Source organism: Amblyomma maculatum, chromosome 2, assembly GCF_055883805.1.
Source record: "Amblyomma maculatum isolate TAMU_Amacu chromosome 2, ASM5588380v1, whole genome shotgun sequence".
NCBI lineage: Eukaryota > Metazoa > Arthropoda > Arachnida > Ixodida > Ixodidae > Amblyomma > Amblyomma maculatum.
Genome location: NC_139345.1, coordinates 30,696,849 through 30,768,937, shown reverse-complemented (window position 1 = coordinate 30,768,937; position 72,089 = coordinate 30,696,849). Strand labels below are relative to the sequence as shown.

Genomic DNA, 72,089 nt, shown 5'->3' with positions numbered 1-72,089 from the left:
CAATATAGTTACTCTGTAGGCATATTTCTCTTTTCACGCAAGCTTTTCTCGCCGAGAGGTCAGTCTGTGTTTTCGTGCTTTTCGCGCCACGACTCTGGATAAACAGCAGCCCTTTCCGGCCCCCTGGGCTCTGGCGAAATGAAGCGGCTATGATAGCTGTCCGCCTGCGACTGGGCTCACTGTCCCCTGCACCAATGTCTTAGGCAGCAGCAGTGACATCAGCCTTCCGTGGTCACCGGCTTGCGTCAGTCGCTTCAGTGACGCCCGTCAAGAGCAGAAGGTTTCTCGGTGCAGCTTTCCTCCATGACGTGCGGATAAGCGCTTCGGGAAATTGTAATTGAGTCCGTGGAGTACGGCGTTTTCTGAAGCAAGGAACGACTTCAACTCGTATGTATTTCTTTATTTATTGTTCCTCAAAAGTCCACGAGGGACATTACATAAGCGATGGACTTACAAAGTAATATCAATTCTGATCAGATAATCTTCGATGAGAGATTCGAAGTGAAGCGGATTGATGATTGTTGCCACTTCGGATGGCAGATCATTCCAGTCGTTTACTGTTCTGATGAAAATGGGCTCTCGAAAGGTTTAGTGCGATATTGCTCAGGGTAGACTGCACTAGGGTGAGAGTGGCGGGATATTTGGTGAGCGCGTTTAATGAGGGGAATATTTTGGTTTAAGGTGTGATGATATCTATGATACAGAGAAAGACGGGCGGTTTTGCGACGACAGCTAGTATGGGAAGATGGAGCTGAAGTTTTAGTGCAAGAACGCTAGTGTGGTAAACGTATAGCAGAACAAATTATTCTTTCAGCAAGGTTCTGGACAGATTCGAGCATGGTGATAAGGTTATCATATATATAAGGGATCATACGCAGCACGTGTAAACTTAAGTTTTGGGAAAATAAGAATAAAATAAGCAAAAAATTTTATGCAACAGGAGGCTGATGAAGATTACGCCTTAAATACTCTAGAGATTGAATTGCTGAATTAGTAACATGATGTATGTGATGGGGCTATATTAAATATTCACTTAAGTGGATACCAAGAGATTTGTAGGTGTCAATTGACATAATAGGATTGACATATTGAACTGCACAGTAGTCGGCGTATAAACTGTCGGCGTAATCGCGGACATCTGCATTCATGGCAGGCTGTAGCATATCGAAGCGCCGCCTGCCATTTTCCACGTCTTGCAGATGACACAGGAGACAGATAGAAATTCTCTCCTCACAATTAGTGCACTGGGAAGAGGAAGTGGCGACAGCGAAGGAATCTGGGACCGGAGGTCACTGCTACGCGAAACCCGGAGACTCGCTCTACCATGGAAAGATAAGAAGAGAGCCAATAGCCAGCGACACAAAAGAAAGCGTAGGAGTATTTTTAAAGCGATAGTTCTGCTCAACCCAAAAGCCGAGTTATATTCCGTTCCTGGCGTTTGAATTTCAATCAACCTCAAGGTCAAACCTTGAAAGTCAAAAAACAATAACATAAGTGTTGATTCTTGACCTTTGACATTTGGTGCCGGCGTCGCCTGCCAAGAGGCAATGGAGAGATGACATGGCTGAGCACTGAGGAGACGGCGGGTAGTGTGACTTAACACGTCTAGTACTGTCACAAATATGGGAGGACCTGTAAACTCAGGTTGCTCATTTGAAGCGGGAAGGTGGGATAGGATCAAAATTCTAAGGGCCGCGGATGCCGAGTAAGATATGCTATCTTACGTCATCCCGACACGTTCGTACGGCTTGGTTAAAGCGGGGCATTGATCTGTGTCGGGTGTTCACTTGCGACCTGTAGCTGGAAATATATGTCGGTGAGGACTGCACAGCCTCGCCAATATTGCACGGATCTGGAGCCCAGTACGTCAGATCGTGAAGCCTGCGATGCTGCTGAACCTCATGCGTCTCGAACTGATGGCGAAATAAAATCACCCAGCGGATATACTTCGTCGTGAAGATCAATTGGCGAGGCAGCGACAAAGAAAACGAACCAATTGAGAGAGGGAAACTCTAGAACAACGAAATAAACGAGTCGCAGCTAACTGGAACGGGCGTGTGAACGAAGGCGGTCTTAGTTCGCGTCAGAAGCCTTCGCTCAAGCCAGTCTCCCCCGCATCTGATGTTGGCAAGGAACGAGAAAGTACAAAGAACTATCGCTCGACCTCCTTTTTAACCGTGTTTAACAAGTGCTAATTTTTGTTCGTGTTGATCAATGAGAAGTAATTATGGGAACGTGCAGAGGTACGTAGTAGAAAGCATAACGAGAGCTTCGAATCTGGCGGCAAAACGTCACAGGTTGGGTAGGGGAGTATTGCATACCTGCTCCTTTCCAATACAACACATTCTCAGTGACACTAGCGGTACCCCAGGAAGTTCAATGCTCACTGCTATGGAGGAGGGTGGCACTAGAGAACACTCTCAAGGATCATTTGCGCACAACGAAGTGGAAGAATGCACAGCTGTCGCTGTCGCTCAGTCTGTGGAGCATTGGATGCGAAATTCGGAGATCGTGATTTAACCTAACCTGCTTGCGGTTATTATTTTCTCTATTTTATAATCAACTATCTCCACGAATACATTTTTCCTTCAAATTGATCAACACCAAAAAATGCCCCTAATGGGTTTCCTTTGTATCAGTGGCTTTTGTCTTCTATCTAATGCATTTAACAGCAAAGCCACTCGGTAAGGAAAATATTAAAATGGGGGGGTGAAGGATGCGCAACCTTTGGGTGTTGCTAAGAGAAGTTAAAGGTTAACATATTGAAGGCAACAAACTATAGGGGGTATTCCCTCCCGCAGCGCCCGTCTCGGCTGCGGGAGGTGGTCAGTTCGAAACCCACCGCCGGACACCCACCGGTAAAAATGGGTACAAGCGTCCCCCGGCCTGGTGCTCGGCTTTTACAGGGGTGTGCGTTTGGGAGAAGCTCCGTAAACCCCGCTGCGCGCCCCTCCTCCGCAGTGGGCCCAAACCCAGTTTCGAACCTCGCAGCCTGCAAAGGTGGTTCTGTTTGTCTTGCAAAGGTACTTCCTTTGACCCTCACCTGAAGTGCTCCCTTAGAGCCTCAGCTGCAGCAGTCCTAAAAAAAACAAAACGAAAAAAAAAAAAAGGGCCACATAATGGGCTGTTGCCGCGCAAGGCGGACTTATTGTTGTCCGATGGCGGAACGAATCACTGCCACATCGGCGCAACTATTTGGGCCGTGACCCCTTTTCCCAAGCATTTCACCCCAGAAGAGCCGAGCACCAGGCCGGGGGAAAACTTGTACCCATTTAAAAACCGGTGGGTAACCGGCGGCACCAGGGATCGAACCCGGTACTTCCCGAATGCGAGGCGGATGCTCTACCACAAGGCCACCGCTTCGGTATTCACTCATTCAGGGGGTAACTGAGGCGCAGTCGGCCATTTTTGTGTCCACGGAATGAACAGGGCGAACTTACGTATCAAGAGCTGTCGTGCGGTTCTACAAGCAGTGGCATCCGCATTGAGCTATCGTAGACTGTATAGACGCGTGCAGAGCGTAAACAACGGAAGCTGAAGAGCTGCGCGAACGACCTCGGCATTTTTAGGTTCCGGAAGTACACACGAATAACTCCACTCGAACGAGACACCTCACCGAGATGCGACGTCACGTATCGCTGGCACGGCTCAACCGCTCAAGTATCATGGAATATGAGAAATGTATTTCAAAATGGGCTGGACTGGAATCTTCCAGATGTGCCCTAGCAGCAAGCTCTTGTCACTATCCGGGTACGACTGTTCTTCACGCACTCGGAAGACACATTCCCGGTAAAAGAGCAGCGCGGCAATGTATCGCTTCTAGTCAGGCGCATGCATGCAGCGCGCCGCCAACACCTCTTCGTCGTGTTTTGTTGCAATAATAGCCTTCAATGAGGGCTCGCTAAACTTTGTGTTTGCCGTACTTACCTCATTCCATCAGAAGAAGTCGGATGTTCGCATCGTCTGTTTCGGCTGCTAATCAAAGCAGACCGCATGCAGATTCAGAGAAGGAACGTAGGCGGGCAGAGTTGTTTTGCAGAAGGTTTGAAGAACTTTATAAACTTATTTATCTCTAATAACAAATCAAGTTTAGCTTGGCCAAAGCTGCTCTGTATTTCCAGAGTTTTGTTGCAAAAAGTTATTTCGAGCTCGCAAGGCAACGAGGTGGCGCCACCGGTGTCATCTCTGTGGCCTGTGGCAGCGGTTTCTTTTGCTTCCTTACCGCGACAGACGATGCAAACATCCGACTTCTGCTGACCGATTAAGGCAAGTGCATCAAACAAGTTTTGTATAAAAGATCCTGACTGCCAAACGCTATTTATATGCAGAATATCAGCTACAAAAAAATCAGCGGTTTAGTTGGTATAAACGTTGGACGGCACGCACGTAATTGCACAAAGAGCGAGTTCGTCTGCTTCAACCGCGGCTCTTAACCCAGCAGCTTGTAACGTAGTTACGTACTTCGAGTGGTCAGTAGGCTTCGATTGGTTTCTTGTGATGAAGCTCGTCCGTAGGACAAGTAATTCATGAATGTCGCACATATTTATGCGTGGGCACAGGCTGACGCTTACCGTGCAGTGGCGCATATCGGCTGCACACGGGTTGATACCAAAGTTTTGTTTCGTACAGGTCTCTGTCCGCATCGCGCACACTTTGCCGATAAATCGAACTGTCACTCATGATACTGATTGAGTTTTCATAACAGCGGTGCTGGCATGAGGCAGAGTGACAGCGCAAACGGACACGCACGAACAGCTAAGCTAACCGCCGCCCCGTAATAGTACAAGTCAGAACAGGACGAAAAAATGACGTCGGCTGTATACTGACGTCAGCTGTGACGTCACGTGAATACCCCCTATAGTTGCAACAGAGTATAGTGCACAAAAGAAGGGCCGGAATTAAAGTAGGGGGAGAAAAACGCGACTGAACAATGAGGTGGGCAACGGCGGAATCGTAAGGTGGAGGAGGATACAGAGGAGAGTAGGCGAGTGAGTTCACGCTCTGTTTTTGCCGGCTCTTGCGTGCTATACCGTGGGGAAATATGACTTCGCAGAAAACAAGCGGGCCTACGTCGTTCGCGCTCTGCTCAAGACAAGGTCAACGATACATGGAGGCGGCGCCAGCCAGCCTCATTCCGCCTCCACCTTTATAACAATCGAGAAAGTTGGGTTATGAGTTCGAAGAGACAGAACAGGCTCTAAACACGCACGCACGCACTCACGCACGTACACACACACACACACACACACACACACACACACACACACACACACACACACACACACACACACACACACACACACACACACACACACACACACACACACACACACACACACACACACACACACACACACACACACACACACACACACACACACACACACACACACACACACACACACACACACGCGCGCGCGCGCGCGCGCACAGCTCGGAGCATGTCCCGAACTCATAACCCATATCTCTAATGATTTGCCTTGGGTATATCCTTCAAGCAAAATATCTGACGATCAACGCTGAAATTATAGTTATTTTCCGCCACTTCTCCATCAAGCGCAGACAGCGAGCGTTGTCGGTAAACATCATCATGATCGTGTGGTTTCAGGTTAAAAAAAACGGCTTTAAAAGTGAAGGAAGAACTTTGCCAGTGACTGCATGCGCCATAGCTGTCGGAGGCACCTGAGCTGCTGTGGCGGAAACAGACACAGTGAGTAGAGAGCAAGAAAAACCTCTGGAGACACTTAGGCACAGCCCCAAAGTTTACGCGGTTGCGTGGGTTTCGCACATGTTTGGCGACTGTTGGTGCGAAGAATGTTAACGGTTTCATTTCGGCGGATGGAGCTGTATACACTATTGCCTAAAATGAGCTTGGGTTTAACTCCGCGTAAAGCAATCAAGACGGGCTCCATCGCAGTGGCTCAGCGGTTACGGCACTCGACTGCTGCCCAAGGGCGCGGGATCAATCTCTGCCACGGAGGCCGCTTTTCGACGGAGGGGAAAAGCAAGGCGACCATGTATTGTGCGATATCAGAGCCCGTTATTTAACTCTAGTTGGTCAAAATTTGGGAGCCCTCAACATGGCGGCCCTCACAGCCTTATTTATTTCAAACGTTGATCCTCTAACAAAATCAAATCGCAAATCAATGAAGACGTGCGGAAGCGTTGTTTACCTTGTTTGGGAGTGATTTGCTCAGCGGCTTGGCATTGAGGGACTGGCGTAGACCTTGACAGATTGGTAAACGTCTTTTATAATAATAATAATAATAATAATAATAATAATAATAATAATAATAATAATAATAATAATAATAATAATAATAATAATAATAATAATAATAATAATAATAATAATAATAATAATAATAATAATAATAATAATAATAATAATAATAAAAATAATAATAATAACAATAATAATAATAATAATAATAATAATAATAATTTATTTAAAGGAAAGGCTCAGTATCTGGCACACTTCTCGGTAACCCGCGCCATAAGGGAAAGTAGGAAGGTGGGAGTGAAAGCGGAAAAAGAAAGACGTGCCGTTTGCAAAGCAATCTCGACCACCTGGGATTCTTTAAAATGCACTGACGTATACACAGCACATGAATGACCACATAATTTGGGAGTGCCCACAATCTCCAGGGATAGGAGAAATTAGGACAAGTAGAGTAGCCTGGGATACCCTGCTGCGAAGCGCGGACCCTGCAATCCAGCACCGCACCGTCCATCTGGCGGAAGAGGCCGCAACAAGCCAAGGGCTACCTGCCAGCCTCTAATCCGGGGCGCACGACTCTCCACCGCGTGCCGGGAGCAGGGAAGAGGATGCCCATTTCCGATGGAAATAAAAGTTGTGCCACCAACAATGCCTCTTCATGTGAAAAAACTCCAGATGGTCGAAATTTCCGCAGACCTCCACTACGGAATCACTAACCACCAACATGACTTGCAGATGGAATTAAACGGGAAATGAAATAGTATGTCACCACCCTCAACGCAAAGACGTCTGTGTGGTATGCGGTCCTTCTAATTATTCCTTTACTGTAATCTATTTGCATTGACAATTTTTATATGAAATCAGGCGGGTATTTTTTTGCGACACGTTTGTCCGAGTCCGATGTCATTACACGCCTTTTCGGTGGAACTAGCTGTGCACGTTATAGCGTAGTACATGACACTTTTTGTGCCTATCTGTGAAAACACAGCAATAAATCAGCCAACAGTATGCAGCCGCTTTCAGCTACAGGGCTAATCAAGCAGCAAATATATTTTAGTGAGAAAATTGGCCCGTTCTGAGTGCTCCGTGCTGGCTACGCGTGAGTGCAACAACGTGCGTGTCCACTAAAAAAAGCCTTTATCTCTCTCTGTCGGGATCGAGGCACGGAGACCTGCACAGTTGTCGGCTTAACTTCCTACTAAAACTCAATAAAGGAATGCGCAATTCTACGAAAAGACAACTAATTGCGTAGTTCTACGAAAAGTTGGGGCACTCCTGCCTTACTTATCGATGACTTTAATGAGGCAACGCAGAACAATGCGGAGAGAATTTCGCCCAGGAAGGACGCTGATCATACCTGGCAGCAAAGGAAAGCTGCATGTACAATTTGGCCTTTTTTTTCTCTCTGTGCGCGCGGTCTAGAATTATTCTGTAGATCTGCAGATAAATTAGACAGGCAAGCCACATTGTACAGGCTGTGGCAGGCACTTTGTGCACCCTTAATGTGTCTGGGGAAATCTTGTACAATGGTTTGGACACGCAGAGAACAAAGGCACGACCTGACCAGGTCTATTAGGAGCTGAACAAAGAGGCCCAATACTGCAGCAGGAGAGTTCCTGCATGTCTAATCACCTCCTGCCTTCGGGTGTGCCTTAAATTACTCTGCTCTTCCTGGCTAAATAGATTTACATTATTGTTTCTAACAAGACACATTAGCTATAGTTTTGCTTCAAGAGAATGTCAATTGTTTTCGCGTCCAAATTGCTAACCAGGCCCTTAGAAAGGACAAAGCTTGAAGAAGAGTCAGCAATACTTTCAAAATGTAACTTGAAACAAAGTCAGGGCTTCCCGGTAGAGCGGTGGGGCAAATAACTCTATCTAGTCTGAGAAGAAAAGAAGTTCTGGAAAGAACTTAGGCAGATTCCCGGCGAGGTATGCCGGATCGGGATTATTTTAAAGCACACGTGCGGAAGTACAACGCGTGCTTAATAACTGCACAATCATGCGTAACTCGCAATTACAATGAACAATTATACTATTTGAAGCAAGTCTTGCCTATCAAAACAAGAATTATGAGCTAAAATGTGCTCCTGCCATGTGCTGAATTAGCAAAACGCTATTGCCATGAGCACGATATCAGAAGGGAAACATTAATATCGCATACATTTTCAGCGCGGCCGGTGAGTATACGCGCTTCTTGTTCCCGGTGCGCCATGCCCTTGTGCCGACTTCCAATATGTGGCGTCGTCTTGCGCCATCAAGGCAATCTGGCATGCGCAGTGGAACGCGCAGCAGCGGGTCGCGGTAGCGGATCGCCAATTGCTCTGCGCTAAAAATCTCCAATAAACTCTACCGCATCATAGTCTTAATGGCAAAACTTGACCTTTCCCCAGATTTTTAAAAGCTTCACTACGCCTCCTCGGATCAGGGTTAGCGTGGGCTGCCATTTGACCTTCATTTCACCTTCAAGGAGCAGGGAGGACAAACTTGTTATACGAAATAGCTTCCTCCTGGCGGTGGTCCAACGAACGGCATTTCGAGCAGCTCCAGTCTCTTGCGCCGTGGCGTGCTTTCTGTGACTTCCCCATTCGTGACCAGGGCCTGGCTCATCGTTATCCATAGCGATCTGGAAGGAAGTTCTGAGCCCCCACGGCAACGTATACAAGTACCTCATTTCATTTCATGGTGAGCGCGCATATTTGCAACCGATACTTAGTATGGGTACCAGGTTACCACGGCATCCCAGGGAACGAGAGCGCACATGCCTCTGCCCGAGCATTTCTCCCCCGGGAACCCAATATGGGTCTCGTGGAACCTCCTACCCTACTGCTAACTTAAACTGAAATGCTTCAGCACTTAAGATTATCTCGCCGAGTCTACCCTCCAGCGGCAAAGACACTTGACAAAGGGGAGGAGGTGCACCTCCGCAAGCTACAGACAAACACTTTTAACAACCCACGATGACTACACGCAATAGATCCAGAGACATTTGACTCGCGATGCAAATTCTGCGGGGAGAAGGCGGACCTGTACCATATATGGTGTGGGCATTCCAACGAAATTAGATTGCCGCTATTAATAATCAGCCAACGCAGGAGGGGTGAGAGGCAGCTCTGACCAGCTCGGACGCAAGAGGTCAAAAAGAACTCGTCGAAAGAGCGCGGACAGCAGCCTACGCCAATGGGGTTCCGGACTGAGGACTAACCGCCGCTACAACCTCCTAAACATTTTTATTAAAATATTTTTACCACCATCAGGCGAACCTAAAGAAAGTTTTCGTAAACTGAAAGGCGTAAAACTACCATGATTACAGGTGAAGAACTCCTCACGTTTCGTTATTTGTGACTCATGACGCAGCTTTAAAACATAGATATAACGCTCTAGATTTAAGTGAAGCCTTTATCAGCACCTGCAAAACTGTTTTATTATGGCAATAGCAGAGAGAGAGAGAAAGACCCTTAATGAAAAACAATTTAGCCGGCGATGAGATTTCGCTGGCATGCTACTTTGCGTGTCGCCTGAACCTACCCATAACGCTGATGCGGATGTAAAGGCATTTCGCCATATACCGCACCCATGTCCTGACTATAAAACACTCCCTCCGATATCAGAATGTAGAACCACAGCTGCGGCCACTGAAATTATCTTCGCCTAAAGAATGCCTCTTTAGGCATTGCAGCTATTTCCGTTCTGACTTAACGCCCCGCCTAAGGCATTCGTATCAGTTACCGCGAATATTTCCAGGTGCAAGTGCTCTCTCCTATGGGCGGAAAGGCGATATCCAGCCAGTCAATCGTTTAATCACCAACGTAGGCGGCTCCCTACCCGTGGGGCGTAAGGAGAAAGAGGTGAATCTAACTCCTCTATGAGGCTGGCCTGCCATCGTTGCTGGGCACTTTGAATTTTGTTCACCACTAAATGTGGCCTCACTACTGTTGAGAAGGGGAGAGGCAACACTGCACAAATCAATAGCATTATGCTGCTGGCGGCTAGCACTTTGCGGATGGTGTTACCATATGCGAAAGTTAACGCTCGCGGACTTTGCGTCTGGTGGCGGGCTTTGCCTACTGCCGTGTTGGTAATCCTCATTTATTATTGACCAGTGCATGTCAGCCTTCGGCGGGAGCCTCATCGCGAAAAGTGTCAACACATTTTCGCTCGTTGAGGCGAAAGCCTAAGCGACATCAATGAGCCATTAACGAGTGCGCGCGGGGAAAGTCCACTTTTTGATCCTTCTGCCTACTACCTACTGCAGAAGCGCTGAAAAGAGGATGCTCGCGGGCAGAAGCATCACATGCATCGATATTCGCTTCGCTCCTTGCCACTCCACCCTTTCCTGACGATGAGCTCGGCTGTCGCGAGTGGAGAAACAAAGCTGCGCAACGCAGTGTGAGAAGGAAGGCTACCGAAGCCAGTGTGGCTCTCGCGGGGAGAAGAGCTCTGAAGTTAGCAAAAGTATTTTTACGCGTCTTGCATGGGCGCGTGCAAGGACGTCCGATGTCTTTCGGCACACTTTTGCGATAGAAGGGAAGCATCAGCCAAATTCAAGGCAATTGCGCAAAAAATAGTAGCAAACGTAATTTGAGTTAGTTGGTTTGTTGAGTTTAACGTCCCTAAGCGACTGAGGCTATGAGAGATGCCGTATTGGAGGACTCCGGAAATTTAGACCACCTGGGGTTCTTTAACGTGCACTGACATACTCAAATTACTGTACGATGTCAGTAATTTGAGTTTGTAGGAAAAAATAATACATATATCCGAAGTGAAAAAGCGTTGGATCTAGGGTAAGCAAATAAAGAAGATGGTCACGGCGAAAAACACTTTAATACTGACGTTTCGGCCGGGGTCCGACCTTCGTCGGAGTGAACAAATTTGAAGTTAAAAAGGCTTTTAAGCCAACATCTATTAAGAAAAATGACTATTAACACAGCTCAGAACACACTTGGCTTTTTTTATACAGTCAGAAATGATGATGAAAGCCAGAATTCCTCAATAAATATGATTCGTAACAGAGCACAAAACACACTTGGCTATTTATATACAATCAGTAACGATAATGAAAGGTACAAAAGAAAAACTCGAAAGATGACAAAAGCGAACACACATGTCAAAAGCCAATTAGTCAGCGCAGCAAAAAAGGACAGCGCACCCGGGCTTTCGTTTAAACCTGCGGAGAAAGTACCGAATTTATATATTAGATATGACTCACGGGTTTCTCATTCATGATGCGTCCTAAAACCTGACTGCAAAATGGTTACTCTTATTTTGTCGAAAGAGTGTTCGGGAATGCTGATAAAGCGGAAGGTTGGGGAGAGATGTGCAATGAGCCTTCATATCTAATATATGAATGGCGATGCCATGGTTTCAACGGAGAATTAGTTTTATCTTTTATGTGTATAAGCACGCGTTTGAAAACGTCGTTGTAGTCCTCTATCCAGCGCTCTTCCTTTTACGAACAAGCATGACTGAAATATATTTTTAGTGCTAATAATGCGGCCAATACAGTTCAGCAAAAATCCCGGAAACTGTTCTATTTTCTTAACAAACCCGTGATTGAAGCTCCCCACAGCAGTTAAAGCCACTACTGGAATGACTTCTAGGGAGAAAACTGATACCACGCAAACATCTTTTATGGTGACAAAAAGCCAAACTGTTCAGTCACAAGAGCCTCGGGTGGTTCACGCGTAGCACGTAGCCGAGAGGCAGCATTTTTCATCCGGCCATGGTTCGATCCCAGCTCGTAGTTACACTATGGTAAATAGTTTCGTTTCCACTAGACACCAGCCGGAGGAGAAATTTCGCATTCTTTCAGCGCCCAGCTCCATATTTACCCTCATCAACAGAGTCTTCAGAAGTGGTGAAACTCCCTGAGTGCATTGGGTAAATAAGCAATCGCCGTGTATCAATAGTGCATGCAAGCTCCAAAGAGGCCACTTTTAGAGCGTCAGAATTGTACACATTTTCGGATAAAGAAGAAAGGACGTGCGGCTTATGAAGGAATATTAATGGTTACATGGCCTTAAAATTAAAGTAGGAAACATGGCAGAAAGAACAAAAGCATAAAGGAAACAAAATATTTACAAATACATTCACTGTCCTTCCTTTTGTTTTTCAAGTTTTATATCGTTCAATTTATTGGGAATGTTAGGGCTAGCTGTTCCCTAGAAACTGCTTAGCGGTTTGAAAAGTTTTCCTGCATTTGATTCACTGTAACTATTGATGAATTCCAATCGCAGAGTTCGAGCACTTCCAGAGAAATGTTTTCTGCTCTCTTCAGAGCATCTAGTTTTCAAACGCAGGTCCGCAACACGGCTTGCGCCCTCCAAACTCAGATGGCAAGCAATCGCCGTGCGAATCACTCCATGGAGCAGACAGGACTGCTTCGCTGAAATCAGCGGAGCCGACCGGAAGTTTGCATAACGTGTTTCTGCCACGGTTCTCTCCATGTACGGGCAGCTTGCAATGATTTCTTTTTGTTGTATTATTGAAATGCAATCGGTTTCCGAAGTTTTATAGCTTGGCATAGAAAGCGTACACTCTAATTGCGCTGTTTTATCTGCATGACGCCTTGGAAATAGTGTTATAAGGAGCCAGCTTTGAATTAAAACAAGTGAGCGCATTGCTTCGTTTTGTTTTGTTGCCTTAAATAGCCGTTTCTCGGTATTACATAATAGTCCGGGGCCGCTAATTCGGGGCCGCTAAATACTGCCTTCAAATCGAAGCCTGTATCAGGATGTATTTGCGCTACAATTGCCACCACAGAAAATGACACCACACTTTCATGGTGTCGCGTGGGAGCCGCACTGCACAGATCAATGTCACACAACGCATACTGCATGGAGACTTGGGGTTCACATATCGCACATCTACCTTGAGCTTCTCGTAATATTACAGAAAAACGCTTGGCGATTTATTGACTAAGTAACAGCACCTGGAACACGGTCACGACCCCTGTTCCCAGAATCGAAATTAATGCGTTTTTTTTTAATTTGAATGATTACCGTTCTATATTACTTATTACAAAACAATACATAATCAAAAACCTTTTTCTTCAACTATGCTCATTCCTCACCGTAGTAAATCACACGCATTCTAGGCACTATACCACACGCTGCTTCCGAACGTAAATTTCTACACCACTTTTTCAAAACGACAATGGCGAGCGGCGCCCAAGATACACAGATATTAAAGCATATGGAACGATCTTCCGCCAGGCGTTAACGCGATAGCGTTAAAAAACCCCGTTTAACATAAAATCCGGCATGACGTTGTCGGCGTCGTTTGTTACGTCGGCGCTGTTAGCGAAAAATGACCAGCATTGCGCTGAAAAATAATAGCTGGCAGCTGACATGGCCGCAAACTAATTGGCCGTTGGGTTGGCATGAAATTGAGCCCCATCAAGTAGTAGCCTACGCGATAGCGTAGGATCCCCTAATTAACAAAACATTGCCCTGTCAGCATCATTTTTCTTACGTTACTGCTTCAGTAACCACTTAAACCCACGAATTCTGCACATTCTAGTGGTAACGAAGACAATACTGTCCTTTTGCTTCGAGGAAAAAATATTAGCTCACATATGCCATATGTCGTCTTGCTTCACTGGCCGGATTACTTTCTATCACCAAAGCCTGTCAGTCAGCTTCTTGGCACTCTGCTTCTTTTTTTTTTCCCTTTCCCTGCCTAGCGGGGCTTATTTGTTGACCGTCCCAACCGATATGAATGTGGCAGGACATAATTAGAAAAAAGGAAATAGCTAGTCGCACTCAATACTACAGCTTGTGCTCTGAGACAACAAGCAAAACAGCGACACGAGGTTCTAGCACCGAGCAAGGAGTTGCTCGGGCACGAAGACTGCTGTCGAGCCTCGAACATAAATCGTCGCGAATGGAAAGTTGCGAGCCTGGTCCATCTGTCTTCCGCGGTGAGCTTCGCGAGAGGAAAACCTGTCACGCCGACTTGGGGCTTCTGTTGACGCCTCTCGGAAACTGCGTGGCCGTCGGGCAAAGATAACAGCAACGACTGTGGAGTTGCCACCGCGCTTTACGCTCTTTGCGATCTCGAGCTGAATGCAGAGCAAGCGGGAAGAGTGAAGACATTTACGCTTCCGCTTACATAATCGCTAAATTCTGTGAAAAATTGCGTAAATGTCGCTCGTTTTTTATTTTTATTTCCGCCCTTCTGTAGCTTTCTAAATACCTACCTTCACGGTCTAGTCTGTTTTGGTTTATGGAGTCTAACGTCCTAAAGCGACTCAGACTGTGAGAGACGCCATAGTGGACAGCTCCGAAAATTTCGACCACCTGGGGTTCTTTAACATGCACTAATATCGCAAGGGTAGATGGAGAATACCTCAGTAATCTGCGATTTGCTGATGACATTGCCTTGCTAAGTAACTCAGGGGATGAACTGCAAATAATGATTGATGACCTAGACAGGAAAAGTAGAAAGGTAGGCTTGAAAATCAATATGCAGAAGACTAAGGTAATGTTCAACAGCCTCGGGAAGGAACAGCAGTTTACATTGGGTAGCGAAATATTGGAAGTAGTAGGCGAATATGTCTACTTAGGACAGGTAGTAACCGCAGATCCGGACCACGAAAAGGAAATAACAAGAAGAATACGATTGGGATGGAGCGCATTTGGCAAGCACTCGCAGATTATGACTAGCAGCTTACCGGTATCGCTCAAGAGGAAAGTATACAACAGTTGCATCCTGCCTCTACTCACCTATGGGGCTGAAACGTGGAGGCTAACCAAGAGAGTTCTACTTAAGTTGAGGACAACCCAGAGGTCTATGGAACGAAAAATGGTAGGGGTAACATTAAGAGATAGAAAGCGTGCAGTGTGGGTCAGAGAAATAACTCAAGTTACCGACATTCTAGTAGAAATTAAGAAGAAGAAATGGACATGGGTAGGACATGTAGTGCGAAGAGAGGATAACCGATGGTCGCTGAGGGTAACAAACTGGATTCCAAGGTTAGGAAAGCGTAGCAGGGGGCGGCAGAAAGTTAGGTGGGCGGATGAGGTTAAGAAGTTCGCAGGGGTCAAGTGGATGCAGCTAGCACAGAACCGGGTTAAGTGGAGAAATATGGGAGAGGCCTTCGCCCTGCAGTGGGTATAATCAGGCTGATGATGATGATGATGAATATCGCACAGCGCACGGGCGCCTTGTATTTCGCCTTCATCAAAAATCGACTGCTGCGGCTAGTATTCGATCCAGCACCCTTGGTTACAGCAGTCGTGCGCCCTAACCATTGTGCCATCACAAAGGTGCCCTTCAATGCATCGCCTTTATGTATTTGTACAACAGCTACAGCACCGGACCTTGCATTGTTGATGACATCAAGTAGACTCGCTCTCTTCGGCTTCTGAAGAGCGAAGGCGCTTTTGCTTTGAGCCATATTGTGGACCAGATGTGACACCGTATAAACACGACGTAGTACGGTCAGCTGTCACTGTAAAATACGTTTTGGGTTGAGATCGTAGAACAGCTATGACTTATCGCTGCTGTTTGGTTCGTTATTCAGTTAACTGAAGCTACAGCGGGAACAGGAGGCACAGGCGCCTAAAGAAATAAATCAAGCCGACCATGCCTGTCTGATCAAATGGTTTACTTCCATCCAAAAAAAAAAAAGGACACATATGCAGCATAGTGCAGCAGACTAGCAGCAACATCTACGTCTACAAATGCCGCATAAGACAAAACTGAGAGACGCTGCCTGGTGTAATTCTTGTTCGCGGCCGAAGCGTATTGCCTTCAGTGCAGCCAGCGCCTCTGGCACTGGCTGAACGAGTCAGTGATTTGGCTATGCGAGTCCGTACACTCTCTCCTGACAGCGTCGCAGTCATTCCCTGCCTATATTCACCTCGCATTTTTTTAAGCACTATATTTTCGTATTATACATCAATCATTGACTTGTGTTTAACGCGTAAACGAAAGCGTCTGCACAAGAATTGCGAAGGACTAGTGCAGGAGAAGAAATTAATTTTATTTGAAAGCAGAGCACTTGTATTAGCCACTCATACTCCCAGCCAGAACATGGATTTTGCGCACAATAATACTACAAGTCATTTCCTTTAAGGCAAACGCATTACATGAACTTGCACGAGAATCAGCTTGTTTCACTTTGTTGAAGCCTTTAAAGATAACTTGTCCTTTACAGCTCCTCCGGTGGAGCAGAGTCGAAAAAGCTTTGAAACGTGCAATAGACCTCAGGTACATTCGCCAATGTGTAAAGCAAGATACTATCTTCTCCGGCACCAATTTTCTTTCTGCGCTTTCACATCCTTTCTCTTAGAGACCCTCTTTGACATGTGCGAAATTTCCGCCGAGCCAGTTCTCTAATTCTTATAGATGACTTCCATTTCTCATTTCACGTACTGTCGACGTCGATTTGAAGAGGATCACTTTAGGACAAACATGCATAGAAACTACGGAAGAAAAAGTTATATTTTGCGAGAGTAGTTGCGACATTTGTCCTAAACGTCCATCACATTTGTGAGAAGTAGGAGTGGTCTTATAGGCGAAAAAATATTTATTTTCGTTGCGAACTATGACTACCATCACCTTGGAATCGACTGCGATTATTTGTGTTTTGTACGGTTTTTATTACAGCGTTTTTATTTTATTTTATTTATTTTTTTAGCCCAGCGCAGTCTCTGTGCAAAGAAGTGACAACTTTGCTGGAATTGGAAACACTGTATTCACGCCTTACCGCCAGGAGGCTTTTCGTGCCTTGCGCACCATTTCGAGCTAATAAGGCACAAATTGCAATTTTCTTTCTGTTAACTATGACGGCTTTTCGCTTTCTTTTTTTTTGGAAAGCATCATTAATCTCCTCTAGCAAAGATACATTATAGTCCAAAGTTTCAGAAGAGTCTGCCATGGTGGAGTAGATTTGTAACAAGGGATAATTACTCATTACCATCTGCGCAAGTGCAGCTACAAAGGAAAATTTCACCGTAAGCACAGAAACTGCGTAGGCGAAGAAAAAGTCCTCTAAGTTCCAGTCATTTTTATGTTTCCAAAGCATTCCTTAGTAGCCGTAAGGCTACACTTGAGCTGATGCTAATTAGAAATTGTTTGCTCATTACAAATCTACTCAGTATGACGGGATTGTACTAAAACACGGCGCAACACCATTCCCACTACGAATTGTCGATCAATCTGTAGCGCTACCCTCTGATACGGCCTGCTAGCCATCCTGCCTAGCTCAGGTGGTAGAGACACTGCCCTGAAAAAACGTTGGTGTCATGTTCGAATCCTGCACAAGCAAGATTTTGTCTTCAGCTACCAAATTTCTGCGAAAGCTCTGTAGGTTTTCTCTGTTGCCGTATTGCTGCAATTTGTCACCATGTTTAACGTGATGATAAATTGATATGCCTGCTGAAGGACAACGACATATCCTATACTTCTCCAATTTACCCGCTTCTGTGCTAACTACGACCACCGCTAATTTAACAGTTTCAGCCGTCACCTAACTTTCTGCCGCTCTCTGCTATGCTTTCTTTCTCTGGCGAATCCCGTCCGCTACCCTTGACGATAATCGATTCTCATTCCTTCGCATTACACATCCTCGTGTTTGTCAGTTGCTTTGGTGGCGCATTGGACCGGAGGCTGGGGGCTAAATTGTGTGTTCTTGTAGAGTCTTGTCGTCGTGAAGTAGGCCAGTATAGCGAGATCCATCCTCCACTCGGCACGCGTTCTATCTTTTAACGTTACACCTGCCATTTATAGCTATATGGCTCTTGGAATTGCCCTCAATTCAAATTCAACCCTTTTCGTTAGGCTCTACGTTTCTGGCCTATTAGTGTGTAGCAGTAGAATACAGCTGTCACATACTTTTAATTGAGGCATAATGGTAAGCTGCCGTTCATAATATGATATAGTTCCTGAAATATGCGTTCTACTCCATTCTCATTGTTCTTGTTCTAGTTAATTCATTGGTCCTCCATGCCCTTAACGCAGGCCTGCCCTAAGTAGATGCATCCCTTTACCACTGCCCACTCCTCCGCTTCTATTGTGCTTGTAATTTACTGTTCCCTTCCGTGGTTACTGAACATTAATTTAGTCGTCTATGTAATAATTTTCAGAAGCACCGTTCTGATTTTCCTTTCTAGGTCCCTTATCGTGCATCTGATTTTGTCCCCTGAGTTGCTCAGCAAGGCTATGCATTAGCTAATCGCCGCCTCCATGAATAAGAAGTTGGCGGTCTGCGACCATTGTGTTATGTTCGTTCCTTTCCTTTCGTTCTGGTCATTACGCGGAGTTTTTAGGTATTACCCAATTGATATTGCCCGCTGTTCCCAGTGCAAATCCCTCAATACATCCTTTAAAGAAACGGTGAATAGCAGGGCAAAGATCATGTCTATATGCTATAACACCCTACCTCATTAGGATCATATTACTTTCTCTATGGAGGACCATAGTGGCTGCGCAGCCGCTATAGATATCGTTCTTACTTGTTATACTGATCTTCCATACCCTGGTTCCGCGATGCCTCCCACGACTGCAAAGGTTTGAGTAAATGTATTCTCATAACCTATGAAGACAATACACAAGGGTTGGTTATATTCTGAAGATTTCTCTACCATCTCATTGGTAGAGTGAATAAGAGCTGCTGCAGAGCAACCTTTATTATTTTGTCATATTCCACGACTGATTATCTTAGTGAACTCCTTGTAGGCGCCGAATAGTAAGATATAATAATAATGACGAAAATTGGTTCACAGGAAAGGAAAGGCGCAGTATCTGTCACACTTGTGTCTGTGGACACCTGAACTGCGCCGTAAGGGAAGGGAAGAAGGAGGGAGTTAAAGTGGAAAGAGAGAAAGAGGAGCCGTAGTGGAGGACTACGGAGTAATTTCGACCACCTGGGGATCTTTAGCGTGCGCTGACATCGCACAGCACACGGACGCCTCTTCGTTTCGCCTCCATCGAAACGCAGCCGCCGAGGTCGGGATCGAACCCGGGTACTCCGGCACAGTAGTAGGGCGTCTTACCACTGCACCACCGCGGCGGGGCAATAGTAAGATATCAATTTCTGAAAAAATAGTAAAATTTTAGTTGCTTTTTTTTGTGTGTGTAGCTCTGCACGATCACTGTCTTACGAGAAAAATAATGTTAGCGTTCTTACAAGAGTCTGGTAGGCTCAAGTTGATCAAGCACTGTGCAAACATGATGGCGACGTTTCTAGGAAAATGTCTACGGCATTACTAAACAGATCAGAAGTAACCTTATTCTACCAACTGATTTCCTCTTTGCATTTTTTCTGCGTCCTTTTTCAGTACCTCCTTCGTTACCAATCGATGTCTACTTTACCTGCGGCACTGCCTTTATCATTATCATTATTACTTAGGCTACTATACCGGCGTATCTGCAGAGCTGCTCGGCTACTTTAGCTAGCTAATCTACATTAGTAATCACATTGCCCTCCTGGTCTCTTAGAGCCTACATTTGATCAATGCCTATAGCTTCATTTTCCTCACTTTGGAGCTTGCTGGATTGCATCCCTATTTTGTTACTCCATAACAAATACCTTGCACTGATTGCTTATCTTTGCCTGCTTTGCTATTTTTATTCTGTCTGTGGGAATGGAGGCTTTAATTCTTTCGCGTTTCTTAATCAAATAGTTGGTCTCCTCAGAGACCTCATCTGTATCTTGTCAAGCTGTCGTATTGCCTACTTCTACTTTGCACTCCGCAATAATAGCCATGAGGTTATCGTTCAATCCTTCAACGCTGTATATAAAGTTGTCATTTTCGGTTAAAGCCGAGTATCTGGTCTGTGGCCAAATCCTAAATGCCTCATCTTGCCTTATACATTCAATGAAGAAGTCTGCGCGGCAATTGAGATGAGAAACGAAGAAAGGAAACTGACTGATGATGATTGGCAAGTTTCTTTGTCATCTATGTGTTCACTTTCTTAGTCCTTCGTCTCATTTTTCGCGTAGACTTCGTAACAAGCAACATCATGCAGCTAGCTCGCAAGCACGCACGCTCTTCCCTCTTACCGCTAACCTGTTGATGGTATTCTTCCTTACTAATGTAATTCATTCGTTCTTAAAGTTTGGGTTAATTTGAGGCCTTACCATCCAATGGTTGCTACTTCGCACTGTTCCGAGTACCTCCGAACCCTACACCGATGCCGCGGTGTGAAAAAGGTATGAAGACCATTTTATTTTAGTCTAGCCAATGGGATCCTTCCACGTTCACGTCCGTTCTGCCGCTTGCGAGACGTCCTTGAAATACTGCTCTTCGTGAACTCCACAAGTAGCAAGATCTCCCCTGCTGTTTCTGGAGTCCAACACCGCCGGGTCTACAGGCTGCTTCTTGTCAACCTGGCACTGATGTCGCCCATTACAACAGTGTATTTCGTTTTTACTTTACATGTTCACTATTCTACAGTGCAGTTTACTCGTTACGTTTTAAGCTCAGAAAGAATAATTACAATACACAAACAAAACTCTTCAAACATAATGCGTTTGTGGCCTAAGTCTTGATGAATATTGCTGATTAAAATAGCTTTTAAATCTTTTCAAACCTTCCGCAAAATAACTCTACCTCTATGCCATTCTTTGCAGAATCTCTGCAGCAGTGTTGGTATAAACAAAATGCGATGGCACCGCCAGCGTTTTCGCGATACAGCGGCTTGTTCTGCTTCGCCGTTGCCGTAGACGATGCAAATATTCGACTTCTGATGGAATCAGGCAAGTTCCATAAACAAATTCAGTATAATAAATACTGCTGACCAAATGGCATTCCTGTGCAAAATTTTTAACGCTAATGATTGAATAGTTTAGAATGAAGAAACCTCCTACGAACTGCATATAAGAGAGCAACGTGCTGTTTGTGGACAGCACGTTGTGGACAATAAATAAATACACATACGTCACCGTGAACGCGCATTGCGCGTGCGGCTTCATCGTTTCAGACATGATGCGGACTATGCAATTCAACACGTCATCACTGTTTATTCTATCAATGCAGCATCTCAACTTACGCTTTAATTTTTAGGTGCTGACCGGAAGCCTCGTCGTTTTCGAAAGAGTTAAGAGCGTGCCTCCCTTGCGTGTGTTATCTTTTCACCCACAGTCGAAGGCGAATATAGTGCATACGTGATGTATTTTGGTGCAAAGCCTTTCTCTTCGTTTAAACTACGCTAAACGATAACTTATTGTAATGAGCATATTGTCTAGGTTTCTTTATTCTTGGAATGCAATGAGGTTTTGATTAGGAGCAAGCGAGGAATAAAGACAAAGTAAAACATTCAACATTCTCTGCCCGAATGATTGTCAAATTTACCCAACACATGAGCACTCTTTCACTGAGCTGGCGCCATTGTGCCACGATTCCGTTTGACTTTCTACGTAGGTCGACATGAGCTTGTTCCTGTAACGTTCGAATAGGCCGCCCTACTAGAAGGGCGCGCACGTCAGTCATATTGCGCTCTCGAGCATCAAAATTATCAGCGAAAGTCCAGTCTTGCATTAAAAAGCCCATGGAAATCTATATACTATTGAAAGGGAGCACGAGTAATGTTTCCCGTCAATCCTCTTCGCAAAACAAAATACCTTAAGCTAGCTTCATTAGCACCAAACATATGGGCCATATAAAATGATGCTCCTACTCGACCCCCCCCCCCCTCCCCCTCCCTCAGCTCAGCCCACGCCGGCACGCAAGATAAAAAGTTACGACGGCGCTTCACCACTACCCGTCTGCGTAACTTGGGAGCGGAGCGGGCGCACTTAGCAGCCGCACTAATGACAGTGCAGAGGTTTAGCGCGTAGGGATGTCGTCCAGATCGATTTTGAGTGGTCGCGAGGATCAGTTTTTAAATATTATTTGTAAATTATCAGTTCCACGCAATTTTTTTCAAATTTGACTCGAATACTCACAAATACCAACTCTATAGATTCCTTCATTAAAAATTTGCCACAAATACTATTTCAGAGGCTCTTTAAGGAGTCATGCTTAGGAGAGAGGTTAGATCGATGCAGGGTCAATTCGCTCATTAGATCCGTAGCGCCAAGGCTGCCACTCTACCAAGGAGCCGTTGCCGCTTTGTTTAAGCGCTTCCTCTAACCTTGAAAGAAATAAAATAAATCAACTGGCCGCGACTGCCCGGGCTTCACTCCCGCGGCTGCGCGAACAGATCAGTTTCTTTGGCCACTGCTCCCATTCGCTCAAAATGGACCATCGACCACTTTCCGCACTTTAGCGACAGCAGTTCAGGCACGTGGCATCTCGCTCAACGAGCATTCAGGAAACACGGCGCCAGTCTTCAAACTATATTTCTGTACGTGTTTTTGTTTTCACACACTGCATTTAGTGTCGAGCGCGCGGCGCTTGACTATAGCACTAGGCACGAAAGCGGCCGCAGAGTGCACGTTCTGAAACGCGGCCTCGTAAAGCAATTCGACGCGCCCGGCGGGGCGACCGTGACAGCCAGATTGGTGGAACGCAGAGGGAGCCGAAGCAACAGCGCTACAACGAAATAACATGCAAATTCGAGCTGGGAGTGCTGCATGGAGGGGGCAATGAAAGAAAGGCGGCGACTTCTCTTTCTCGTGGTTCGCATTTTGGCGCACACGCTTTGTTTCAACGTCGGTCCACTCGTAGAAACAAGTAATCCATCTGAACAAGTTCAAGACGAGATAGATAAATAGAACAAACTTTATTTCAGTCTTTCAAAGAAAATTCCCCTTTGTGCAAGTAGGCCCTTGCCGCTGGGCGGCCTTGGTCGCTCAATTGGATCCCGGCGACTTGTTTAGCTCTGAGAGAAACTTTCTTTGCAACAGGTGCGAACACAGGGCCGAAAAAGGTGGACAAGAGACGTATATGCATGGCATATCTGTACACCTCAGTGTACAGACACAACGCTGGACTCGTACACATCAACCTATAGTTGTGATGAATACGCAGTCCAATATCGTCCATGTATGCAGGTGGTTTTGGGCGCCAAACATTAGACGTCAATATATTATGTTATGCACTTGAGTGTCGTCTAAGTATGCCGGTCCCGTTGACAAAAATATGAGATCATTACCACAGTCCGCAAGTTGCTGCCTATCACCGTCGTACTGTACCTACTGGCATTTTCTTAGACTTGCGCTGCTGCAGTTTACGTCGTGGAGAAAAACCCAAGCATGTGTGCTTTTTCAATATTTTAACGCGACAGCGTCCCTGCCAGGTCGGCGAGCTGTGTGTTGCCACGATCACACGACACGACACGAGGTGACCAACATGACACGACCAACGAGACGACGACACGATCAAGTTATCAGCAGCTAGAAAATCGAGTGTCTACTGTGAGATGCCAGAGTGACATGGGAATAGAATTTGCCACTTTGAGGATTCCGGATAAAACACCTTAACCCTAGACCACCCAGGAACGTCCGTAGGTCTTTGTTAAAGCGTGGCTTTCCTTGTAACCTGTATTTTAGTATTTCGCCTATTGCGGTAGCTAATGACAGCATAGTAATGAGTACGTGTGAGATAATACAGATACAAATTAAATGATTACTGAATAAATTAATATCAAATTGCATGTACGAAATCGAAGATCTCAGCGAGGAGTCGCGGATTGGTGCCATTAACGCTGCTGTGATATCCAGGTTTGGAGCACAGTTTAAGTGTACCCCAAACTTTTCACGCCTCCATGGCTATAAGTGTACTCGTAAGGGCTCGAGACGTATTTTGTCTCATAATAATCATTGTTGTGCACTACAATTTTGTCCAGTCGAAAAAAACTACAGAACTGTGTCAAAAATACGACAAAATGTCCTGTAGTTCTGTCGTAACCATCAGAATTTCCTGTAGTTCTGCAGTTTCTCTGTAGTATATTTCCGTTGTCTGTAGTTCTGTCGCACTTTTCTGTTGTAACTACATAAAGTTCTGATGTTACTACAGAATGTTCTGTTGTCACAACAGGTTTCCCGTCAAAAACCGCACAGATATTCTGTCGTAACATCAGAAAATTTTCTGTAGTTTTTTCCGACTGGGTATTTATTGCCAACGTAAGCAAGGTAGCACGGAAGCAAACGTATGGCGGCATTGTTTACATAACATCGCCCATGCAGAGCATATCTGATTAAAAAGTATCTATTATACCTAAGTTCTACCGCACTTGCAACTGTTCTACTCTACAGGTCAAAATAGGCACGAAGGGTCTTCAAGTGAGCTCAGTGGCCGACGTTCACTACGGGAAGGTTCTGTTCCAGGCGTCAGCCTCAATCCCACCTCACTCGGTTGTGGAGGCGCCGATGAGTTTCTTAATACTACTAAAGGAAAAGCTAGCGCCGTCGTTTATGTGAGTTGCTAATAGAGCACTTCATGCACCTTCAGTATGTCGGAAATGTGAGGTTTCTTACTTATCTTAGCTCTCATTGGGTTGAAAAGGTGAATTCTACGTTGGAATCAGAAATTCTCAGCCGGAACACTACAAACAACTTTTTGTTGTCACGGCAGAATTTTTGTGTGACGTTTCACAGTTAACCTGCTGTGACAACGTTGACACCGTTTCGTAGTTTTTCTCGACTGGGCTGCTCTGCACTTCACTCCTCTGTGCTCCTGCATTAAGACATTTTTATTAGTGCGAATAATGAGTTTTTTTATGGTTTCAAAAAATATAGCGCCAGTCTTAGGCTTGTTTGGAAACTTTCACAGCAGTTCTTCGAGGTTCGCCTTAACATGAATCGCACTGTTGCTCTAGAGTCCAAGTTTCGTATCCAACGACAGGTAAGCTACACACGCACCTATTTTTTTCTCGCCATACCTGCGCCACCGGCTTCCCACCCTGCCCTGCAAAGAGCTTTTTCCGCTGCCAACCTCGAGCAGTAAATGAGAACTTCGAGTTAAATTGTCATAGCTTGGGCATTATTTTAATCGCTTAAGCTATTTTCTGGCAGTATTATGTCAGTTGGTCACTGCTTTTAAGATTGGGGAAACTATCAATCTATCCTTTCTCAGTCTTCGTCTTACACCGTACTCGTAGTTACTATGAAATGAGATAACCAAGTGACCGAGCTTTCAGCTCGTGGAATATTTACATTTTAAGGAACCCTCCAATTACACTCTTCCAATATATTTTTGTGGTAGAAATAGCAATATTTTGCGCATATATACAATACACCGTGTGCCCATGAATGCAAGATATCAAGGCTATATGCACGTTTATCTGAAACCAGGGCTGCAAGCCTTTTTAAATAGCAGCAACATGTAATACGTCCGTGCGCGCGAACCCCTTTTTGCCAAAATAAACAACACCGATCACCAATCAAACACGACAAAACACGAAAGACGAAGCACAGATGAGTAACACGGGCGCTTGCGCTTTATGGCTGTTTCTGTGTGATTCATCTTCCTCTGTGTTACAGTTTTTTCGTCAGTCATGCACTAGCAACTCACGCTGCTTAAATTGCATTCTTTTCAGGTGCAGTTTCCAAACTAAGACCTTTGGTGGCTTCCTGCAGCGCATGTATATGCATATTTCATTGCACAAGCTCACGAAAAGCTCGTTCTTGGTCACCTTATCTGGAGCCAGACGCACTTGACAATTAGCGAAGTCATACGTATAATGCGTTTAATTAAATCGCTTATTTGCTCAGACGATGGAAAATGTTGAGCCGGCGTACAAACAAAATGCCTGGACTGCCAGGGTGAATAAACAAATATCAAGAGTTTTCCTCAAAAGTTAAACATCAGACGCACTGGCAGCACCACAGAGCATAATGTGTTGTTTAAGTATCTGTAAATTTAGCTTTAATCCTTTTAAAAGGTGTCCCCACAAAGAAAAATGAGCTGAAGCTTTTAAGCTACAATTTAACGCTTGACATAGCGTGGGTAAGGACAGAAGGAACCAAAATATGACTTCCTGTTTTCTGATTTGTTTTTTCTATATATGCTTGTGAATGAATGGCTTTTCCCCCCTCCGTAACACGGCCGAATTACACTTCCTTGCTTTAATAAGAACATCTTAAGAATACAAATACCCCTGCTACGACGACCGTCTTTTCTCCTTACAGCTGTACGGCCAGATAAGAAACTCTGCGCGAAAGCGCGAATACTTTGAGTCGCGTGCAACTTGCTTCGGCTTCGACGCATTCTGAGGTGTCAGTTAATTTCGGGAACAACAATATGTGAGACATATTCACATTTTTTTTCCTGTAAAGGTACTTGAGCGCTGTCTACCTATTTTTAAGCGAGACCTTTTATATGCGCTTCTGGGAAGTCCGTGCCGCACGAGACGGCTCTCTGCACGTATCCATTGTAGAAAAACTAGCATGCCGGTATTTAGACTGGAGCTTTCTGATAATCTTAGTCAGGCGCTTGCGCCGCAAACCCAGGCACACTCCGCCTTCCTGCGTCGTCATTATTATGTACGCCATAGGCTTCGTGATGATAGAAACCAATGGCGCATCGTGATTGACGATCTGCAGCACACCTTCTTGCACCGCCAAGCGAAAAGTCTCCCTATGTGGGTAGTTTAGATTGAAATCATGAGTTTGTGCTGATAGAATTTTTCTGTTCATTTGCGTATTCAGGGATCAACAACGAATCTTGTAATGTAATAACACCAATTGGAATCTCATTAGCGCTCGTTAGGGGGGGTGACACACCACAATAAGGTCATAGCTAAGGGCTTACTCTGCTTAAATGCCTAGGTGAAAACTAAGAAATAACCGACAATAGTACTGCTCTGAGTTCAGTTTTCTTCATTCCGTTTAAAAAAGGTGCTTTTTACGTGCACGCGACGGCTAGTTTACTCTTGAGTAGGAGTTGCACTTAGTGAAAGAAAAGAATTTGCTAGGGTTTAGCTTTAGTAAACCCGGTAGGTTTCGTAAGCGAAGCCGACGTAGCTTCTTCTTCTTCTTCTTCTTCTTCTTCTTCTTCTTCTTCTTCTTCTTCTTCTTCTTCTTCTTCTTCTTCTTCTTCTTCTTCTTCTTCTTCTTCTTCTTCTTCTTCTTCTTCTTCTCCTTCTTCTTCTTCTTCTTCTTCTTCTTCTTCTTCTTCTTCTTCTTCTTCTTCTTCTTCTTCTTCTTCTTCTTCTTCTGTGGCGCGGCGGGGCTACCGACCGGGTTTACCTGACGGCTTGAAGAGGGCCCTCATCTGCGGTTGCTCTAAAGGTCAAACGTGGCTACCGGCCGGGTTTACGCGACGGTCTGAAACGTTACATAGTATTGCTTACGCAATAAAAAAAAAGCCAAGTGCGGACGTCAAAGGTGCACTGAGGAGGTATTTATCGCCTTTGGTTAAGCACCGTTGTGCACTTTGGGGTCCTGTTTAGCCACCGCACACCTCCCAACATACCGGCAGGCTGCAAGTTCACACCTTCAGCTAGGTAAGCACTGTTCCCTGTTATCACGCGCTTTAGACATTTCCTGGTAAAGCAATTGTTGCAGTAAGGACACTCACCTGAAACCACATACAAGCCTCAAGAAAAGGTCACAAGTTCTGTCTGCTACGACAGTTCAGCCGGAGCTCCGTTGCTGCGATCAGCAAGCACTATGGCATTGGAAAAAGCCCACCAAATTTTCAAAACATAAAGTTCGGAAACTCCAGTGCTTACTCGCTCGAAACACGAACGTTTCCGCTCTCCTGAATTCACCGAGACTGCAGGTTTGTGTGGCCTTATAAGTTATTATAAAGAAAGGAGTGGTATGGGCCTTACAGATGGCGGACAACTGCACCATACAGTGCATTTATTAAGCAAAACGTGAAAGAAGCTGACGTATTAAAAATTATATTTAGACCCGCAAAATTTCACTATTTTCTGCTGTAAGCGTCAATGTATTAACTTTTTTTTTTTTACCGCCAGAGATCCATATGTTTTACTTCGACGGGGCTTCTGAAGTCGGCGAGAGCTAGCGAGAGTTAGCATGACGCCATCAGGCAGAAGCGCACATGACGTCACGGACCATCACGGGTAGAAAGCAGCAATTAACATATGCGGAGCGCTGTACAACCGCTGCTGACATGACGCCACTGCGAGAAGTGGAGGTTAACTATCGCCGCTCCGCGCGCTTTGCGTGACGTCATGCTGACTGTAAGACATCAAGGCAGCGTCGGCTTCCGCGAGCACGCCGCAGCGCACTGCTGTAAGCCTCCACTCCCAACAGTGTCGGCGAGGCGGTGAGATGGTTTATTTATGGGGTTTGACGTCCCAAAGCGGTTCAGGCTCTGGAAGACGCCGTAGCGTGAGGTTCCGAATAATGTAAGCCACCACCTGGGCTTTTTTTACCTTCACTGACATCGCACAGCACACGGGCGCGTTGCGTCCCGCGTCTGCCGAAAAGCAGTCCTGGAGTTTGGGATCGAAACCAGGTCGCCCTTCCCAGCAGTCGAGTGCACCGGGTGTGTGATGTGGCGACCTTACGCTTACTCTAGTGGACCAGCGAATACGCTATGCAGCAAGGCTTTACAAATTTAGCTATGGAAAGCGGTAGTTATAGATGAACTGAATCGTAACCAGAGCTCAATCTAACCTATCGTTTTTGCTTTCTTTTACTCCGACAGCAGTGCTGCTGTACCCTTCTTGAGTATCTGATGTCCGTTGAAGTAAGCTTCAGAAGCGAGTAGCCTCAACCCTCCAGAAGCATCATAACCAACCAACCATCTCCTCAATCTACCACAACAACCCCAAGATGTTGTCCCAGCCACCTTCCATCCACCTCCCACTCCGCCACCATACTCATTAGCTCTCCAAAAGCGCCATCGATTACTCACCCGCACAATTCTGCCCACTAGAAGAGTCATCCAACTCTATCCGCCGTACCGGCACATGGGCCTCTGCCCATCAGACCTCTACGAAAAAGGAATGACGAATCGCATTCAAATACGAAGTGGGAAAGCCAGCTACCCTCCAGGAGCCCTACCCCAAAACCATTCCTCCTGCACAATGCTCCCCGACCCCTATCTCGGACGCTGACCAACGGTGCACCAGCACTCTTAGCCCACCTCCGGTGACCTCTAGCCAAAATTGTGTGGTTCCTGTGAGACGTATAGCAAGGACGTTCATGTAAAAATATTGAAACCAGAGTAAATCCGACTGCCTTCGTGGATTCTCGCCTCAAATATGTTTTAACGTCCTGTAACTTTTTCTAAGCCAGATTATCATTTAATTATTATCAGTATGGTTATCTTTAGTTTTGTCATACAAACGCGCAAGCAGCTCTGTTTAACACGACGAAGCGAGCCGTCATGTTGCTTTTAACCGTGTTGTTATTTCTTCTAATTCGTATTTAGTTAGTTATATATCACTCGTATAATGACTAGAGTAATACTTCATGTCCGCACCAAAATTTAAAATACAAATACGCTCCCAATGCTTTCTTTGGCCACGCTGCCTGCTGGCTTTGTTCAGTTTTATATGTACCTATATCACGCACACACAACAACAATTTGCCATAGAAAATATTTGCCGAAGATATCAGCCCTCTACATGAACAGTACCTAAGCTTGTAATCTTCAAACTACATGAATAATTTTCTGGAATCTGATGGGTATGTACCGGTGCGGGCAAATGTAAATGAAGCATATTCCATTTTGCCGTAAAAGCAATTACGCCGCCCCTATCCCAAATGAGCAAATATTGTTCTTTTCCATAAGAAAGCGTACAGCACCCACAAGCCTTCTCCACTGCACCCAATAGCATTACTCTATTCAATTTTGGCCTCAAATCTAGCGTGTTTTTTTCTTGTATGGCCTGTTGGTATTCATATTTTATGCTAATACTGGTTCAATAAAATTTCTACATGAAATTTATATCAAGTGAGAAATAGAGCAATAATGACGCTGTTTCGTCTTTATTAAAAAATTTGGCACAGCAAAAGATTGCACTCAAGTTCTGCATGCAGCACGTTTTAGGTTTTTGGATGTTCACACAAGAAGACCATAACATGCGCCGTTCATGCGTGAGATGCATGAGTATATTACGTGACACACCTGGAAAAATACACACACATGAATACGGAGAGCGAAATACGACGAGGATACAATAGCTTCGCTCTCTCTGAGTAGACCACCTTTCAACACCGAGTACACAAGCACGGATGGCTGACGCGCTTCACGTTCATAGCTGCAGCGGAACATTTTAGGCGAAACCCACAAAATGTGCAAAATACTGTACATACGAATGCTTGAAAAAGTTGTAAACGTGGTGATAGCGTATTCTTTTTTTTTTTTTTTTTTTTAGTCTCTTGGCCAGGAGTACTTTACAAACGCACATGCGACTCAGAGCGAAACTACCCGCCAAACGAAATGCGTCGCAGTTGGTAACTGTATGCGTGCCCTATGGAGTATGCTGTCTGGAATGTATTGATATGTGGTACATTCACTAACAGCTTCCACCGAGGGCAGAAGCTGAAAATAAAGCCGGGCTTGGAGGTGATGATAATAGGCGACTATATAGCACAAAGCATGTGGTACAGAAGAACCCATTGAAAAACAAGATGGGAAAGTGTACAGCTATTTGAACACAATATTCACACGCGAATTTATCGCCACATAGATTGCGTGGTGGAGGCAATGGAAGGAAATGTTTCATATTAAACTATTTTCATCTCGAAAGGGCATTTACAGTGCCTGCACCAAACGTCGCCCTTGTGTATCATGGCTTCCTTTTCTGCGATGTGTGAAAGTTCTGGCCATGCGTGGCAGAACCACATGCAGTTTGATCCTCTTGTGCGAAAGAGATAGCTTTGAGATGCTCTGAGGAAAAAGAGACCTAATCCAAAGAGTCTCGGTCGCATCCCCTGCAGAGCGCTGGCGAAATTTCCAGGTGAGATGAAGAAGGCTGCCTTGCACTGCCGCCAGTTTTGAGCTGTCGCGAGTTACCGGAGGCTCTTGAGGTCCTCGTTGACGCGTAACGCCACAAGTTACGTTATCTGGTGCAAAGCTGGAGAGAAAGAAGAGAGAGAGAAAGAGGACATGTTGTTTATAGTTTTAAAGCAGCTAAGTGGCAAGTACACGGCATATGAATACACCAGCTAAATATACCAAGTCAATCCAGAAAACAGCGCAAGGCATGATACACAAGAGAATCTTCCTACAGGTCTTAATTTTATGTCTCGTCTTTCGCACTGCTTTTTTAAAATTTATATTGTGCAACACCTTCTAGTCCAATTACAAGCTTGACATAGAGGCTTAAGTGTACTTTGATCAAGCATAATAAACGCCTCAGTTGAGAGGCAGATTTCATATGTAATAGCGAACATAGAAAACTTGTTCATGTAGCGACGTTTCAGAGCGTAACACAAGAAAAAGAACAAATCTGGAGTAGTTCAGCAAACAATGGTAGGAAAATCAGAACCTCTTTATGAGATATAAATGTTGCTTGAGTGCTAAAATTGTTCCGGGAGCACTTCTTCGTCAAAGATAATGACTGGAGGTGACGTAAAAAGGTCTAGTTTTCGTTGCTTCATTTTCACTTTTGCCTGTTTCTATGTACAACCTAGAATTAGTATTTTGTTATGTTTAACAATAGTGTGAGGAGTGCCTTTTCATTCAAATGTCTGTTAACAGGGTCCAAACTATGTTTTTTTCTACAGAGTGCGTATTTTTATTTTTGTCGTTGTTTTGTCACGTGGTTTCGTGCTCTTAAAACATGCATTTTAATTTATGACCAATGCCGTTTATTTAGTGTAGGAGCCGCCAATGGAGTAAAGAAACCCCTGTTTTTTTATATGAGAACAGTAGCTCAGTATCAAAGGAAACAAATAATCACATCAACCACGCAGGCAACTTTAGACGGATAGGAGCCGACGCAAAAGTTTCATTCAAAATTAAACAAGCCAACTTGGGAAGAAATGGCTCAGCAAGCCACACGCCCGTCCATCTGCTTTAGGGAAAATGAACACAATACGCCGAACGCAGGGTTTAGAACGTCACGAATTTGCTTATACAGAGTACACAACATTTAGATATGCCTGCCTTGCAAAGGCAGCTGGCAAATATGCGGGTCTGAACAAACCAGAGGTAGTGTCGATGAGCCCTGTCATTGCTGTTCATTTTACTGTGATATAGCAGTGCAGCAGGAAGATTTTTCAGAATCTGAACATTGTTTCTTGTACTGCCGGGAGCCAGGCTTGCATCCCAAACTGGCAAAATGCAGCACGCTTACTTTCACCAGGAGTATTCACTCCTTACCCGATTTTTCACTTTCCAGTTGTGTATGGCCCCCCTTTTCTCTCCTTCAGTGCAAGGCAAACAACAACAGTTTGATGGCAGACTTTCTCACTTCCTCTTTCCCTCTCTTTTAGCTGCTAAACCGAATTCGAAAGGCCGCGCAATTCCATACAGCAGACCTATCGAAATATGCTACCTTTTTTTTCCTGCCCAATAGAAAATAGAAGGTCGAGTGAGTCGGTGCACATAAGCGCTCATGGTTGACCTCATCTAACCAGGCGGTCGCATCCATCGGTATGACTCACTTTTTTCCAGTCAATTGTCAGTCATGAGCAGAAAAAGTGTCTTCTGTATAATTTCAGGTAATTACGGAACAGAAAGTGTGTTTTCACTGATCTCAGTAGCATGTTTATTATTTGCCTTCATTTCTTTGCCAATATGTCGCGGGTTACAGCAAGGCTAATTTCCTTCGCCCAATTGAACCCATTTTTCAACGGATGTTCTTTTACTTGAACTTTTTCCAGAAACATTGTCCTTGCCAGTTAGAACCGGGACATGAACTACTGAAACTCGTTATGAGAGTGCTGGCATTTCATAACCATACGTTTTTGTGGTGTCGGCAACATCAAAGTAATGGAGATCTGGTTCCAAAAACCCTTATAGGTAAGCGCTTCTGAAAACTGCAGTTAACAATGAAGCCATTCAAGCTATCGAGCTGTCAGCGAATATTCTGCATAGCGCTGTTTCCAGCGTTACAGTAAATCTACCTTTACTTCAGCGCCGCAAGAGAAATCTTCAGGCTGCAGCACTGTTCAAATGAGTTATTATTTGCTGTCGAATAATGAGTGCATCCGTATGGCTTGAAAATAATTGTCTTGCACTTCCTCATGCCTGTGCATCAGAGACGAGCTCCTTTGGTTAGACTACCGGAGCCGGTGACAATATTAAAACCAAACATTCACTATATCAGTTCAGATGGCACTACAGAACATGAATTATGCCTACTATCTGCATGGACATGGGCTACAGCACACTTAGCATAGTGTGCACTGTGTTGCCGTTACCATTGACAGAATACCGGGAGCACGCATGCTGCCAATGCACCGGCGCTGTTCGGTCCAGTGCGCCAGGCATGCGCACCGCTGCCGGCACCAGGCGCTACCTGGTGCCCTCAAGGTGGCCTGCGCATGCGCGTTGACGGCGGAGGGCCTTGCTGCTCCCGGTGCTCTGGGAATGGTAGCATTTCTTGTAATGCCGCTCGGCAGACATTTAGTAAGAACACCAAAGAGATACTAAAGTTAGCCTGCGTTGATATGTTAGCCCGTTCTAATTACAAACACACTAATTGAAAATGAAGATGCTAGCTAAAAATGGTCAAGAAATGCAGCGATCGGCATCACTAGTCGTTTTAGTAGCAAACTACGGTGACGGCAAAGTAGAATCTTTGTCACCGATATCTGAGGCTGGAATACACCCCCGTTCGCTTACCAGTCGTTATCGCCGAATCCTTTTTGGAAGAGATATTTATGATTCGGAGTTCAAATTTTAACACCCGTTTCTCTCGAACCAAATGCGTTTTATGCTCGCAGACAATCATACTCTCAAGCAAACATGTATAGCCACAAAAAGCCACGCCATTGGAGGGCTCTTTAATTTGAATCACCACCGAATTTGAGCTATAAAAAGAGCCATTAGGTTCTTCGCGTGCAGTGGCAGCGAGCACGCTGGCACTGACCGACGTCGAAGTCCTGCTTCGGGTGGGATGGCCTCTCGTCAACGCGCGTCATGAGGGTAATAGAGCGGGCCAGCAACGACAGGCGTCCACGGGGCGCTCGGCTTTCTGCGGCCCCCCGCAGCTGCTCAAGGGGCCGAACCTCCTGACGCCGGCAGCAGATCCGAGGGCAGCAGCGGCCACCGCTGTTGGCGGCCGCCCCACGACCCCGACGAGGAAGAGCAGTAGACCACTCCCGGCGCCCATTGCCGTCGGAGCCTTCTTCGCGAAGGCATGGGAATAGGCCTCGAAACATGGCTACGATGGCGCGTGCTTCCACGCCCACCTGCGCGAAGCGACCTTTCAGAATCCGGCACATTGGTACCTCTGGCTTTCGCGGGTAACGTTGACGTCATTCGAGGATCGCATTTCCCCCTCTGGTGACACGCTGACTCCAAACCGCGTCTTAAAACGGTCCGTCCAAACTTCGTTCAACGGCCCTGTCGTTTTATACAATTTTAAATCATGAAATAACTTTAGCTTATACTCCTCGAAAATTACGGCTAACGTCATCCACGAGTTACAGCAAATCAGCAGCCAAACATGAAAGTGACACTTAATCATGAACTAAAGGCGAACTTATCCAAATTGTTCTGGAACATTCCATTCGACACAGCAGCTACAAATATTAGGCTTCGGGGAGGACTTGAAGCAGTGCTCCGCAAACAGAACAGCTTTGTTTTCAGATGCCCGCACGACAATCATGCAAGGCACATAAAACGCAGCAATATAAAAGCTGCTGGAAAGATGAGACAGAGAAGAAACGTGGGACGAGCGCTGTTTTGCATGTGATATATTGCACCAATATGCCTGCCCTTGTCTTTAAGAGTGCAATGTAGCCTCTGCGGGTCATCGTTGAACGCGCTACACCTTTCGCGCAATGCATCTTACGTCTACGTTTACTCTCGATGCCGCCAAACCTGCTGATCATTTGAACGAAGGTAGCATCACCAGAAGGCGTGACAATAAGAAAATGCTACTCACCTCAGCATTTAGAAAGCAGTAAAGCGTCGCCACAAGGAACCCCTGAAAAACAAGTCATTTTTATACTTATTTACGTGTTTTGTAAGAGAACAATTTCTGGCGGTTTAGAACTCTTATTGGCACGCCAGTAGAACTGCTACAAGCAGGCAGCCCGCGATATGGAGCGCAACATATGGAGCATGCGCGCAGTGGAGAATCGAATTAAACCTCAGCCAATCACTTCTCATTTTACAATATTTATTCCTCACCAAGTGGGAAGTCTTTAACGATCATCTCTGTCTCCTGAGGTTGCAGACCAGAAAGCTAAGACAGGGAGGAGGAAAGTGTACAGAGAACGTTTCCGGAATCTGGGAATTTACTGCTGGAATTATACAAACTTAACAATCGCACGTAGGAATTTACATATCCACAACTATTTGACAGGCGTAATAAACAATTGCTGCGCGAAAGTATCGAACCTAAAGAAAGAGATAAGCTACGTGCAAAACTATTCCTCTATAGCACTTACACACTGCAGCGCGTAAGCGCTATATAAAGTCGAGTACAACTGAGTACAACGAAGCGGTATAAGTACCCTCTCAGCAACAGGGAAATTTACAGATTTAGACAGGCTGCAGAATAATCATCATTAACGAGATAGCGCTAAAAGCCCCCTGCCACACAAAATACGGCGACAAGTTAAACGTTCTCGGCGCTGTCAGAAAGAAATCAGGGGCATGTCTATACGGCAGGTCGTAGTTAACAGTTGACATAGCCGAGAACTGACTGATCGGAGAGCTTCGTGACGTCACGAGGATGTGTACATGATATGACACAGTTGGGGCGAGCTGCTAAATTGAGTAGCTCACTTGAGGTAGAAAGGTGGGATGGGATTAATTCCTCAGGGATGGATTCAAAGACGGGCACACTACTCCTACGGCATGCAAACACGTTCCTACAGCTTGGTTAAAGCGGAACTTTATATCTATGTCGGGTGGTCTTTCACCTAATGCGGTAAGTACTAGTGGACGCTGATTACTCATCATCGCAATCAGCCTGGCTACACCTACTGCATGGCAAAGGCATTTCTCGTATGCCTCCAATTAACGCGCTCTTGTGCCAATTGCATTACCTTGATTGATCCGCGTGAGCTCCGCAACATCGTTCGGCCACATAACTTTCCGCCGCCTTCTGCTACGCTTGCCTTGTCTTGGAATGCGATTTGTTACCCTTAGCGGCCATAGGTTATCCTGTTTTCGCAATATATGGGCCAGTCCATGCCCATTTCTCCTTAATTTTGACTAGAATGTCATTACGTCGCATTTGCTCTCTTACTCACTCTGCGCGCTTCCTGTTTCTTAACGTTGCACCTACCATTTTTCGTATATATATATATATATATATATATATATATATATATATATATATATATATATATATATATATATATATATATATATATATATGTGTGTGAAGGAAAGAAGCCAACAGTCGGCGATGCCAAGGAAAGCATTGGGGATTGTATTTTATCTTTTTTTTTATTTTATTTATTTTACTTCGGTAATTACATAAATTAGTAAAGTAATCTGTTTAGGGGAGAGATAAACACAAAGTATAAGAAAAAACAACGTGCCGATGGTGGGAACCGAACCCACTACCTCCGAATATCGCGTCCAGTGCACTTCCAACTGAGCTACATCAGCCGCTGTCCCCCCTGCTACTTTCTTGGGTATTAATGTTGTTTGTATAGGAAACTTGAGAGTGTATATATATATATATATATATATATATATATATATATATATATATATATATATATATATATATAGGTACGGTAGGCCAGGGAAACCAGTTGCATACAACTGCCACCTGCTTGCCACCACAGGCAAATAATTTTCCTAATTTACTGAATAATGACTTTAGACCAGAAATGTGAATTGGACAGTTGAAGAGCACCTTCAGAAACCCCCATTCCATTAATTGCGATTAAGAAATCGTAACGTGTATATTTTTTTGTTTGGGCTAAAAAGAAAGCCCGCGAATTACGAATAAAATTACTAGACTAGCGCATTCGCACGCAGCGATTGTGTTGTTCTCAGTCGTGGTTTGAGTGAACGAAATCGGCTGCGGCCGTGTCTCTTCGGCCCTGCTGCAGCGGCAGGCCGATATGCTCGCTCCGACCATCGCCAACAGGTCCGCCTGCCGCTGCAACGGGACCAGTCACGGCCGCAACTGATTTCGTTCGCTCAAACTACGACTGGGAGCAACACAATCGTGGCGTACAAATTCGCTAGTCACGTGATGTTATTTGTATTTCGCGGGCTCCCTTTCGAGCCCAGTAAAAAAGGTACACGTGAGACTTTCTTTATTGCAATTAATGAAATAGGGGTTTCTGAAGGCGCTATCCAACTTTCCAATTCACATTTATGATCTGAAATCAATATTTAAAAATGAGAAAAATTAACATAATTAGCTAATTAAAGCAATTGCAAAACAAAAAAATGCTTCTGGTCCGCAAGACCTGGCAGCTGTACGCAACTGGTTTCGATAGCCTACCTCTAATATTTAATTTTTTAACCCTTGGTTCAAGTTAGCTGGAACAACCGGTATATGCCCGACTTAGGTCCCTCAAGCTCGGCGCTTTGAGACCGGAATGCGAGCGAAATGATTGCGCGCATTAGGTACTGACGCGACGGTTATCAGCGAGGCCACGGTCGAACTGCTGCGTGCCCCTCTAGCTCTCAGGTGATGACAGCAGAGTGAAAAATCAGTAGGTGGAGCAATCACTTCACAAAAGCGGGCAAGCGTTCTTTTGCGCTGTAGAACTGCTTATCAGGGTGAAATGTGTGGGCCTTGTAAAGCCCACTACAATTTCTTTCCATGAATAATTTTAGGTCGTGTAATTTGGAAGGCCGGATGCAGTTCTGCCAATAGAACGTACCCCAGAAAATAAAAATTAAAATCTTGAGTAACGCATTTAGCTAATGCGCGAGCTAACTTGAGCATTCTGCATCTTATCTGCTGTCCGCCATAGCCCCAATAGGCTAAATAAAAACTAAGGCAAGTTACACTTATTTAAAATTTTGGACCTACCAAAAAAGCACCCGGTATAATATTAAATTCAGCGTGTCAAGCCCCTGTGCGGCATCTGCTGTACACAAAGTACGACTCCTGCAACTATGCATCCTCCAATGTATTGCCATTCTTGCATGTGATGCATGCCTGAGCAATATTTTTGCTCAGCAATATTTGAGCAATATTTTGAGTTGATTTTTTTAGGTTTAAGGGGGCTTTCCTGGGGAAACCAGTGAGGCCTGCAGATTATCTTGTGGTCGTTATCTTATCGTTATTAGCGTTATTATGTGGTCTGTGCTAGCGCGAAGTTGTAATTCATGTGAAGGATGAAAGATCGCGTGCCGTCGAATTCCTGGTATCAACATCTGAGACACTGAAGCCATTCTGCCATCGTCAAAGTGTGACGTCACGCACCGTGTCATGGGCGCATAATAAATAAAGATTAAAAAAAGCTCATATGGACGCTAGCATGATTCAAACCCACGGCGAAGCGCGCAGGTCAATTCCCCTGGTCCCTACTATTGGCCGCACTATCTACTAGGAAAACTGCCCCCCACCCACCCTAAAGAAAATAAAAACCCCGTAGATAGATAGATGTATTTATTGAAAGGAAAAGTCAGAGAGGTTGGCCGGAATAATTTAAATCTGGCCTGCTACTCTGCACTGGGGAAAGGGAAGGAGAGAAGAAAGAAGGTCGTGATGGGTGACGATGTGGGAGAAGGCATATGAAATACATATACAGACACAGTAGCTTGTTTTACAAGCGCGAATCAAGTCCGCTGGCGCACAAAAAACGGCAAAGAGCACGCACTGCCTGGACACCCTTCCCCTTGTCCTGCCAAGCGCCCAGCAGCAGTTCCCCCGACAGAGGCCTCTTGTCTAAACGCTTCAAGGAAGCCGCTAGCACACTTCTTTCTCGCGCATACGCTGGGCACACCAATAATACATGGTCCACAGTGTCTGGGATGCCACAAGTTGAACATTCCGGCGAGTCCACCTGTCCAATTAAATGTAAGTACTTGTGCGTGAAAGCCACGTTTAAACGAAGTCTATGTAGTAAGCATGCCTGATGACGCGGAATATCACGCGGAACATAAAATTTTAATGTTTGATCGAGCCTACTTAGACGAATGTGTCGGGCGTCTGGCTGAGCCCAGTAAGCTGCTGTAGCATTATTCATACAACTCGTAAGAAGGCACGTCGTGTCACCTCTTGAAAAAGGCACAGCTGTTTGGAGGCCATTGATGAGTGCGCTTCAAATTACAGGACTAGATAATTCAATCTTACGATACTCAAGCAATATTATCAATCATCACACAGCTGAAAGCTCTGGTAGACACACACAAGCATCAAGATACGGAGCCAAAGAGGTGGCACTTCCAGGGCAGCATGCATACGCTCCGCGCAACAAAGCGCCATGCTCTCGGAACACAGGCCACAGCAACTTTCTCGAGCCGCGTAACGCAGTTTTCATGAACTTCCATTCATGCGCAGGTCACTTACAAAGGAAGGCCACACAGGCACTTGAAAATACAAACCGAAATTTGAACGCATTGCCGTTTAACAAAAAGTTCTTAATCCTTGTTGTCATATGTTCTAGGGGAATCCACCAATGTAGAAGTGGTTTGTTGTAATGATGTAATTACTCATCACCATCCACCCTATGACAGCTATCAGGCTGCAAGGGAAGATATGCGGCTTTTTGAACTAATAAGCTTCTGATGAAACTGCATAGCTTTCCTTTGTAACCGTGTGGCTTTGCTCTGGTGGATGCCTATGAGTAAATTGTAACTTTTCTGACAGCTCCAAGTCATTGCTGCGGGAAATAGCATGGGTAGTGAGCAAAGCCTGCCCCCTGCATGCACAGCCTGGATGTGCAGCTTCCTCCACACACTTATTCCATTCATTTCATCTGTAAATGCCACCATCTCGCGCTGATTGAAGCGCTAAGCTTATTTCTAGCAACTCTGTTTGTCTTCTTTTTGCCTGCTTGAGCGTGGTGCACCAAGCACAAGCAGTCATGTACCGACAGGATTCACACAGCAGGTGGAGGTCTGTCGGTTGCCAGATCTTTCAGAGATATGTATTTATTTACTCATTCGTGATATGTCTACAAAGGACATTACATACCTGCATAAGGTATTCGCAGATATTTTGCATTCACACCTTCCTATTACCGGCTAAAAACCATTCAAAAAGATTATACATTGTAAACAATCATGTTTTGTTTAGTAGATATATATTGCACTGGGCTATATTTGCAAAATTTTCATCTGATTCTTCGGGTATGACACAAGATTGAGAAAACGCGCAAGTAGAGCCTGCCTAGGGAATTAATTTCCGGAAATAGAACACTACAAACTTCAGCCTTGTGAAACCAAAGCAGAATTTACAGAGCCATATTAAAAGTATCTCGGAGGAATTGACAAGGGCTTTTATGTATTCCTTTAAACTATAAAGTAAAGAAACTGGTGTCAATCTTTCGTAATTTTTGTATAGCGTTGTGCACCTCAATGTTGCGGCAACGTTCTGAAGCGGCAGTTATATCCTTCACAAACAGCCTCAACCAGCAGCGCCCTTTAACCTTCTTTCCGTTCATTGAATAAGAAATAGATTGGCACAAAATTGCGTGCGCACTCATCCAAGTCCAGAAGCTCGAGTATTCCTTCGAGATAGCGCGGTCCTTCGTGCGATCCTACTGACTCTCGCGACGGTGAGTGCCGCATGAAGGACGATCACATCCGATTTAAAGTCAATCAATGAGTCAAATTCTCAAGACTCATCGGTGACCGAAAAGCTGATTCTTGCTTTTTTTTTTTTTCAGATATATTGACAAAGGCACTAGATGTACAAGGAAAGCGGGACTCGGTTGTCGACGTTGTCGGCGCTCTGAGGGGAAACTTCCGTGCATGGCAAATTTGACAGGTGACATGGCCGACCACGATTAGTCAATTAGTTGAGCAAGTTGTAGCGATATCACAAGCTCTCACAAAGTCGGGAGGAGCTGCCAACTCCAATTGCTCATTTGAGGTGAAAGGAAGTGGCAGTAATCAACCTCCGAAGGCTCTTGTATGCCGAGTCTGGCACGCTACTCCTGTAGGGGCACGTCCATACTGTTGGGATACTTATGTCGTGTGGTAGCTTACGACTGCTAGACGGATAACATGGTAGGGTAGCTTATGAATGTTTGCTAAGAAGAATGTGGGAGATATTAGCGGCGCATTGTAGTTAGGTGGATGGTAATTAAGCGAGCAGAAACAACATGTTCGCAAACACTGCTATACTATACTATTAAATGCAGAGCCTAATTGTCCCCTAGAGTTTTTATTGGTCTTTTGAATAACTAGTATATTACATATTGCAGTAAGCTCTGAGAAATGCAAAAGAGCTATGGACTCTAAACGGTAGAAAAACGTAGGAATTGCGCTATAACACTGCCGCATACTACTCTCGAAGTTCCTAGATTACAGACGCTATCGGTTACATTGTTTTTGTAAGTCTTGGAATCTGCTCATACAGAATTATGAGAAACACCACTTTTGGAAATAACCGCCGCGTTGGCGTTCACCCGTGCTCAAACTCGAGCGCGCACTGCTCCGGCTCCGCAGGAAGGGGAGGACACCTTTATGCTAAGAGAAGAAACCGGCGCTAACCTCGTGAAGCAGCCTCCAGCTCCTGTACATTCCCGACAACCGTATGTGTCTTTTTTATAAACACCGAAAAACCATGCGAATTGGTTGGGTTCTTTCTGTACTTGTCTTAGCTTAATGCGCCGTATACACCTCAGTTATAGCACCAATAAGCCAAAGTTGAGTTCTGGAAAACGTAAACCTCATTCGACAAGCGTTTTTGTACTGTGCCCATCTAAAGATCTGATGGCCATGGTAAGATATAATTACGGGCGAGGTAGAAGTGGGCAATGGCGTGGGTAGGGGCGTGTGCAGGCGCGCTCGCGCTAGGTCAGCCATCTTTCATTAACGTCGTCTACCATCGCCATCGGTCATGTTCTGTCATCTGTCTTCATCGGCTTGCCGCATCGTAACAATATTAAACATGCGACTCCGTGCTCTCCTCGCGTACCTGAAAAGAGGAGAACAGCTGATCGATGTAGAGCCACACGAGTTCGAGCATGTCGCCGGCGGCGGCCAGCGACATGCCCAGCAGGAAGGCGTAGTGGGCGCCGAACAGGGGGACCAGCACCAGCGTAGACTTGAACCACTTCCTGCCGATGCAGCGAGGAAAGGAAGGGTTGCGGGACGGCAACGGTTACAACAGCAGCGCTTGTCTGTCCTACTCTCAATTGATTCCACATATTACAGGGACCAGCATCAGTGCGGCAGAATATTCTACCGTGTGAATACACCTTCCACCTTCTCGATCGTGTGCCCTCTCTATATGACTGAGAAGCACTCACGCTTTAGCGTTTCGATTTCATTGAGCAAGAAGGCATTCATGAAAGAATATATCTGAACAGGCTTTACACGAATACCAGGACACCAAGGATGCTTATTTTTCACCCTCCTTTTTGCACCAACTTACGTTTTTGTTCGCGCAATTTCGCACAAATCCAGTTCGCACAAGACCATATGTCCATATGTAAAGAACTTTTGAAGCTTTGCTCCCGACCACACCGGCAGCATTCTTAATGTGCAACTGTTTTGCGGCGAAAACACTGCCTTTGTACATGCCATAAAAATGTGATGCCTGTTAAGTCAAACCTCAGGCCCGAGCGAGTTGTCTCTACTCTTCCGTCTTCAGAAGCACCACGCATAAGGCACGTGGCACCCCACCGCTTAGATGGGAACCTGGTCACGCACCCACTGCCAGCGACTAGCAACCGCCACCATATGCTCTCACTGCTTCGTGACGCTCTTATCACGAACACCACCCGAGATGGCAGTTCAAGGTCCATGTGGCAAAGAAACTGTGGTAGTGTGTGCGCGTGTTGATTTTGGTTGTGACCTAAGCGGCTAAACTGGTATAGTTAGTAAAAGTGGGTGGATGGTGGTACTTCTGTGGAACGACGGTGGGTAGTTGAGCAGCACATGAAGCGCCTTTAGCGAATGGCAACGTACCGTAGCTAAATGCCTGTCCGCAAGCTTACCAAGTTACGCCGACCACGGTTACGCAAAGCGTAAGGGAAGGCTTCATATAGCGGATATAACGGCGGTCGTAGTATAAACGACAGCAATATCGAATTCAATTAAACCGAGTTGGAATGGTGACTACCCTCGGCAATCACCGCCATCCAGAAACCTCATCATCAGCCTCTAGCTTGTGGTCTACATACTCACCACCGCCATCCTCCTGGGAAATTCTGACGTGTGTGGAAAGCCTCGGCTTACAGTAAACGAAATGATTACAATAAAATCATCTATATAATTACTGAATGGTTTTCAACTGCTTTCACACAAATGTTTCGATCAGATGTCTGATCGTCTTATAATATTTTTTTCGTGCGATTTTATGCGGATATTGGCTGTATTAAAAGCAAATGAGTTAAAACTTTTTCTACGATTCATCCCATCTCATCCATGCAGACACTGAATAAATTAGACAGCTTTTTCAAAGCCATTGAAATTGAAGAGTAATTCCTCTGTGTTGCACTTCCTAATAAAGTTGTCAGGACGGTTAGAATAATAGCTAGACTGAAGAGATAGCCTATTCGAAGAGGCCTCGGTGCCATCTGTATGTCACTTCGGGTAGGTGACTTGGTTCCACGTTATGTCTGAACTCGCAATGTTTTCAATGTTGGATTACAGCACCAGGGTCAGTTTTTCTTCAACTCTGAAAATTCTAGAAAAACGGCGTGACTTTCCTGTACAACCGTATGCAATCGGGTTGATGCTTATAAGCAGTTAATCTCATGTGAAATCACATCTGAAATATTATGAACCATTGTTCGTTTGCCCACTTACCTGTAACGGTATTTACGTGCTTGTTGGGTCTGCGTAGTGAAAAGCTTCACGAAAAGAACTCGCGTAATGTTCACGAAGAGAATAAAGCTGACCTGAAAACACATGAAAAAAAAAAAAAAGAAAAGTCAAGCTCTAGAAATTCATCGCGTACACACCGAAAATTCCCATGTGGAAGATTTCACTTACAACGATTGAGACGGTGATTGGTCCTCGAATTATCCAAAAATACGACTTCGTGTCATTAGTTGTCCAGCATCTAAACAAGAAGCAGTCTAAATATTAGCAAGTTCAAAGAAATACTAAATTACATGCATTATTCACGCGTTAAAATGCACTCACAATATATCTTCAAGCGTCGCCCGTACAATCACCCATGGAACCAAGAAGAGAATAGGGAGGCCTGTAATGAAACACAGTGCGACATCTTCTGCAAAGTATAATGGTTTGGCATACTTACTACAATATCAGCAGTAAGCTGCTGACATTAAACAGAAATAAATGCAAATTTTTGGCGAGCACGCCTATCCTGTTCTAGGGCGTGTTCATATTTCAGACCTTCACTCAACGAGGGTGTTACAACTTCCTCCTCTCCTTCCAGCGCAAGGTAGATAGGTGCAATCCAGCCTCTTACGGCTTCGAAAACAACACTTAAAGAAAATAACTTTTTATAATAAATCAGAGTTACGTATGTCTCACAAAATTTCAGAAATCGGACTCTCATACCCCCTTCTCCTTCGAACTTCTTACCAAGCGCATGTAAGAGTATTTGGCAAAATGGTCAAGTGGTGTGCCGTGCAAAACTCTCAGAAAGCCACAAAAGCGAACGCTTGCGCAGACGATTGAAGTGATCTAGAAGATAGTAGGCAAAAGCGCAGCCAGCGACTAGATTGAAAAAATGTGCATTCATAGTGATTGATAAAATGGCGGAAACGTTACGCGGACACTTAATAGCTGATTGCGTCAGGGAATTGGAAAGCGTAGCGATCTCAGGAAATGTCATTCCTCCAGATCTATCTGGGAGACCTGCAAAGGATGAAGACCGACTTAAAGAGAACGTCTTTCACCATAGCATGGAGTGAATGCCGTCGTCGCAACCCAAAGATTGCAGCATCGCTCTACTTGCGCTGCATGGCTATGCGGGTGATACGGCATCATGTAGCGTCGTCTCTTAGCGTCTTGTTCACAAACACGCCCAGGAAGACCGCTTGCGACATGGAACTGATCCGCTCCCATAAGCGCGAATGCGTTTTCTCGTGAAAGATTCTACTCAAGTCACGAGTAGAAGCTCTGTGCTAAATTACACGCTTATTCGGACGTAAGCGGCTCCGCATTTGATGAGAATTTGAGGCATCATAGTCGGTGACCGGAGACCACCTCATGGGTGCAAACATTGGTACCCCAGCCTAGGAGCACATATATATATATATATATATATATATATATATATATATATATATATATATATATATATATATATATATATATATATATATATATTTGTGTGTGTGTGTGCGTGCGTGTGTGTGTGTGTGTGCGTGTGTGTGTTTATGTCTGTGTGTATGTGCGTGTGTACGCATACGCATGCATGCAATACTGTCTGTGTTGTGCGTGCGTGTGTGTGCGCGCGCCCACACACACACACACACACACACACACACACACACACACACACACACACACACACACACACACACACACACACACACACACACACACACACACACACACACACACACACACACACACACACACACACACACACACACACACACACACACACACACACACACACCATACCACACCACACCACACCACACCACGCACCTTCGACCACACCGAACTCCTTAGGGGATATGTCAAAATTGAAATGACTAAGTTGAGGCTATATGAGCCATGATACGTGAGATTACGCGTTGTGATGCTTAATACGAAACTGGTCCGCATTTGACGTGCTAGCATTGTGTGGGCACATCGAAACCGCAGCCAAGACTTCGGGGGAAAGGAAGCTTCTGTTTGAGATTGACGCGAACGCTCGAAGCTTACGCACCCCAACCGAGGGCCACGTATCTCAGTATACTCGAGCTGTCCGTGAAGAAGGCCAGGAAGACGAGGCTGTGCAGGTAGAGGCCCTCCATCAGGATCCAGCAGTAGTTGGCCATGAGCACGTAGTGCCAGAAGCTGGTGAACACCTTGCAGTCAACGTTCTGCGCATGAGCATATCTGAAAGGTTATTTTCCTGTGCATGCGCATCTATGAAAAGATATTCTCCCGAAAACAGCAACCCCTTCGCGGGTTGTTACACGCGGGTTGTGCAAAAGCAGTTCTCACGAGAGCCCTTCGACTGACTTCCTGGTCGCTTCCAATACTTAGGCACACTTCGCAGTTCCCGCTGCACGAAATTCCCTCTAGGCCAACTGTTCCTCAACGCGAAACAATAAGCTAAGCAAGTTTTACACGAATGTCTTCGAAACAATAAAAATGAAAGAAACAAGGAGCAGCCCGCAGGGGAATATGATCGCTTGCCAATCGTATTACGCTACAGCTATTTACTTCCACATAAAGAGGTCGATTGTAGAGCATTCCACTGCGTCATAATGACCTCAACTTAGACAGTCTTGTATATTGTAGTTCGGAGCCTTCAGCACTGCGCACGTCCGCAGCAATGTCTGTTCAGTCGTACATTCCTTCATATTATAATCACATCATGCGGAATTCCGGCTGAACAAATAAGCAAAAGGAGAGGTCAAAAACGCAGAGACTTTCACATTTTGATCAGACATACTGAATTGCGGAGATGAAGGCGACTCAGCGAGATGTCGAGAAGTACAGTTAAGTGAACGAGATAAAGAAGGGATAAATGGAGACTGTCTATGTACTGTGCGCAAGAAGAAGCATACACCATTCAAACCATACCCATGTACTGCTATGCCTAGCCTAAGTGCTATGCTATGCCTTTTCATTTTCTTTATCTCTGTATTAAATGGCTTTTGCCTTCGCACTACGGTCGGCTAACTTTTTCTTCAAGCGGGGTGTGTTGTTCGTTTTATTTTAAATAAAATTTACTCGCCCATTAGCGTCTCTTCTTCAATTGAGAGACCCCACGCAGAGACTGCGTGGTGATCGGACGGGTCGGCCCTTACTCTTTCCCTCGATTTCCAACTTTAGCGACCCGTAGTATAGGTTCAGCGCGCGTGACAAGGCGAGATCCCCCGCACTCGCACGCAGGCCGCGTAAACACTGATTTGCGATTAAGCCACTTTGGAAGAGGATCCACCGACGCCTCCTCCTCCTCCTCCTCCTCCTCCTCCTCCTCCTCCTCCTCAGCCTACGACCGGCTGCGGGGACTACACCCGCTTTCGGCGAATCGTGGGCTCGCTTCGCGGGGCGCCGTGCACGCTCATCCAGGCACGTAATGAAAGCTGGCTTTTTTCCTGGAGTCCGTGTCCTAGGAACAGTCTGATCGCAGCTAATACCGCGGACAATTGGACGGCTTTCGTGGAGTTGCGCTTACATTATCTCTACTACGATACTTCTTGTTTCATTATAGAGGGAAGATTAGGTCTCATTAGACCGCGACTTCAGACTGCGAAGCGCACAAAGATGTGGTCGGTATGAGATGAACTTGCAAGCTTGTGTCTTCGAGAAAATGGGGACTACAATTTCTGTTCAGCGCAATACAACGAAAGTTCGCGAGGCAAAGCATACGTCGTCATTGGCGCAAACTTAACTCCGGGAAACCGCTGCGAGACGAAGGCATCTTCCAGACATATTTTATGCGAACAGTGGCTGCCTTATTTTTGCGAGCATCCGAATCATTTCGATGCCATCTGGCATGTAACAGCCCACTATAATAAATTAATTATCGATGGTCTATTCTATGACTCTTACTTGTAGCTCAGGTTTTTGTGGATAACTTGAGTTGGTTAACACGCATTTATTATGACAGAGGTGCATTATTGGACTACAGCTGGCATATTGCTCGTGCGCGTCAGGATTATGAGCTCCACACGTTCGTGCGTGCCCTCTGGGGTGTCTGTATATAAAGCTAGCCTCACTCTAAAATTGTAACTTCTATTATGGATTTATCAACAGGCATCAGTAGTGAACTACTGAATGCCCCAATGTTTAAAAAAAGTGCTTTGCCACAAGTATTTGATGATGGTAAGCTGAACAGTTTTTCCTTTAATGACGTGTCCACAGCGGTCTGTTAGCGATCAGTGTGCGCTCGGCTGGTGAAAGATTGTAGAACGGCGATATCGGCATTTGAGCACTGTTCACGGCGTATAATTCTCATGTTAGCTATATTTTGCCCTGCACTTTTTTTTTTTTTTTTCCTGTTCTAATACCTACATTCTCATGTTTCTTAAACTCACCGTTCTTACGATTCGTCTTTTTTCTGACAATTTTTTTAAACCTGTTCGAAACATCGTTGCTTACTGGCAATTTTTCTCAACTATTGGTGGTGCGGCATGTCCAGCCAAAGGTGACCGTCCGGAGGACTTCACGTAAGACCCATCTGGGTGCAATAACAAGTTTCCTTGAGTGCCCGAAACATTTGCTTCGTTTTATTGGAGGTGAGCGCCTAGTTCTAGCTAAGCAGTTTGCATCATCGTCCTCCTCCCAAGCGCTTCTATAGCGATGTAAAAACCGTAAGCGTCGAGTGCGCTTAAACGTTGGAAAAGGGCGGAAAATGGGAGCAGGTTCTAATTGCGGTCTCTCATAATCTTTAGAGCGGCTATAAAGCTCCCACTCTGACGTGCAGTCTTCACGTGCAGTGACGTGCGGGCCTTCAGCCTCCCAACCGCGTGTTTAGGCATCGGTCTCTAATCTTGCGTGGTTCCTTACACAAACGCTTTTTGCGCGTACCAAATATTTTCTTGTATAGCCGCGCATGAACAACGACCTATAGTGGCCTAACTGTCTTTGCAAGTTTTAACTGTCAATTATCTAAGCAATCGGATGCGCGGATAGCATCAAGACTCTCCTGCCGCATTCTTTGTTAACCCACACGAACGGCTACACTTCTTGATCTTTGCTCCTATTAAGAGGATCAACCTCACAGCTGAGGTCTGTCAGGTGCCATCACTTTTCTCAATTGGGGGCCTTTCGAATGCCTGCGCTGCAGCGCATCTCAACCCGGCTCACGTTTTGGCTGAAGTCCATGTCGGGGCTGAGCCCGATACCGTCGACAAAAATGGCGTCTTTGACGAGCACCGCCAGAGCCCTCAGGATGAAGGACAGAAAGAGGTGCAGGTGCAGGTTGTTGCGTGGACAGCGTAGGCGCCTGCACCGAGACAGGAAAAACGGTATGGGTGCAGGGAAATTGGAATTGAACACTGGGAAAATATATCAAGGAGTCAACGCTGAGGAAGAGAGGCAGCGCTATTTACCGTCACTTTTGCCCACTTTTTATTGAACTCAGCTTGCTGACGTAGAAGGGGGGACTTTATAAAATGACCTGTGTGAATAAGATATTCCTTCTTGGTATCTGCATTCACAAAGTAGGAAGAAGTCGCGCGAGTCCGAAGTTCAAGGCTTTTCTCGCTAAGGAGACTGGGCATAGCAGCCAATGCCGACGTTATTTGGGCCAAAGCCGGAACTGTACTCGATACTGGGACATATCTGAGTCGGCTTAGCCCTTTAAGTAGATACGGCTGAATTCAGATGTGCGCAGTGAAATCTCAGTGACCTGCCTGAAAGCAGGGCGTCGCCTTCATATGCATTAAACAGAGAGGAAAGATCAGCCACAAGTGTTTTTTATTTCCGTACTCAACATTGGTGAGAAGCTCAAGCGGTTGGATGAAAGGTATTATGTGAGAAAAAAATTGTTTGTGAGATCTACTCAGTTCACGTCAGGATGCGCTGCAAAACAGATGGGCAGCAATTATTCACTCGTATGCTGAACACACCTTATAGTCAGAGCAACAAATCGTGAAATGACATAAAGAATGAACTTAACATTAGTGATCTGGGACCAACCTTAATGTGCTCAAGCATAACGCATGAGCAAAGAGTAACATTGTGGCAGTACTTTAAATTTTGCCAGAAAACTGTGTTTTTACAAATACCGACTTCACATAAAGCGTTCAATCATTTACTCAAGGATAAAATCTACAGCGTGTTTTGTGAGTGTGTTGCGTACATACATTAGTGTACTGAGCGGCTTATTCATGTTTTCAGATATTAACGAAGCTAACAAGGAGAGAACACACTCACTAAATGCTTTCTGAAATTCCGCGTCTGCATTAAATATAATGAAATCTTATGTAGTCGGTGCGAAGTCGAACTCAAGAATCTTGCCTTTCAAACGAAAAATACTTAATACCATTTTCATGATGCATTTATGCTTACATTTAAAGAAAAATAAGGCAATACTTCATTGCTGCTATATAATTACACAGACTTAATGAATTTTATAAAACGTTTAACTAAAATGTTTTAAATATAAATAAAGGTGACAGTGTTTCGCAATGCTTAAACTTCTGTTAGATTTCACCACGGAATTAAGAAAAAGTCCGCACAGAAGTGCAAATTTTTATTGGCGGTAATAAATGGTCTATACATATCGAGCAAAATTTTCAACGTGAAAGCGCCTTTCTCCATCTTGTCTCACTACTGTAGAGAAAAGTGCCCATTTTGAGCGTTCTAATTTTTTAGAAATGTTTGCAATTTCTTTCGTTAGAAATTCCAAGATACAAAAAGGTTTCTACCATGTAACTTTGCATATTATTATTGGATGAAAATTCAGATTCGAGAATATTTTATATTTTCTTCAGCTATAATCTTAACTTGTATTTTTAAAGGAACATTTGCCACCTTTTGTAAGTATGATTAAAAAAAAAAAGAACTACTGCGTTTCTTTGCACAACTGGGATCGCTTACTTTCTGTCGGCACCTTTGTTCCTGACATATAAAAGAGAATGAAAACGAAAGATGGCAGCGGGCCCTCGATTTTCTATAATGCTTATAAATATTTCAGCCACAGACTGCTGGCAGAACTGAGATGTGGTACAATCACCGTGCGCAGAGAATATGGATGACGTATACGCCGCCTACGCTGAGCAAACCTTTTTCTCGGCAAGTAACAAAGGGACGGACTTAATGACCATACCCATGATAAAAAACACATATTATTGAAAGGGCAGCGTACTTCACAGAAGCTAGGATGGCGAAGGCAATGATTAGGCTGATGAAAGACACGGTGTATCCAATCTTCGAGATGAGCTTGATCGTCGGAAGGTGCGGCTGAAAAACAAAAAAGAAGCAAAACTCTGCATAGGCAACCGTACAATTCAAAGACGTAATTAAACTGAAAACACAGGGGTCAGGTCGAACACCAGACTTGGAACTAGACGAAGCACACAGTAACTATGTCATTGTGCGAAAACTTTGCACAAAGTAAAATACGAGCTTGTAAAGTAGGAGATACGCTTACCTTACGTTCAGTTCTGTTCACATTTCTGAGCGGGAACCAATATGAAACACGCCGGAAGAATAACTACTGAATTAGTTCTACAGTGAATCTAACTGGAATAGCAAGATATTTATGACCGGACGGACTTTCAACACTTCTGAAGAAGCTTGACAAAACACTGCCTGCCACGGCGAATAGTATTTTTGTCTACTCAAATACCCATTTCCTAATCAAATAACTGCAAAGAAGCCGGAAAGCAAGAAATGCCATAACCTGAACTCGGTTATCATCTGCGGGCGCCAGGCATCAGTCGGTATCTAACCGTGAACCTCCCGCATTACAGGTAGATGTTCAAATCACTATTTTGGCACTGTTGACTCTGTTCTCGACAATATCTACTGAAAGTGTCCTGAAATCACTGTAGAAATGAAGGAAAAACCATCGCGAATCTCATGCGAATGAAACTGACATCAGAGATTGATGATTTGATACTGAGAGTATCCTCTTTGAAACGGGATGGTGGGGGGGAGCCTTTAGGTTTGGATTTTTTTCCTACTTGCTTTCTTTTCACACCTCTCTAAAATCTTAACAATTGCTACAGTGGAACTCGCCCATCTTGCAAACGGAAACTTCAGTAATTTTTTTATTACTCGGAACCGGACAGGTAAACACCTCTCCTTGGTTTACTTTTCCGCTTTTATGCCACAAATCAGTCAACTCAAATTACTAAATTTAAGAATTTAGTAATTTAAGAATTTAATGTCACAAAATGGCCCTTTGTGATTTTAGCCAATTTTTTTGAAGTAATATGATCTTGTGCGCTGCTAAAAAGAAACAGACGGCGCCTCGTCTTCCATCGACAGTTGCCAGCAGCGGCGGTGTACTCGCGTTTTCGCAACATCGACTCTTGACCGTGTAGATGCAAGCCACAGTTTTCGGAACAACAACGACATTCTTTCGTCTGGTTGTTGTTCATGCAGAAATAACTGCTCTGCCCAGCCTGTGCTATCGGTAGTTGCTCGTCTGTAACTCTAGTTTTCGTCATTGATAATGAAATTCGCCGTCTCGAGTATCTCTGAAGTAACCGGGCATGTTCTTACCGATTGCCGCCAACAGTGCGACGGATCGTGTTTTATCTAAGGCGGCTCAGAGACGACCTTGGTTGTGAACTGCACAATAGTTCAAAGCGCTTTGCGCGAGTGGTAGATTTTTTCCCTTCAGTCCAAACTTTGATATGAGTTCTGTAGATTTCGATATTGGTTTCAGATATAGCAACGCAAAAAAGGTTCATATATGCTATACTTTTTATGTCCTCTGTTTCTGACTCAAGTTCGTAATTCTGTGAACTCGTGTAGAACGAATTATATTTTTCTTTGGAAGCAATAGTGTATTGCTTTGTAGTTTCGATCATTAAGAAGGAATATATTACCTACATCGTGACGTACTGCACCGAAAAAAAGGTGTTCATATTAGGGTCAATTATTTTTTATCTGCACTACAATAATATTTCTCGTTTTTCCTACGGTTACCTAAAAATTGACTGTTTCTTATTGATGTCTACTACTTATCTTTGCATTGACTGAACTTCAGTGCATCGCAGATGCTGATTTTGTGGCATCGATGAGTGGCTGAATAGAGATAAGTTCTCACAGGTTCTAATGAATTGCCTCTCCAGTGTTCCTACGTGATTCATCAGCCTAGGCCTAACTGCGGGTGGCTGCTGACCTGTGACGCACCCAAGAATGCACAACGCATCTCCACGAGCACATTTCTTCTCTTGGCACCGATTCATTTTCTCGACGAGATAGACCACAATTGCTTATATGCAAAAGCTGTAGGGTTTATTTATTTATAGGTCCCTGCACTCTAACGTGGAGCCTATGACAGCTAATATAGGTTTAATTACTCGCTGAATAAAGTTAATGGTCACCTTAGTCGACAGGCAGAAAGCGAACTGAAGGGCGATAAACTCTCTCTATGCTTTTACAAAAGACGACACAAAGAAAGAAAGTGCGACAGGAAAGAGACGAAAAAGGTGAAAGGAGACGGAGGATTGCGCAACCGGAAGCTGGCTGCTACAGGAAGATCCTGCTGTTCACTATGGAAGGGGAAGGTAAATATGCCGAGGTAGTGGAACGCTCGACTTGACGGTGGCTGCACGGAATAAGGAAGAACTATATGATAAAACTAATGGTATAACGAATTTCGCTGATTAGTGCGGTTAGCCGACAAGTCTGGCTCTACTGATGGTTTTTCTAACTAGCAGCAATTACAAGAAAAAACGCCTGTATTCAAGACCCGAATGGAATTAGCCACAGCCATATATGCAAGGTGCACGGACTCACCTCGAACATGGTGAGGCTGTCCGACGTTCTTCCAATGATGCACTGGGAGTAGTTTGTCCAGGGTTGCCCATGCTGGGGGCTGAAGTACCACGTGCCGTTTTCAGTGCACAGCTTGCTCGCTGTTCCTGCGTAGGCAAATGCGTAGAACATGCGATAAACAGACCACAATGTCTGGGAGGTGCTTGCTCTGCACTCTCCCTCGCAACGATATAATTGCACACTTATCTCAGACTATCAATTCATCTCACAGGCTGAACTAACTGAAGGGCAGGTTTCACGAACACCTGTAAGTGCTACTAGTCAAACTGCAGTTACCGTAGATCGATAGATTGCAGCATACCGATCGTAAAGAAACCGACGACCTCCGGCGCTGCATAGTTATACACAAAAAAAACAATACACACTCAAGAAAATTAAACCCAGACGTTAGCACAGATGATAGAGTCGTGTAGCCAACTAGCCCGCTCACAAGTACTAGTAAAGAAACCACTTGTCCCAAAAATAAAAAAACAGGTTTTATTAGCTTGCGAATGCACAAAAAAAAAATGAGTTACAGGTTCGGTGACCATCGGATAATTTCGCATGAAACATCGTGCGTCGCCCTGCATTTTCGGCTCGGTTCCCAGGGGCCACGCTACGCGTCATTCGCTTCACAGCAGCGACAGCCAATCTTCCGTCTCGATGCTGACACGTAAAGAGTTTGAATCAATGGGTAGAAAACCTTGTTAAAAAAAAAAGACAAAAAAAGTCCAATAAATGGGCCTTCAAGTTGCACAATCCCAGACTATTATTTCACACTCAGCCCACTATTCCTTTTGGCTTCGGAATTAAATTATGCCTTTTGTGTTGTAGTTTATAAGACGCAGTTAATAAAGTTTCACTAGTTGCCTTGCAAACTTCTCTATGACCTGCGATCACCCATTTCATTTTATATATAGAGTGTGCGTGTTTGGCGGGGGGGGGGGGGGGGGGGGGGGGTTATTTCTCTATCCAAAAGTTATGTTTCGTATGCAATTATATTTGAGGATGCCGATGTATTTGAATGCCGGAAAAACACTTTTGTCCAAACAAGCGCCGGGGAGGAGGAGGAGGAGTATTTCTCCAGCCAAAAATTAATTTTCGTGTGGTAATATTTGATGATGCCGATGAATTTTAATGCCGGAAAGACAGTTTCGTCCAAAAAAGCTCCATGACACAACATTTTTAGTTTACACAAAGAGGAAAGGCTCATTTTGCAAGTATTTCACTGCACTTAAGTCCAGCACTAGGATACTGGAAAGCCATTACCCGTTGTGTAGCCGATGGATATCCGCTCGCTCTACTGCACGGATAGAACGGCGCACTTCCAGCACATGAGACGGGTGCTCAAACCACTGTAGGTGATAGCTGAGCTTGTTTCTTGTGTTGACTGCTTTCTTCTATACATTTTCTTCTCGTATACGTATAAGGTCTTCAAGCTTACCGTGTTGTGGTCAATGTATGGAATGTGTGTGCGTGTACACGACTGTCAAATTGAATTTACGGTTACAAATATATCTTCTGCATCCGATATTTTATTGCGAGAGCGTGAGCTACCAAAGAACTGCAGATCGGGCTAGTTGGTATTGCTTCATAATGGTGGTTTAACAGTGCAAAACAGACACAGACCAAGACAATAAAAGAGACGAGACACATGAACCAGCACTGGTTCGTGTGTCTTGTCTCTTTCTTGGTCTGTGTGTTGCTCTGTTAAACCATCATTATGAAGCTACACTATACTTGTATTTTTTCATCCTCTCCTTTCTTCAGCTTTCCCTGGTGTAGAATGTGGCGGCTGTACCATGCCTGCTTGTCATCCTTCTGAGGACAGGATCTCTATAACCTCCCCAAGCTTCTTTTGTAAGAATCTTTTTATTGTCTTAACCAGTTTCGTGAAGCTATATATTTCAGTTACTCTGCTTACTTCCAGACGGTGAGCGATCTTTGTAGATTTTCTAACGTCAAGGCTTACAGACGCCCGTTTATCGAGAGAAAGTAGATTTTCTTTCTAGCAAAAAAAAAAAAAATAAATAAAATCAACTTTTAACATGATTGTCAAGTTTTCGAGCATCCCGTTTATTTTTAAAAAGAAATTTTTAATGCTGCGAAGGAAGTAGCTGGCCTACCATTCAGCCGACTCACTCGTCCGAAGCTGCCCGTGGGTTGGGGTCTGCCATACACTAGTAGACCCCGGGTTAAGTTTGATCACCTGTTCTGTTTAACTCGCTCAGGCACTACTTGTCATTTCTGTTTAAAACCATTATTTTTGGCCTTATTTAGCACATTCCGGCCTCAAGAAAACGAATTCTTCCCTTTTCAACGAAACGAAATAAATGATCAGTATGTTACACAAATATACAAAAGTTCCTACAAACTGCAGAAATATTTGATGTGTTAGTTCTGCGAGTAACAAAAATACAGAAACATGCATTGAATCATTTTAGTCTTCGGTAGTGCACGCAATCATATGTATTCAGAAACAAAAATTAACATTAGTATTGACTGAAAAATCTGCCTGTGGCTCACTGCCTAAATATATATATATATATATATATATATATATATATATATATATATATATATATATATATATATATATAATGGAAAGAAGCCAACAGTCGGCGAGGCCAAGGAAAGCATTGGGGATTGTACTTTGTCTTTTGTTTTCAATTTGTACTTCATAATCACATAAATTAGTAATGTAATGTGTTGAGGGGAAAGATAAGCAAACACAAAGTAGAAGGAAATATAACGTGCCGGTGGTGGGAACCGAACCCACGATTTCCGCATATCGTGTCCGGTGCTCTTCCAACTGAGCTACATCGGCTGCTGTCCGCCCTGCTACTAGTTGAGGGAGGCGCTGGTGAACACTCTCAAGGTTTGTGTACAGACAACATTAATACCCAAGAAAGTGGCAGGGGCAGATTTTTCAATCAATACTAATGTTAATTTTTCTTTCTAAATATACATGATTGCGTGCACCACCGAAGACTAAAATGATTCAATGCATGTTTCTGTATTTCTGTTACTCGTAGAACCAACACATATATATTCAGAAAAAAAAATTAACATTAGTATTGATTGAAAAATCTGCCTGTGGCTCACTTTATATATATATATATATATATATATATATATATATATATATAAATATATATATATATATATATATATATATATACAATTTTTTTTTTCATTTCTCATAGCGTAAGCACACCCGATATTTCTTTGATGAATGCTGATAGATTCTCGTGAAAACAAGAAATCAAGTACGCTGAGGAAAAGCTGGGAGTTTTCAAAATGCCCCGATTTGTAAGATGAATGATGATAAATTCACGTGAAACTAAGAAACCAGGCACGATGATAGAAAGCTGAGAGTTTTCAACATATATAAGCAGGCGCCCACTATTTATAAGACGAAGGATGATAAATTCGCGGCAAACAAATAAATCAGTGACGCTGATGAAACGCTACGAGTTCACAACATACATCGACGCTTGTGCTACATGAACTATACATATTGCACTGAATGTTTTCTGCTTTTCCGTATAGTGAGTCTGTGTGGCAGAGCCGAACTCACAAGCCACCGATGTGGGTCGAGACAGCCAACCTAGGGCCCCGAATGACGCGGAATTCCTACTTGAATCGTTCTGCCAATGCCATTTGCCTTTTGGTTACTGCATTTACGTTTGACAGATGACGCCCAATGTTAGCCTGTGGAAACGCCAGAGCAAAAAAGAGAACGCGTGCACGTACGGCTCGTGTCGAAGCCATGCAGGTATGGCGGACACGGTGCGCGGGCCGTCGTGTTGGCCGGAACGCTCTCCCAGCACAGGATGCCGTCCCACACCCGCGGGCAGAAGCTCCCTGAGAGGGGAAAGAGAAAGAATGCATGTTACACAAGGAGCGAGGAATTTAATCTTCACGCTATTGGTAAGAGAAGGTAATTATTGACGATGAATTGGCGATGGGCAATCAAAGTCGACAAACAGATATAAAAAAACGGGCGCTCGTCCCTGCCTGTCCCTCCGTCCGCATGCCTTGCTGTGTCTCTTCCCTACCCCATAACTGTTTAGCTCCCAGGACAGCTTAATTCGATATGAGGAGAATGTCTTAATTACCGATATCAACAGAAGACCCACTAACAAGCAAGGGCACATAATCTTCATTTCAATAGTTGCCGTTTAACGCCGCTGCAAGACTTCAATCATATGCTCCTACGCCATCAGGTTCAACGAATCTGAACATATTCAGAAGATTGTGCGGGACATATTTACCATTTCCGAGATATCTCTAAACACCAATGTAATCGGTCTTGATAAGGGTGATGCCATTACAAATACAAAATCGATATATCATAATGCAGCCTTATGGAAACATCGGTCAGTAATTCCAGACGAACATCGCTGCAAACTCACCTAAACTTTCGCAAACAACTTTCCAGAAGTAAAACAAAATATATTTTAAAAAATGTTTCAACATCATCGAACACAATGACGGTCTCTCTTAAAATTTCTCAGCGGTTGCATTGGATACCTGCAGGCGGCCAAAAACTAAAAAATAACCATAACACTCACGCTACTTTTGGTACCACGGCCTATAGGCTGCTTAGAGTGCGGAAAGAATCGGGGCCAAGTTTGCAGGCATATGCAGCAGCGAAGGTGGACCAAAGTGCAAACCCTGTTTTCAAACAAACCATTCATGAAATTTCAGTTACCAGACTAGTAATGCAATGCAGTATATTTTCGAGTTTGTCATGTGTCAAACGCAGCACTGGTCAGACCCACAACTATCGTCGAATTAGATTTAACAGCCACGACGCACACACCACATCTATCCCTGCTTTACTCTGTCGAAATACCTTCGCCAAAAAGTCACGACTAGACAGACTGAGTTTTCTTGCCAAGAAAGGGCTTCTGGGTGTCCACGAACGTGCGAAACGGGAAGCATACTTTATATTAAAATTTAATGCGTATGGAGCGGGTTGGTAGAATGAGAACTACGGTATCCTTTCGGAACATTAGCGTTCAGAGGCTGACGTGGAAATTCAATTTTCATAAGACAGTATGCAAAGTACGCTCGTAGCCTCCCCCCCCCCCCCCTCCCCCTCCCTTCTGCCGCCAACTTACCTTTCACATAAGGTCTCAAATAGAAACCTTGCCTCCTCTTCCTCTAGCAAAACTTACTGATATCCTCCTAAAAATAAATCAAATTAATAACTCCAAAGAATATCATCCTTCCCTCTCACGCATAGGAGATGTCACAGGCCTTTTTTTCTGAGGTCACACCGATTACATCGTTTCCTTTTAGGCACAATCTTTATTCTCTACCCGGTGCTTACTTTTTAAATTTATTTTTTTATCTTTTTTTTTTTTGTTGCGGCCAAAGGTCAATGTCCAAAGTTCTGCTCTGAACCGTCTGACTTTCCTGCCACTAAGCCCTCACTAAGCCCTCACTAAGGGCCATAGTAGGCTTTCCTTCAAACCGCGGATTCAATTCAGCCCACGGCAGATAGACCGACAAGAATTTCTATCAAAGGAGATTTTTAAGTGTGTCTCGTCAGTTTATTTTTCAGTCTTTTCTCGGCTTTTACAGTTTGTCTGTGGCGGGAAAACACTTCATACTCTCTCTTTTTTTTTTTTTTAACATAAGCCGGCTGTATGGTTTTGTTCTTAGGTCTTTAGCGCAGAGCTCGACGCTCTAAATCTGTATAAGGTAAGCAGAACGCTCGCCCTCAGCTTTCAAAACATTTTGCTCTTCATTAAAGCCGCTCCTCATAATAGGGTCATTCCATGCCAAACGTACCACAGTTCGCGTTCGACCCCGTACAGTCCTGTTGATAAAATGATTGGTTCTTTATTTAACCGGTTATAGTAATTGTCGTTAATAACTTTGGAGAAAACATTTCCTACTCATTTGACAGCCCTTTAAATTTCTCAGAGGAGAACAAATGTTGGTCACACTAGAGAGTTTTCAAAAAAAAAAACGTCAAGTAGTTTATTTTTGCGCTTTAAAATTCTTTACAGATAATTATTGAGCACTGAGAATTTTCATCGCAAAAAACATTTGTAGCGCAAAGATGTAGTTTGTTTTATTTCGTTTATTTTTTTCATAAACTAAAGAACAACGTTTTTGCTGTGTTTTTATACCTTTTGCGCAACATTGCCGAGCAGCATTGCATGTCTTGCCAATTTTCTATAGTATGTATAGAAAATATAATGTTTATGGAATGCTTCTATAATATAGAACACAGTATATCGAAAACAAAATGTCAAACTGAAAAACAAAGCGCGCTGTGCAGCCGTGTCGGACATGCATTTCGCGCGGAGCCGTTGCCAGTAAAAATGTAAATTATAGCCCAAGTGACAACTAGTTGCATTCGAATTTCGTTCAGCGATTTTTATCGCAGCCTTTTTTGTTTTAAGCGAGAAAAGTGTTTTTGTAATTCACTGCTACATATCGAGCCATGGTGCCCCGTACCGCCACTGCACTGCTCAGCGTGATTTCTCCGATTCCCAAGAGTCACACGCTGTTTGAGAAGCGCGCTACAGCGAACACTAAATAAATAAGCGTGCTCCAGGGGACTCTGTGTCGATGTCAATGAAGCCTGTTTGTTGGCTTGCTGTAAAATCAAAATCGGTCCACGTCACCACGGGTGCTCGACGTCCTAATCGCAGTGGCTGAGTACGCATGACGTAGGGAAACAAATTCTGTCGTCACCACTTTTCAAACGTCAATACTATTTCTGCTAAAACTACGTCTTACTCAACTACAAAGCAGTTTTCACTAATAAACCAAGTGCTAACGGCACACCTCTCTTCCCATCATCAATGAAAACAACTGCTTTGATAACCGCAAAAGCAATGAGACAGTTGTTCTTCCACCCTTGGTTTTGTTTCGATCGGATTGCGGCGTGAAACACGAAGATGGCGTGAAGCATTGAGACGGCGAGGGAGGAGGGGGTATCAATTCTTCGAAACCAAGAATGCTCAGAGTAAATATTCTTGAAAGTATTATATCGACTGATATTATTCAAAGCATTGCAGGCGCTCAATATTTACTGGGGCAAAATTGCAATAAGACACTTGACTACGCTGCTTGCTCCACTGATAAGTAAAAATAGATTTATTCTGTATTTGGAAGAAATAATACTGTTTTTCACCTTCTTTATTAGTGAACAATTTCCGTTAAAAAATTTGGGAGTAAGTCGAATTGCGTCGGCTCTCAGGGGCAGGAGAACGCAGACCGCAGAGGTGGCCCTCGCGAATCACTTCATGCTCTTTTCCGTGCCATTCGTTGTGTAAGCCCAACGTAAAATTGTGATCGGTGCCAAGGCCGTGTTCTACAGTGCAGTGGCAGTACGGGGCAACCATGACTCGAGGTGCAGCGTGAAAATTAAAAAAAAAACTATTTTCTTTCTTAAAACAAGAAGGTAAAAATGGTTGAGCAAACTTTAAGTCATGCTAGCTATGAATTGAGCTATAATTTATATTTTTACTAGATACGTCTACGTACGAAACTTATGCCCCAAAACGCGGCCCAACAGACTTTTTTCTAAGTTTGTAATTTCTTTTCTGAAAAATATTGCACTGTATTACAGATTAAACAATTTAATGAGATAGTATATAATTTGTTGCTCGCCAATGTTGTGAAAGAATATAAAAAATAGCTGGAACGGTTTTGGGTGAAGAAATAATAAACTTAAACAACACAACAATTTTGCATAACAGTTTTTTATTTCTGTACGAAAGAAAACATCAATGCACATTCATTACGTCTAAAAATTATTCCAAGTGCAAAAAAGATATATTTGATTTTGTGCAGTTTTTTACTGACACCAACTTTTCGCTCCTGTGAGAGATTTGAAGGGGTGTCACATGAGAAAACTTTTTTTCCCAAAATTTATTAAGAAAAATTAGTTTGGGTGGTTAAATATATAGCCTCAAAGTTTATTGAAAAGATCGTAGTGGGTCGAGCGCTAACTTTGGTACGTTTGGTAGAGAATGACGCAATAACGAGTGAGAAGTAAAGACTTCATATAGTAAAAACGGTGTCATATTTTCTCTAGGCTTTGGGGATGTCTTGCCAACATGGTACGACAGCCACCTTCTTTCTGCTCCTAGTCCCTGTTTCCTGAAGTGCTTGTCAGCTCTCACTTGGTGTGATTTATCATGCCTAGCCCACAGGAAATAGGTGGCCTTAACCTTGGCAGAAGGGGGTCGGTGCCTGCTCGTGACAAAAGAAGCATCCTAGTGGCGTTAAACGAGGTTTGTAATTCAGGGGCTTTGAACAAAAGGCTCCCGCTAACCGCCCGCTTGAAAGTTCGACTTCCGGACTGAATCAAATGAAACTTCGCCAGCGTATACGGGCCAAGAAAGAACTTTATTTTCCGGTTTCCTCTCCACGTTTTCGCGCTCTAGATGTTATGGACGTGGTCTAGAGTTTGTTCTTAGAGCGCTCATAGCATTCCAAGTCGGATAACAAAAAAAAAAAAAGAAATGGCCAAAAAGGCGGCTCTCACTGCGGAAGACGTTTTTCTTTCATCGACTGTGACAAAGGGTTCCTTGGAAGAAAAAACCGTGACCGACAATAGCTTCCCCGAGCATGCAGTCAGTTGGATAGGAAGTTTTTCGAGCTGCAGGACAGTACAAGTGGGCGTGAGGCGAATTTTAGGCCTGAGATAGGCGACATAATGAAGAACGACGAGAACAAAGGAGTAAGTACGGCGCGCTTGTGGGGGCCACGAGAGGGAAGAAGCTGACTATCATGTTACATATTCTTTGAGTTTTACTTTCATCATTCCCCACGTTTCGCATATGCAGACATATGAGCGGAGTTTATTTTCCTGTAAAGGGGTGCAGTCTCCATTTTTTTCTCGCATTACTAAGCATTTTAACTTAAAACGAAACTGCCTGAAAATTCCAAAGAACAGCAGTTTATTAAAAGCGAGGAAAGTTACGCCATTTATAATCAGTGACTTTCAGAAATCAAACCTCCGCCGGAATTTCCTCTGTAGCACCAAAGCAGTGCGACCTCAGACAAAGGCGCTAAAGTTGGCGCCTAGTTTTGGCGATGTAAGGATGAGGAAAACTTTATAAAGGACGGCCTTTTCCGCTAACTAAGATACACTGCGTCTTTTTCCTTTGAAAGCGAAGTGCGATGAACGGCTTTTGTGTATCACGAAAATTTAAAGCCTCTAGACTGCTGACGCACCCAAATAATCGGTAGATTGATTGATTGATTGATTGATTGATTGATTGATTGATTGATTGATTGATTGATTGATTGATTGATTGATTGTGTTTATTTATGTTAGAGAGTATACTGTATTCTTAGCGGCTGCTTGTTTTCGTGGAGCTTTCAAAGCTGGTTTGCGACCCCGTCCCGATTGAGCCCTTCAGCGCAACGTCACTCCGCTGGTACTGTTCGTGCAACTGCAGCTGTTGAAAAGGGAGTCATGCTACTAAACTGCGGTTTTTTCTAGCTCGATGCATATTGGCACATTTGTGACTCCCGGTGCATACATTGTCAGAAATTTTGTCGAAAATACAAAAATATTCTTTTCTGCTGCTTTCTGTTTTTATTTTTTCTGTGATTACACAGGTTTCTTTTTTTTTTCCTGTTCACAACAGAAACAGATTTTTTTTTTTTTTGTAAATTGATGTTATACTACGTTTTCTGTTTTTTACCTTTTTCTCAATTTCCAGGTTTTTTGTTGAAGATAACAAAAAATACCCTTGAAGTATATAGTTCTCTCTTTTCATTACCCTGGTATCTAGCATGTGTTCCTGCCTGTAAAAAAAAAAAAAAAAAAAAAAAAAAAGAAATCAGAAATTACACATGGCTCCACTTTCTGTATGCTAGCCTATTTGATGAAAATCTGTATGCTGGTGTTGGCAACGCTCTATGACACCCACATAGCTAACCTTGCAACAGCAGTTCTCTAGCCACCCAAACGACGGGTAGAACAACGGTATGCATAACGGACTTCACTGTACAACGCGCAGCCTCTCCTTTGTCCTAACTATATGGTCATAAGCCCCACTAATGGGCCTCATTGTGCCACCACAATTTATCTTCTTTTCATACCAAAATTGTTACGCCACCGTTCATCGGATAACGCTTTCGTGGGTGCTATACCATTTCGCTTGCGACTGAGCATGCATTTCCTACTGAAGTAAGAATCAGTTTGCGGTATGAAATCGAAGAGACGACCTCTGTACCTCCGTCTTCCTACCAAGATTTTGGCGGGAAAATCGAGAATTGAGGTTCTTTTTTTTTTTTTTTGTTAACGTGGTTTGACAAAATGTACAAACAGATGTGTTCTGAATGGAAACAGAAATGTCCTGTAAAAATTCCTGCAATTTAGCACACATGTTTTACACTGTATTGTGCACTGCTGTCATTCGATACCTATCTGCATTCAGTTTTGTTTTTGACCTTTAAATCCACATACAAGTGCAATTATTTATTGGTTCCAAGCACCTAGGAAGCGAACAGGAGATATAGCAATGCAAGTTCGATAGTTTTGGAGTTACGTTATAGGCAGCTTGTTTACTTGACAAACAAGAACCGGCAACAGGGATGTCATTTTGGACCAACTGTGAGGTCGCTGCTAAAAGGGGTACTAAAATTTATAATAAGAATTTTTTTAAGGTAGCTTCAAACAAAAATAAAATCTGCCGAGACACTTAAGACTCCTTAGTGCACCAATGCGGAAGTATTTTAGTCCCACGAGTGAAGTGTTTGCGAGTAAATGTTTGGATGCATAATAAAGTTCTTTCTGCTAGTATTGTATCTCTGTCTGGGTGTTTGCGTATTCCACGTAGATTGCCATGCTTAACGCAACGTCAGGGAGATGTATTCACCAAGCCCTTCATTTGAAGCGTGTAACTTAACTAGCACATGTAATATGTGCGGCAAGAAATTGTTAGGCACAGCCCGGAACGGTGTACTGCAGCAGTTAATTTTTATACGAAAGTATGTGAAAGTGGCGCGACATTAAGGTCGGCCAGTGGCTCGTATCATTCGCTGATGGGTTTGGATGCATCCGGTAATGTAACGTGGATGCTCGGATTGTTGTGCGCATCACACGACCGCTTGATAACGCTTATTTACGGTCGCTGGGATCTTAAAACACAGCGCAGTGTTTTATCCTGTATAATGGCATTCGGTACAATGGTCAAGAAAATTTGCGCATTTATAAAGTAAGTGACAAAATCTGCGGTATATATGGAAGTTCAGTGACATCTAGCGTAAACGTCATTGGTTTGTGTCTTCGTATGCATGTCTTCGTTTGCGGAATGTCAACTCCCGGCGCCGTGACGCGGGCAAACGAGTCTCGGAGCGTTGGGGAGCGCTTTTCGAGCGTGCGTCCCACCCGGTGACGGCACTTGGACGAGGCACGTGCGGGAATTACTACGTAATCACGGCTCAATACCTCGTGCCGCCTTCACTTCCCTCACCCTCGGTGAAAAAGGGCTATTCGCGATCGCCGGCAGAGGGCGCCTGGCTTTAGAAATAAATGCAAGGAGGAGAACCTCGACAACTACGGCAGTTGCACAATAGCCACCTGAACATACAGAAAACCAGTCAGGGGCATCTATAGGTATCATCGGTCGCCAGAATACAGTACCAAGAAAGGCTCTTAATCCTTGATCGAATAAGGCAGCTTTGTATACAGCTTTCTGACACAGTATTGCACTAATACTGCATACAATTAATTTTGATTGCTTCATTTTTATTCTAAAACAGGACATCAAATACTAGGAAGAGCACACCAATCGCAATTCACGCGCTTCCAAAAACAAATCTTAACTGTTAGATGGAACAGACACCGAGTGGTGCGTGGCATCATAACGTGTTGCAAAAGGAAACCTCATTTAGCAGACACGAGTCACCGGAATGTTGTGTTTGATTAGAATATACCGCCTATACCAGCATATGAATGTGCATGTTCATTATTTCCACACATTACTAAATTATAATTATTTGGTACTTTTTCCTTCTGCCGCACATTGAAGTAGCTGCATACATTTATCATCCGTGCAATGTCTGCAATGAAGACCTTTAATCGGCTAAATGGTTCATGTCGAGATCATTGCAGCGAAGCACAACATTGTTACGGCGAAAGCGAGAATGAGACTAATAGCTCAGGACATCAATAGCAAGGACATTCGCTGTTGGTGCCCGAGATTGCTGCTAAAGTACCCAGCAGCATGATCCGTTTCAATATGGCGCATTTGCCTTGGTGGATTTTGGGACGTCTCTTTGTCATACGCCACGTTGCGTACTTACTTCCCTTTCGCATAACTTGTGCCCAGTTGGCGAGAAGATTGCCAGTTCATTTTTTTTTTTTTAATCTCGTCTGTTCTTTGTGTGAGCACGATGCCCATGCACATATCCCTGACATGACGGAAATCTTTTGGTAATACATATTTGTTGGCGCGTAACATCACCGTGATGACCTCCTGGACCGTTACCTGACACGCTGGAACCCTCCACGGTGAAGGAGAAGACTGTTCCGTTTGTAGTAGAGTTCGGCGCCGCCAGGGTGCCGTTGGCGCTGCAGTCGCGCTTGGCCCGCTCCAATCCTCTCAGGGACTGCATTGCAAGATGATCCTGCGAAAAGTTAGAATTTCACACTTGTTGAAGCGAATAATAAAAAAAACGGAGGTTGCGCATGGTTTATCGTTGAGCTAGTATCAACAGGAAAGGTAAATTTATAATGCAGCGAAAGAGAAATGAAGGTTATGCGATCCTGCTTTCTGTAGAGGTGGATTTTTCTATGACGATACGGTGACCTCTTTATGCCATTTCACCGCCTCTAAAAGGCAGTTCAAAAGTCTCTAGGAGATTCATATTGTTCAAGAACAGCACAGCAAGGCAAATGCTTAATACACAAAATAGAAATACACTTTCGCCAAAGGTACGATCGGTGGGCGGAGTTAGCTGGTTGTCGAGGTTCAGTTACGGCAGCGCTGCTAACGGTACAATTACTGTGGTTATATAGGTTACGGGAAGGTGACTATGGGGGCTTTATGAACCGAGAAATGTGCGGGCACTGACTCGGATAATTGGCCTTTTAGGCAGCGTTCCGGCGCGTTTTTCCTTTGTTCCGCCCGATACGCATGTGTGGTCCCTGGCCTTCCGTGTGCCTGCTGTGTTCTGCACGCTGCTGTCTCTCGGCAATATTCATAACGTCCGGCTATTTTATTTGTGCGTGCAAGAAGCTATGCTATGCTTGTGTACGTGCTTAATTGGCTTTGTGGACAGGAAGAAAAGGAGGGTGCATAGGCCGTTCGACTGCGTTTAGTCGGAACGCTGTCACTGTCTTGTGCGAATGGAAGAGCAACGAAAGAATCGAAAGATGAGAGAACAAAAAATAACGGCTGTTTAACGTGACTACATCGGTAACTTCTGAGAAAACAGGATCCACTCGGTGTATTTGTGTTGGTCACGTGAAGTTTAGCTTCCGAAAAACCAGTTTGCAGAACATGAAAGTTGCTTTTATTTTTTGGATCAAAGTGAAAGAAAATACTTTTCGTGTGTTTATTGCGTTCCGGAAGCCGATGACAGAGTCTTGTATAAACCGTTTGAATGCTTACTATCGCCACGTAACCAACATGTGATTTCTACTACCGACATTATTCTGTCGCTGATAAATAATATCTCTTTTGGGTCGTCTGCTTCAAATGATATTCTCGACGTCATATATTGTAAAGAGGAAGAGGGGGTAATTGTAAAGTGGAAGATGAGTTTCGGAGGCATTCACACCGCGAGCGCACGGCACGAGATCGTGTTGTTGAAGAAGAAGCCTCGGACTGACGCTTCAGCGAGATCTCTCTCTCGGATCCCCAGGCTAGGAAACCTCGTTACAATGCATGCTGTTGACCTAGAGCCGATTGTTGCTCATCTGTCGGTTGCGCATCTTTATTGGCTTCCTTTCCCTCTACTGAGAAAGATTTGTTCTTTCATTGCCGATTGTATTTTCTTGAGTTCGGTCAACCTCAGTTTCTCCATATTTCATGTTGAGGCTTCGTCGGACGCTGTCATTCTTAGAAGCTTCCCTTCCATTTTCTTCTAGTTGGTTTTTAAAGCTCTCTGCATTGATACACTTGCGTTCTATATTATTTTTTGCCTGAAAGCCTCATTACTTTCTGGCCCAGTTGAATTCTTGTGATTATTCTTTATACCTCTTTGATTTTGATCTGCAGCCTTTCCTAGGTGAATTCCACTTTCTTGCGCAAAAAAAAAAAAAAAAATGAATGGTTTCTGACTTTCTAGCTAAAGTTGGCCGCTGACACGCCCTTTTTTGCGGTCGTCCAACATTTTTACTAACAAGCACGCTAAAACTTGACTTAAGCTATAGATTTATTTTCTCCTTGTCGCTTCCACCGCGAAATAAACTTAATTCATATCTATATTCGTCGCCTATGTTTGAACCCAACAGTACGTAGAAATAATAATACCCCTTCAAGTGTGATTGGTGTTCCTTCTTCAGGAGTTCCGCAACGAAGAGTGCTTGGGCCGATATTGCTTTTCATTTCTTCAAATAAATTAGTTGAGTTTTGTTAAACTGTTCGCGGATGACGGTGTGGTGTTTAAAGAAACTTTATTTCGTCAGTATCACAGGCCCGTAGAATTAACCAGCGATGTTTGAAATAAGGTATGGAGCTGAACACTAAAGAAACCATGTTTCTACGAATAATTCGACACAAAAAAATCAACCTATCCTCTTCCATTTCTTTTTCACGGTAGGGTTATTTCACAAGTTTAGAATAACGATTACATAAGAATCACAAATAAATATAATTTAAATTAGTAGGCACATTACTAACATTTGTGTAAATAAGTCGCGAGATAGAGGTTTCACGGAACATAAATCAGATCCAGTAAACAAAACGCAATTGGCTTATGATACCTTATACAGCGTTTTACTCGAATAATATTCAGGAGAGCGGGACCCACTCACTAAATAACGACATTATGCAGTCTGAAAGAGTAAGCAGGGAAGCTGTAAGGTTCACGTTTGAAAAATATTGAACAGTCTCCTCATATCAATTAATGTATCTAAATACCTTTAAAATGCTTTAAACAAAAGGAAAATAAATTAAGTGACATTTCTATACATGTTCTAGAGAGGCAAAAACAAATTTAAACTTCTACAATGCATCCAACCTATTCGACAAAGAACTCGCAAAGTTCGCGAGCACACTCTTGCTCCAGTCTCAACTAGAACTAACATTTTTAAATGCAGTTTTTTCTTAGAACTGTCAAAGACTGGAACCCCTTCAGTATCAAGACTACGAAGGAAAACTGCAACGCGTCTTTTAAAATTTTCATTTTTGTTTTTGAATTTCCCGCGTCCTGTTCGCTACAAAAATTGTTTTCAGTCATTGTATGTACGTGGAAAGTATGTATTTCGCACTTGTTTCAGCTAAGCAACGGCCTGTACTGTTCTGAAAAAAAAAAAGATATGTAATGTAACAAACCAAACCTTGCTCCCACGATCAATTCTAATTGCTTATTTGACATTTGAAGACTACTATTTGTTGGCGTGTGGTATGAGTGCCGGTAGATTTGTCCGTAGTCAGAACCATGCTAGCGAAAGAAATGCGAAGCTTGGAAGGATGGAAAGCCAATGCCCATTGCTGACGAACAATCATTCGTTGTCTAGCGGTCCGCTGACGTTGGTAGTAACTGACAATCGCTTAGTGAGCAAAGAAAGGTGGTCGTTGGCCTTCACTTTCTTCACCATAGCCACAGAACCAGTAGCGCGCATTGTTGGGTTTCAAGACGACTTACGAAGGGGTGAGATCGAAGGTCCTCCGTCAGGTAACGACACATGCTTCGTAATGGCATGTACTCACGATGGGAGAATGCAAAAAGGTACTACACATTATTTTGAATCAAAGCCATAATACTGAAAGACCAGTATTCTTATAAGCGTGGAGTTTCGAGGTATTCAATATAGGTTGTTTTTCAAAAGCCGCGAAAGATATGGCGACGTGGTCGCTTCCGTGGATTAATTAATCAGCAAGGTGGACATTGCTTACGCCGTAAAGTCTGGTAAAAGGAAGATTAAGTTAATATGGTCAACTTATAAACTGCTTAGTTCTTAATTTCACGGCACTTTGCATGGCGCAATTGAAAGCCTTCAAATTTAATGTGAGTCCAACGTATCGAATTTCTGAATCAACATTATGGTTTGAAATATCTAACGCTAGAAATGCACTTTTGGTAGTAGATTTAACTGGCGTCGACGCAATGTATATTGCTAAAATGGCATTCCTGGACATATTGCAAATCACAAAAGACACTTCTACGTTATAAAGTACCTAATTTGCCTATCTGTTTCGTTCGAGCAGCACAATTTTGTCAATATGTGGCTTACAAAGCCAATTTGAATAACTTCCAAAATCGATTCCTTTAAACTTCCAATACCGTGAACCGCGATTACAAGTACTAGAATTTGAAGGAATCTTCTCGCTTTTGACTTTGACAGCCTTCAACACTGTCAATAAATCCAGTGCCCTAGAGCCAAAAATGAGAAAGTTTGTTAGAAATGTTTTGAGAATTAATTGCGTTATGTTGTTTTCTGTGAGGTAAATAATGTTCGATGTGCCATGCAGTCATTCTGTACAGATTGTGCTGTAATATCTTACACAGCTTTGAAAAGACAAGTGAGTACTGTGTACTGAATAATTAATCACACCTGGTGTGTTCAGCTTTCTATCTAAATTTCAGCAAAATCATTTGCTGAAGACAGGCCTCGTGCCCAATGTAATGAACGTTACGACAACAATTCTTCCTTCTTGAGGATAACAGCGCGGAACACAGGACGGGAGCACAAGATTAGAGGACGACACAACGAGCGCTGACTTTCAACAACGTTTATTTTGGAACACCCTCAGCTTCTTATACCCTAACGCCACAGACGCGTACAGATGACTTGCACATATTAGCAAAGTTAAAAAACAAAACAAAAACATAATATTATAAACGTTGTTGAAAGTCAGCGCTCGTTTGTGTCGTCCTCTAATCTTGTGCTCCCGTCCTGTGTTCCGCGCTGTTATCCTCAAGATGCATAACCAACATGCCCAAGCTGCTATTCTAACAATTCTTCCGTTTCACTAAGCGCACAGATTCTAGTGACTACAATAATGAATATAGCTCGTCATTACCTAGTAATTAATTATTGATTGTCATATGGCCATAAGGCACGCATTCGTGCATACTGTGGTGGTGCTCTGGGATTGGTCGAGACGTCCATGACGTCGTCTCGTCTCGACCAAACAGAGCCGCCGCAAAAGCGTGACACTTTTGCTGACGACAACGATGAGCCTATAAAGGTTTTCGCCTTAAAACATGTCCTATAAAAACCATGACACGATAAAGGCGGTTCCACATTCATCTCCTTGGACGCATGGTGCTCCTGACAGCTACGCTTTCTCGCTAAAGCGAGGGAAGTTTGACTACAAGTTGAAGACATTCGGAGTAACGACAAATAGCATGGATGCCTATTAAGCTTCCATGTTTTCGAGACAGTAGCCTTCAATCCATATTTAATAATAACTGCTGGCAGGATCTTTACAGTGAGCAAGAAAATGTGAGCATGAGAAGCGTTACAAGCGAACAGTCCCAATTTATGCTTATAAGCTATTCACAGTAATGAGTTCGATCATCCTTCATGTCTCGCAACAATTCTTTGCTCGATTTTGTTCTTTTCTGAGGCCCTCTTGGAGCGTAAACCGCACAACGTTTTATATCTGTGCGCTCCTACTTTGCATAGTGAAAAAATGCGAAGCATAACTCGCATCAATCAGGTGCCTAAACAAGGAAGTTCATTCCGCTCGCACTGTTGGCAGGCATCTACTTTTGCAGTTACTGACGCTTTCATTTTTTTCTAAACATTCTGGCTGCTCAAATTCTCCCTATGTATGCAGCTCCGGTGCAGAGCAAAAGGCTATGATTAGGACAATGAATATTTTAGACGTGATTTTGAGCTCTTCCTTGCTCCAGCAGCATCGCTTGCCAGACGAGTTATTTTTTTCCCTCTCTCGGTGGCAATATATAAAAAGCGACAAATCAAGGCGAGCTCCTGAGTTGGAGCACTGGTTATTTCACGTATTCATGAAAAAAAAATGTAATAATAAACCTTGTAAAAATCATAATATATAGTTTGTTTTTTTTTTTCCTTTTAAATACGATGCAAAAGTTTCGCACTTTCAGGGAGCAAT

At 44.0% G+C, this 72,089-nt stretch overlaps 1 protein-coding gene across 1 annotated transcript; it reads right to left on the bottom strand.

Annotated features, from left to right (window-relative positions):
- Positions 1 to 34,034: 34,034 nt before the first annotated feature.
- Positions 34,035 to 66,456, bottom strand: LOC146198276 (parathyroid hormone/parathyroid hormone-related peptide receptor-like). The gene is made up of 13 exons (XM_084592581.1): positions 66,330 to 66,456; positions 57,604 to 57,714; positions 53,830 to 53,954; positions 51,221 to 51,315; positions 49,216 to 49,354; positions 46,118 to 46,274; positions 44,410 to 44,470; positions 44,257 to 44,326; positions 44,071 to 44,162; positions 42,233 to 42,374; positions 35,099 to 35,140; positions 34,357 to 34,400; positions 34,035 to 34,299 (listed from the first exon to the last, which is right to left on the bottom strand). The coding sequence occupies exons 1-13, from the start codon at positions 66,454 to 66,456 to the stop codon at positions 34,035 to 34,037; spliced, it is 1,470 nt and encodes a 489-aa protein (XP_084448707.1).
- Positions 66,457 to 72,089: the final 5,633 nt, after the last annotated feature.

Excerpts from the sequence above, each read along its gene's own strand:
- LOC146198276 (XM_084592581.1), bottom strand. The coding sequence starts at position 66,456 with ATGCAGTCCCTGAGAGGATTGGAGCGGGCCAAGCGCGACTGCAGCGCC. Across the intron at positions 53,955-57,603 it reads GCATGGCTTCGACACGAGCC|GAACAGCGAGCAAGCTGTGC; the intron begins GTACGTGCACGC and ends TTGCCTACGCAG. Across the intron at positions 51,316-53,829 it reads ACAGCCTCACCATGTTCGAG|CCGCACCTTCCGACGATCAA; the intron begins GTGAGTCCGTGC and ends TTTGTTTTTCAG.